The following is a 72,089-nucleotide window of genomic DNA, read 5'->3' as shown; positions in this document are numbered from 1 at the left end:
CTAAATACTAAAAACTGTAGTTTCCATCTGTGTGTGAGTGTGTGTGTGTGTGTATGGTGTAATTAAATTGCACAAAGTGCTTTGGAAATCCATTCTGATTCATTGTCTTTGTTGATAAATGTGAACTTCCTGCTACGCTTACCTGTTGTACTCTACCTTTGTCCCACTTTCTGCTTCTTTTTATGCTCATCGTTTGCTTTTTTTAATCTTTCAGGTTGAAAAGGTACATGCTGCTTGTTTTATTTGAAAGACACGCTGTGTAATCTCACCATATATAAGACATCCTATAACTAATCATCATTCTCTTCCTGAAAATATGAGAATATAATCACCTCCTCCCGGCTCAGGTATTGTTGTTAGTATTTCAGTTCTCTTATTTATGTATGTATGTATGTATGTATGTATGTATTTACTGAGGGAAAGAGAAAGAGAGCGCTCTATTTTTTAGAGGGAGAGAGAATCCCAAGCGGGCTCCGGGCTCAGTGCGGAGCACAACGTGGGGCTCGATCCCACGACCCTGGGATCATGACCTGCACTGAAATCAAGACCCAGACGCTCAACCGACTGAGCCACCCAGGTGCCCCACTCCTTTCAAAAATAGAATTGTTTGACACAGAAAACGGTTCTTTATCTTTACCGATCTATTCCCTATTTTCCTTGCTTGTCATTCCTCCTCGTTTCTCAGACCATCTAACTGCCAAGAGCTTCTTTCTTTTACAGGCAATTTCTTTACGAATCGCTTTAGAAAAGATTTATTTTTATGAACTCAGTTTTCGTGGAGCTCAAAGTATTTTGTGTGAACTCAACGTCCAGCTTCCCGTCTTTGTACCTCTAAGTGTGCCATCACTGGAACAGTGTCCCTTCTGTGAGCGTTCCCCACTTGTCTCCAGGTGCTGTAAAGTTAGGTGTCTGTCGTGAGCGCCATGGGGCTTCACTAACACGCGGAGGGATTTGGGTTCGTTTGGCCTGATTTGATGTAAACTGTACTCTCTGCACTTTAAGGCATCGACGGCCTCCCAGACAGGGCCCAGGAGGGCCGCCGGTGCCGCTCTCTTCTCTAACACTGAGCAGGTGTCCCCAGCCTGCTGCCTTCCTTCCCAGGAGCCTCGCCCTTGGTCTTCCTGGCACCTTACATCTTCGTGCTGCTCTGAAACTTGGGGCGGCTTGTTTACATCCTGCTCTCGCCCCTTTCTCGATTTCCTATTCTGTCCACTGTGTTTCCACTGGGTTCCCGATGTCACTGAGCGTAGCTTGAACACTGTATACATGTATTTCACCATTTAAGATTTTTATTTCATTTTTTATGATCTTCTTGCTAAGTTCTTATATTTTTGCCCCTTGCTCATTTTACAGAGTCCATCGTTTATCGCTTTAGATATTTTACCCACTTTCTTTGTACGCGCTGTCTGAAAAGGGAGTACCTGAGGTTTCTGAGGGTAAGTGTGACACCTGCTGTTTCCTCTGTCCCCCGATAGCAGTGTGCCACTCACTGTGGTGACCTCATCTGCGTTCCGAGCCACCGGGGAGGCTGTGCAGGTGGACTGGGGTGACAGCAGACCAGTGCCAGCCCCAGAACCGCTCTGGCCCCGGCAGTCCGGGCCACAGGGCCGTCACGCCTTCACCCCCAGACTGGGCTCCGTGCCTCCACGCTGTCACCTGCGCCCGTCCCCAGGATAAACCGGCTGTGCCTTGGCCGGCTCAGGCTCACACCACAAGCTTCCAGGGCTGTTTCGTGGCTGGTGTGGCCACCTCGGTGGTTTCAGTCACTTCTGTGCATCCGGTGTTGTGTTACCCCCGCCCGTGGCTGGGGTCTGCTCTTCCTTACTGTTGCAGGGAAGGGGTCTCAGCGTGCTGCGTGACCCCAGCCTCTAGAGCTGCTGCTGGGCTCGGTTCCCTTCCTTCTCAAGGAGTCCTTCACGGAGCATCCGTGCGCATACCACGTCCGACAACGTCTGTGCGTTACCCTCAAAATAAGAATACGGTGTTAACTATGACGAAAGCTTTACCTGGAATGACAGCTGTTTTCCACCAGCCCCGGAACCCAGTTTCTGTGTGCCTTCATGGCCTTAGTTGTCGCGTTAAAAAGTCTTATTGCTCTAACCGTCCTCCATTCCCAGTTACAGATATTTTCTCACTGTGCATTACCTGAGTGTAAATTCATCTTCATTCCTTTCTTTTGGTTTTCATGACGCTTGCTGGGCCGTTGATATCACATCTCCCATCAATTCCAGAAATTTCTCAAGAACTGTCTCCCATATGCCGCCTATCATCTCCTTCGAACATTCTCACTAAGTTGATTTTGTATCTTTTCTTTGTATCCACTTTTCTCTTGAACTCTCTCTAATATTTTAATCTCAATCACGTTTTATAGTCACACACTTTGTTGTAGGTGATGCTGACGTGCCGCGGCTGCTCTAACAAAATACCACAGATTGGTGGGCTCGGACAACAGAAAGGTGTTTCTCATGGCTCTGAGGCTGGGAGTCCAAGATCAAGGCCGTGGCCCTGGTGAGGGCTCTCCAGCTGGCATGCAGATGACCACTTTCTAGATGCGTCTCCATGCGCCTTTCCCGGGCTTGCACACATGCGTTTCTCCCCTCTGGTGAGGACACTGAGCCCAGCTGGAGGGCCCCTCCTCAGGACCTCATCTAAACTTAATCACCCCCTCATGCCGCTGCACCATCAGGGCTCCACATGGGGTGTGGTGACAGATGTCGAGTCCGCACCACAGCTGGTGTCCTTGCCCACGTCCTGCAAGTCACTTGCTGTCTCTCCAGTCACTTTCTGTCATGCGACCCATCTGTTGAGTGTTTTAGCTTAGTGACTATATTTGTATTTATTTCCAGAAAGCTTTCTTCTAAGATTACGTGTGCATGTTTGTGTGTATGTAGTGAACACGAGACGAACTCTTTCACACAACATTTTCTCTGACGACGGGGAGATATTTTCTGTCTATTCCACACATAAACCGAGAGCTCACAGGCAGACGTCGAGGATTCCCACTTCTGATCTGGTCCTGATTTCTGCACTCAGGCAGGCTCCCGTCCCAAGCTTTGGTTCCATCAGGGGCTACAAAACAGAAGCTCTGGGTCGCCCCATCTGGAACCGCCCTCCCGGTGGGCTCGCTCTCCACCACGTGCCCATCTCCTTGCAACGCAGTCAAGACACTGGAGTTGCTAATCAGCTTTTCATGTGGCTTCTAGGGAAGTCCTCTCACTTACCTATGTACGGACATGTGCTTCTTAGTGTGTGTTTTGAATATTATTTCAAAATACCCGTAGAAGGTGACGTATGACACCAGATTTTCAGTTCTGACTTTGCTCTACAGCAAGAAATACTTTTTAAATTACAATTCAGAACATAGGCACACATACCGTGTGATGCTTTCTGATATTTTGTATTTTCTTCTCCTTCGTCTGTACTCGTGTGCTTGCTGTCAATCAACCTAATTTTATGACCCATTAATAGTTTTGACCCACCAGTTGAAAAGCACTGATCTCTCTGGCTATTTTGCTGGCATTGTTCTTAAGTAATTAGTTTGTTTACCATAGAATGGAGGTTCTCCCAGGAACAATGGACAATGGCAGTAAGGAAAATCGGCCAGTATGGGAATCCGTGTAAAGGAGCAGACAGGGAATCTCTTGCTCCTGTGCACGACTCATTGAAATTGGCCGGGAAGCAGAGTTTTCAGTTCAATTCTTGTGTTTGTGGCCAGTGTGGCTTGAAGTTTAGAGGCCATGAGGCCAAGGCTCAACCTTAAATCTTTACTCAGCCCTGAATAATAAATGCAGAAGAAAAGTACACTTCTGCCTGGGTCTTCCCACACAGTTGACATAGGGCATTGCTTAACAGAGAGGACCTGACGGGAGGGTCGGGGATCTTGACCAACATGGAAGCACTGGTCTTCGCTCGGCGGATGATGTGCGCAGCTCTCCCGGTGCCACATGGCCTTTTGATCTTATGACACCTAAGAGAGAAAATGGACACATTTGCAGTGGGCACTGGAATAACTAGAAAAGGTTGCTCATGATGGGAAGCGATCGGCCTTGGTTTGGGGAGCCCCAGGCACAACTCGACTGCCAAGAGCTGAAAAGATATATAGCCACATAACCCAAGTACATTCAAGACTGTGGAACGTTGGTTAGGAAGTTGTGTCAGACTCCAAGTGTTACAAGTGCCAGATTTATGAAGAGAACCCTACCCAGCGTTTGGGGAATGCATTTTTCTTGTCCTCGAGTTAATGGAGATACGTATAACATATAATTGTTTATATTTATGTCATAAATATAAATGTGATATAAATGCCATGTAACATAAATGTTATAAATATAAATGTGATATAAATGCCATATAACATAAATGTAAATGTTATATATATGTCGGCTTTGTTCTAAGTGCTTCATTAGCATTTATCGTTTACGACAATCTTACGAAGTGGTTACCACTACCGCTCTATCTGACAAGTGGATATATCTTACTATGAAGATAGTAAATGGTATAGATGGGATCAAGCTTTGGGTTACCGAGACCCGAGAACAGAAACTGAATCCTAGGCTGGCTACCTCTGATGGAGCATACTTCTCACATCAAAAAAGTCCATGATGGAAATGTGCTCTTACATGTTCAAGAACTTAGAAATACTCTACCACAGAAGGGACCTTCAACAGAAGCCTTCAAGGACGCCCTTATTGGATATGAACAGACCTGCAGCTCCTCCTGGGGGCTGCCCCCTTTGTGGGTGGCTGGGAAGGGAATTGATTGAGTCTGGGACACTAGACTCATGGTTGAGCCAGTGCTTTCCACAACAGATAAGGTTGTGATACAGATAAGACAAGATACTTTTGATCAGGACCCGGGGAGGGTCTATAGCGGCTTGACGTGCCTGGTCCCTGCCGGGACAGAGGTTTTCACAAGTGTATACAGAACCAGGATCGCAACAGAAGACTGGAAACTGACTGAGACCAGAGCCTGGACAAGGGCTTTAGGGACACCTGGAGATGGGCTTAACCTTCATGGGCATTAGAATCACCCAGGGGCTTTACAGGCACAGGTCACTGAGCTGCACCCCACACGCTGCCTCAGAGGGTCTGGTGCAGGCCACGCACCTCATTTGGGAGCTCCCCAAATGTTGAAGTGGAACCCAACTTTGAGAACAGTTATCCTAAAGAGAGAAATTGGTGGTTGACATCCATAATAAATTGAATGTTACATTAGAACTTCGTATGTTAGAATCTATTAGAAAAAAAGAAATAGGCCAATAGGAAGAGAAATTCAGCTTATCACGGCAGTGGAACGGCTCCTGTATAAAACGTCACCACGGGGCAGATAAAGGAGGCAGAAGTGAAGCGCAGACAAGGAGACTGTCTACGGGTGCAGGACCCATTCCCGCAACATGATAAGGCAGGATCAAGCCATGGTGTTATGTCAGTCATGAACTCAGAGGAATCCAAGGCCACAGAAATCTGCAAGGGGGCGATCACCGAGGATAAGGCTGGGCACACGTGAGGGATTTTTCCCTTGACTGCTTTTGCGCTCCCCACGCTTCTTTCTCTGTTTATGTTCATCAGGTCCTTCTGCCTCCCTAGCACCATAGTGAGTCAGAAGAAAATGGCAGCCAACAGGTGTAGCTGCCCATTATTAGTTATTATATGCAGTAATGGAGGAGAAAATATTGGCTGCCTCCGTAAAGATCCACATTCCACAAATACACAGGTGTCTTCACAGAAACACAGCTTGGCTTGTGGCCACCACGAGTGATGAGAGATGGCCCCCAGCTCGGAGGGTCCAGGGCGGGTCTGGGGTGGCCCATGAACATGGCATCTGCCGTTGGGTGGGCCATGTCCTGAGTCATCCATCCACGTCTGAAAGGCAGAAGAGGAACAAAATGGCGCATTCCCTTATTCCACTTTCCCACCAACTTTGTCAGCTTGATGATATTGGGAAGAAAGTGACAGACATAATTGCAGAGGAGACTTTAAGTTTTTGTTTTATTTTTGTTTGGAATGGTTGTCTGGTTCTTTTTAGCATTTTATGCTGCTTAGTGTAATGGCGCCTGAGAGCTATTAAGACAGTCATTTGTGTCTAGATGTGAGGGAACATGGCATAATCATTTTACAGATGAGAAATCTATAATAGAAAAAAATGTGATTTGCCTAAGGTCACAAACTGAGCCAGAGCCGGAGTCTGAAGGAGTTCATCTGCACTTGTCAGAGAAGCAGCGTCCGCGTTATGGGAAATGGAAGAATGCGCATTAGCGTTCCTTGAATTGACTCAAGAATATATTCAAATTCTTATGCTTAGTCAAATCTGTAGCTTGGGGAAATGAATGGGCGATTTGCGGGATTCTGCGTTGGGAAAGTAATGAGTCTGACTGTCGTTTTCCCCATAGTATTGTTCTTCCCCGTGTCGACTTGGTTGCCCATTTCGGAGCTAATCATCTCAAAAAAAATTTTTTTTTTTTTCATTTAGGGAAGAAGTTAAACTTTTGATGAGGAAAAAAATCATAATTTCTACTGCTTTTGAAATTTTCGGAGTCTCCGTTCCAGACGTAGCAGAACTACGGCGCTGATATTCTGAAAACAGAGTACGAGCTGAAACTCTGTGTTCATCTCTTTCCCGGTTTAGTGATCAGTGTGATGGGGAGAGATTAGTATCAGCGCGATAAAATTACCATATGTTTGGAACGCACGTGTTTTGTTTTCCAGCACTCAAGTTCACGGTCCTGAATCCCTACGCCCCACACCGATAATAGGTGTGACATAAACGCCTCTCCACATGGCCTGTGTGCCAGAATTCATTTCCAATTTCTGTTGCCTCCTACCTTGACTCTAGCAGGAGGGTGAGAGATGGTGTCAGAGCCAAGGAGGGGGTCACGGGCAGGAAACAGGCGTAAGTAAAAAGTCGAGTTTGCCATATATGTATTTGGGAGGTTCCAAGTGCAAGAACCCAGTTATACCTGGACAACATCAAACTTCACGTTACCTCATGTATTTTAGGATTAATAAGCTTAAAATAGCTTCTAATGAGTCTTAGTCAAATAAAAAATGTGTATCGATCACATCCTTCTCTTTTCCATTATGAACCAAAGCTGATGCAATGAACCAAAAAGCCTATTTACCTGACGTGTTTATGAGCATTTATCCAAGTGCCCCTAAGATTTTCAAGACAGAGCAATGTGTTTGTTGCAGAAAATACATAGGTTATAAGGATAGATTAGAAATTACTCTTTCCCAACTTGTAAGAGCCTATAATAATGTTCATTTTATCACATCGAATAATACTCTCAGTCTAAAACATAGGGGTGGCCGTACCGTCATTCGCTTTAAATGTCAAAAACTCTGGGGCAGCTCGGTGGCTCAGTCGGTTGAGCGTCCTACTTCGGCTCAGGTCATGATCTCAGAGTTTGTGAGTTCAAGCCTCATGCTGGGCTCTGTGCCGATGGTACAGAGACGGCTTGGGAGTCTCTCTGTCTCTCTCTCTGACTCTGCCTACCCCCCGCATGCTCTCTCTCTCTCAAAAATAAATAAATAAACTTTTTTTTTTTAATGTCACAAACTGAAAAAATAATTACTTGAATTCACTAGGAACTAGTGTTTTGACCTTGCTGAACCTAGAGATGTGGGCGTGGACATCATTTTCCCTGATCTACACCACAGGGTCCGATCCCCATACAACCTTGAGATCTTTTTCTCACATTTCCTACCCATTCCTGCAGGAAACCTTGTTGCTCTGCCTTCGAGCAACATCTGGAATGTCACCACTTCCCACAATTCCCACCGCTAGTGGGCACCACAGCAGAACGTCTGCAGGGCTAGGGCACCCCATCTGGATAGTTGTCCCCACGTCAACCCTGGCAGTCCCGCCTCTTCTTCCCAAAGAGAAACCAGAAAAACGTGAGCCAAATCGCGACCCTCCCCTGCTCTCCCTTTCAGAGAAAGGATGGACTCGTGTTCAATGCGGTTCCGGGGGGCTCGGCCCTCTGCCCTCTAACCTCTGCTCCCGTGTCCCCGTCATCCCGCCTTCTCCAGCAGAATGTCTGCTTCGCCCTTTCTCAGATGGGCTGCCCTCTCCTCCCCTAATGACTTCCTTCTGCAAAACACACTCACTCAGATGCTGGTTTGGCTAAGTGTCGGCTCAGAGGTGACGTCCCGGGCCAAGGTCTTGTCCTGCGTTACTCGCTGATGTCTCTTAAGGTCCTAGGACGATGGAGGTATTCAAGCAGCATTTAAGGGGAGAACGGAATGCATATTAGAACTGTTAGTAAAAAAATCTATATCAATAGTTTCTGGAAAAATCAAACCAGATTGTAGTTCTGTAGCATTTATTTCAGAAGAGCATTTTAAAATAGAACTTCAAAGGGGGAATTTGAGAGCTGCTCTAAAACCTGTCATTATCAATCTCCACTTGACCCACGCAGAAATGGGCACTGTTGGTTCTTTGTAGTGTCCTCTGGTGAAAGCTAAGTGAAGAACAGGCAAAAAAAAAAAAAAAAAAAAAAAAAAAGTCATAATTGACTTGTGCAAGAGGCTATTCACTGCCGCTTGTTTTATTGTAATGAGGCTGAAAATAGCCCCATCAGCAGGGGACCATGACATTCGAGGAGCTGTTAAGTACAGGACGGGGAGATCCCTTGTCACTGGTGGGGAATAACCTCTGGGACACACTGCTAACTGATTAGCAAGGGCTGTATGATTGTCAATGTCTAGAACCGTATTCTTTCCCCGTCCAGATCCGTGCTGCATCTGTACATGCAAGGAGTTCGAGCCCCATGTCAGGCTCTGTGCTGACAGCTCAGAGCCTGGAGCCTGCTTCGGATTCTGTGTCTCCCTCTCTGTCTGCCCCTCCCCTGCTTGTGCACTCTCTCTCTTTCTCTCTCTCTCTCAAAAACAAATCAGTGTGTATTTTTTTTTTAAAAAGTCACACCTAGATAAATAAGTAGATGGAAATTGTTTTAATTTTTTAAAAAAATTTTTATGTTTATTTGTTTATTTGTTGAGAAAGAAAGAGAGAGCAAGCCAGGGAGGGGCAGAGAGAGAGAGGGAGAGAGAGAATCCCAAGTAGGCTCCGTGCTCTGAGTGCAGAGCCCCATGCCGAGTTCCAGCTCACAAACTTTGAGACCATGACCTGAGCCAACACCAAGAGTTGGACGCTCAACTGACTGAGCCACCCAGGACACCTGAGAGAGAGAGAATTTTAATTATTCTACCAATATTTACAGATTTGTTTGCCTCTGAATAAGATAAAAATTAGGGACAGAAACCAAAACCATACAAATGTTTCCCTCTAAGAAAAGAGAGCAAATCGTGGAGACTAGAAACCTTTAGAGTCTGTATTTTAATATTCAGAACCATACAAATGGTTTACATTTTTTAAACTGTGGTTAAATCAAAATGAGAATGAGCAAGTCCTGAAATTTGAAACTGAATCCCGATGAAGGCACCAGTGGGTCAGGACAGTGGCCGACCCACACCCACCGCAGGGGAGTGTCCCCAGGCCTTGAGAGCGTGGCCGAGGGCACGTCCACAGCCCCATGCACCCAACGCCAACAAGACTGACAAATCAGTATATGCTCTGTGTGGCTGTTCTGGTTATTTATGGCGATGTTGGTCAGATGTTTCTCTCTATATCTATCTATCTATCTATCTATCTATCATCTCTCTCTCTCTCTCTCTCTATATATATATATATAGAGAGAGAGAGAGAGAGAGACATACATAGAGCAAGAAAATTAATATGAAACTACTATAATACATCACGTTAGCAACCAAGCCATTTTGGGTAATGTTCAGATTTCTCTAAAGTGAAGGAAAACCTGACACTTAAAACTCCATGCTGTTCATAACCCTCTTGACGTTCACACAGCCCTCGACTTTGCCAGGATCATTCCTTCCTTTCACGAAGATCCGCTAATAAGACCTCCATTTCTCAAACACCAGAATTTGGGCCTGTTTTTTTGAAGGATTTTTTTTTTCATTTTTTTATCAGTCTTTTGGAAGACTAGAAACATAAATATGCACATTGTATTTTTTTTTTTTTTTTGGCTTTACTAGTCACACATTGTCTTCTGCATCCATTTCTCCTCTACTTATCAGCAAGCTTTTCTCTGTTCCCCAGGGACAATTCCAGGATTTCTAAAAGTCGATGACTTTTCTCCCTATTGGCCTTATTTCTAAATTTTATATGTTTAAATGGCTTCCTCCTAACGAGAGGTGTTCAAAAATACTTGCCTTCTACAAAATCGAGCGAGCTGTGTAAAAACAAGTTCTCTAAAAAGCAACATTGAACCATTTATGTTTTTTAATTTTTTTGTAATGTTTTAATTTATTTTTTGAGACAGAGAGAGACAGAGCATGAGCAGGGGAGGGGCAGAGAGAGAGGGAGACACAGAATCTGAAACAGGCTTCAGGCTCTGAGCTGTCAGCACAGAGCCCAATGCAGGGCTCAAACCCATGAACCGTGAGATCATGACCTGAGCCAAAGTCAGACGCTTAACCGACTGAGCCACCCAGGCGCCCCCAACATTGGGCCATTTCATCCGTTAATCAGAGTCTGAGCAAACAAAGTGGAACCATGAGGTCACTTTCCCAGAGATACTTAGATTACGTTCAAAGGTTATTGCTAAAGTGGAAATTATAGTTCAAAGTCTGTCTGAAACCCTGAGCACGATCTTATGAACACAATAATATTAAGTAGATTAAATTAATATCACACATCGTAAGGAAATTAAATTCTAAAATGTATACTTAAAGTATCTTTATAAAGCTTTCTTTGTAATCTGGATAAAAGCGACCTAAGATATAATTATGGGTTTAAGAAGTAATCATATTAAAAAAATGCCACATAAAATATGTGACAGGCATCCCAGATCATTCACATTTTGTGCAGATTGCTGACTTATAAACTGCACAAAATCTGTGAGTATACTCTCTTATGTGTTTAGTAGGAGCTAAAAGTTTATTTTTTTCTGTTCCACAAATCAAAATGGAACAGGAATAAATGTTAACAGAACTGAAGTGGCACTTTTTCAGAACGAAATACAAATTTTCGCCAGTTATGGGAAAATTACCAAACTGGAAGCAAAGTCAGGTGTAGACATTCGCAAATCAAACAAAATCAGCTACAAATCTAAACTGATCCAAAGCTTGTGCGTGAAGCTCTCTGAAATCACTCACTCAGACTCATTATTTCTGGGACAAGTGGCATCTCCTGAGGGCACATTAAGTGACGCAGCTCCACAGTGCCTTCTGGAAGGATTGGACATGCGGCCCCGGGAAATGTTTTAATATCCTCCAGCGAGGAAAAGTTTATGAGTCAGTGTTACATTGGCGCAGGAAGATGGCCTCCCCGGCCGGTATGTTGTTAATATTATGTCTGATAAATCTGCTCTGTGGAAAGCTCTGATCACTTGTGCAATTGGGGTACGCACTCCTGGGGCACACGCGAAACTCCCCTGGCTGCCTCATTTACCCCCTAAATGCCAGTAGCCGGTCGCCCCGGCAGGCGTGCCCTTAAGCAAAGACTGAACACAGTTTAATGAAGGTGAACTTCTTATGTCTTTCGTACATAGACGTCAAGTTTAGAACCTTGTTGACAAATCGCCCATGAAATTAAAAATAAATAACTTCTAATACAACGAAGGCGTCTACTCGGGATTACACAAATTTAGGGTGTTATAGAGACACTCATGTTGATGCTTCAGTAAATATTTTAAAATGCTGGGGGTCGGTTTCGAGAGCAGTGTTCTATGGTTGACAACGTATTCAAATTTCTATTCAAAAATCTTTTTTACGGATAACATCTTCTGATGACAAAATAAGTATACGCTTATTTCAGAATATTTAGAAAAATTAGAAAGATGTAAAAAGGAACACTGCGCGATCAAACATCCCATCACGAATCAATAACCACGACTATCATCTTCGTTTTCTCCTAATTTCTTTCCTCTGCGCAAATCTGTACATATCTGAAAGAGATTGTGATTCTGAGATGCGATGGTGAACTGTGTGGTTTTCATTTAAGAAATCATGGATATTTTATATTGCTACTGGAAAGCATTTTTAAAAGACTACTTAATATCTCAGTATTAGGTAAAAGATTTGCTTATATTCTTTTGTTGGGTATGATGATGGTGTGATAATTTAATTTTACAACTTTTCACTGTTGTGGGTGCATATTGGAGAATTATTTAGGTTCACGTGATGATGGATTTGCTGGAAGAAACACAAGAAACAAGTAGGATGACAGAAGAATAAGTTTGCCAAAATGTTTGTAATTGTTGAAGCTGGAAGATGGCCTCACATTCTTTGCAGATCTGTGTTTGTCATAGTATTTATGTGACGGTGAGAATCCAATGTTATCCACAAATATAGTCCATTATGCTTATGCTTTAAAAACAATATCTATTTTTCATGTCTAAAATGCACTACTCCTTATAATTCTAAAGTTAATTTCTGGGGCGCTGGGGTGGCTCAGTCGGCTAAGCGTCCGACTTCAGCTCAGGTCATGATCTCACAGTTCGTGAGTTCAAGCTCCACGTCCGGCTCTGTGCTGATGGCTCAGAGCCTGGAACCTGCTTCGGATTCTGTGTCTCTCTCTCTCTCTACCCCTCCCTAGATCACATTGTCTCTCTCTCTCTCTCTCTCTCTCTCTCTCTCTCTTTCTCAAAAATAAACATTTAAAAACAATTTAGAAATTTAAAGTTATTTTCTGATTCTTTCTTTGTTCCACTGACCTACCTGTGTTCGCATTAATACTGTGCCCTGTTAACGTTACAGATTTTAATTAAGGTTAATCAGATGAGAACAAGCCCCACGTTCAGGGCAGGCCCCTTGCCCTCGTGTTCGGTCTCCACGGCTCTGGTCTGGCCTCTCAGCTTCTGCCTCAGCCTCCTGTTTCTCAAAGGCCGGCGTCCAGTGTGACGGGTGGGCTTTGGCAAACCCTCTGGCCTGGTAGCAAATCGTCTCTGGCTCCAGGTTTCCTTCCGACCTTCAGGCTGGTGTGGCCTTCTCTTTCTGGCCCGAAGATCGGTTGACTATCCCCTGTTTTCAGTTTGCTCAAAACTGAACCACGTGAGCTCTCCTCACACCCAGGGCTTGCTAGGTGCCCAGACGTGTGGCTGCCTGGCCTCAGCCTTCCCGCTAAGGTGCTGAGCTCCTCTGGTCCCACCACTGCCGGTCTGTTGACTTGAGATGCTCACCAGTTAAACCCACATCCCTGAGTGTCCTTTATGGCCACCCTTTTCGACGGAGAAGGGATGGTCTCTGATTCCCCCTCTCTGGTCTCTGTCACCTTGGAGTATGGACTGTATTTGCGAAAAATCCAATCCCCCGACCCCAACGCTCTTGCTGCTTGCTGCAGAGTGTGGTTTGCAAAGATCACGTCCAGGCATCACCCGCCTGTCTTCCTCCTGTTCGTTTCTGGAAGATGCAGTTTTCAGTGAGATTCTATTTGTTTTCTCTCGTCGTGGACAAACTAGCCCGTTGAGCAGGGTGACCACAACCCGCCCCTCGGGCATCCAGCTCAGTAGGTCGCGTGTCCTGCTGGGCTCTCAGGGTGGCTGGGAGTGCCATCTGTGGCTGCGGCTCCCTCCCCAACTCACCCCTGCTGTTGCAACAAGTCCCTCCTCATGGCTGTAGGACGAGTGTCCCTGTTTCCCGGCGGGTGTCAGCGAGTCATTGCTGCCCCGTGTGTCTCCATCCGCAGGGCCGGACACCTGGGTCCTGCCCACACTGTGCATTTCTGGCTTCCCTTTCTGTAACCAGACAGAGAGAACTCTTCCCAAGTGGCTCCTGTGAACAGGCCACGCCCACACGGAGAACCTCCTCATTTCGTGGTCAACGGTGCCTCATAATCTAAATTGGCCATGGGAGTAACATCCCTCACACTCCCAGCCCTGGCAACGTTGTACGGGTTGTGCACATAGGAACGGAACACGATGTGCATTGGCTCCGACGGGAACGAAGCTCTGGGAGGGTCTTGGCTGACTCTGGAAGTTGGTGTCACGGGCTCTGCTCTTCCTGTGCACATCTTCATAGAGAGAGAAAGGTTGTACAGTGGGTATGAAGTGAAGCTGCCCATGAAATACTTGTTTTTTTAAATGTTTTAATTTTTATTTATTTTTGAGAGACAGAGAGAGACAGAGCATGAGTGGGGGAGGGGCAGAGAGAGAGGCAGACACAGGAACCGAACAGGCGCCAGGCTCCGAGCTGTCCGCACAGAGCCCGAAACAGAGCTCGAGCCCACAAACCATGAGATCATGACCTGAGCCGAAGTCGGCTTTTTGGAAGTCCTTCTGGTTGGCTGCCTGCTCCATTCTTACCTGGGCCAAAGGAGCTCGAAGCCTGCCTACGTGGGGTGGGGCGAGAAAAGGCAGATATAAAGAGACAAATACACCCGAAATAAGACCTTGCACGGCTACACGGAGGCGGCTTCCCAAATGTCAACTTAAACCAGAAGCTCCTGCACTACAAAGTTGCACAGAATTTGTGCTGTTTTCATCGATCGCCAGGCGCCTTGAGTGCAACCAGTGCCGGCGGTCTAGGGAGGGGTGAGAAGAGCCCCGTGTGTCACAAAGACGTGTTTGTACCTCATCGCGGTCTCCAGGGCACTGCCACGGAGGTTCTTATTCGAAACCCCCAGTTATCCTGAGAAAACATATGAGATTGCTTTTCTCATTTTAAAAATGATACAGATTAGATTTAGTGATGTACTTGATACGTTTATGTAAGACAGAAAAACATAGATAAATCTTCTGATATTTATTCCAGAATTTATTTTTCCATTATCACTCCATCTCAGCCAAAAATCTCATTGGCTTCTAATATTGTCAAAGTAAATAATGGTCGTTTCTAAGGAAAATCAGAACTATTACCAGATATGGCTTTTTGAAAGGAAAAGGAACAGACATTAGCGTTCTTTGGAATAAAAAAAAAGAGAGAGCTATAAGAAAAATAATTACATATAAACAACCCAAGTTTATCCCATGAATATTGGTGTCTCAATATATTGTCAGGTGTACAGGTACATAATAATACATGTGTACAGGGTGAATTGTGAAAGAAACAAAGTTTGAGAATTAAGTATGACTACATACTAAAGATCTAATTATAACACAGAGAAGGGTTACCAATATTATGTTCCACAGTTATGCAGTTATAATCTGTTCTTTCTTTCAAGTTCAAATGAATATAATCCAACATAGAAAATGCATTTAAAATCTTGCCATGTTCAATCTGATATATCAAGAGAACAGCCTATTCTTCTATAGTTTTTGCGAATCCTTTGGACACAAAATTCAATAAATGTTTAATTATTAATCCTTTTAAAGTGCGGACTTTCAGCCATAAAATTCTGACTCCCCATTTGGCTTGTGTGTCATCCTGAAAGCGTATCGAGTGATGGTCTCACCTCTCTGGTCAGGTCAGGTCGCCTCACAATGGATATTGATCACCATTGGCACGGCTCGGGAGGAGCCGGACTTGTTTGGGAGCCATTCACTTGGGGCTTCTAGAAATGACCTTCAGATAAACTTGGGAGATTGACAGTGATGTACCTCTGTCAGTCTCCATGGAAACAGCCATGTGATTTCCCCCCCCCCCCAGAATGTCCTACCATCCAATGTCCTTTTCCAACACACGCTAAAGGTAAAAATCTCAACATCTCAATAGAATCCATTGTTTTCATAAGTGTGAAATGTATGCCTTGTAAGAAACAGATATTAAAATAAAACCTTTCTCTGTGAAGTTCAGTAAACTTAACTGTCTCTTTAGCTTTATCTGACTCATTTTTTCTAATGCTTAGATAACCTCCCAAGCATGGAGAATGGCATATTTAAGAGCCGTAGCAAGATGGAGAAAATACTGACACTGATACAATTAAAACACAGATTACTTGGGATTGATTTTCTTCTCAAGAAGCCTCCCAGCGACAGAAAGTATCTCCTTCATCACTGACTACAAGCTGCAAATCTATTTTCAATGGTTGCAACTATATCCCAAACAAAATAAATATAATGTGAACAAGCACATCACGTACTTGTTCATCCTATTTAATTGATGTAACATTTCCCAGCCCTGTTATTATATGCTCCTGAAAACATCTGAACTCGCCTACAGAAGGCAATCTCCCTGGCTGAGTAGGTTGAGCAATTATTTATTTACTTATATTTATTAAACTGCGTTGCATGTTGCAGATGCCACGAGGCACGGAGACAACCAACTGGAGAGGGGATTCCCTGCAGGCACCTTGGGAACCAACTGGGAGAATGAGAGGCAAGAAACAAATAAACTGTTCACTACGCCACAAGTTAATAAATGAACACTGTAACCACGGTTACGGGGTGGCTTGGACGCACGATGATGGGGACCTGAACCAGGGTGAGAGGGAGAGGAGACGGCGTCACATCGATGCTTTTGATGCATCAACAAAGGTTGATAGAAATTGCTGATGCATTCAATGGGGGGGGGGTGAGGGAAAGAGAGGACGGGGGGCTCCTGGGTTCCCCATGAGCCACGGGGAGCTACCAGTACCATCCGCTGAGACCCCAGTAACTCCCGCTTGAGTGTGGGCACCAATCCAACCACCAGACCACGGTGAGGGGAAGCATAGACAAGGGAAGCTGCTGTGACTGAGTCCCCCTAAAACCTGACCCCGATATTCCTGGCCACACGGGAGCTCCGAGCCTTCTGTGTCAAACGGTGCTTGTTGGAGCAGAGCAAACACTCTCCAAGCTCCCTGAGGTTAGAGATGAAAAACACTTAAATAACATAACTACCCACATGGAGCCACAGGAGAAGCCACCCAACTTATTAGAGAAGGTCACTGAAAACCACTACCTCTTGTAAAGAAGAACGTACCCAGGAAGAACCAAATGGTTCTAAATGGTTTGGGGAGAAGGCGATTGGGAACGTTTTTATATGTGAGCTTCCAAGAACCTTATAGGCCACTTGGAAGTCTGACCCACGGGCGTTTCTCCAATGGTAGAAACAGAACAAATTAAAAATAAATAAATAAATAAATAAATAAATAAATAAATAAAATAAAGTGATAGGAAATAATTAAAATAAATAAAATAAAATAAAATAAAATAAAATAAAATAAAATAAAATAAAAATAAAATCTCCACCCTTGTCTGAAAAATTGATGAGGCTATTAAAATGGGAATCCTCTCCAATTTGGGTGCCTTTGTCTACTGCCACACTGTAATATAATTATCACATATATTAAAATACTTTTGTTAATAACAGAAAGAAGCAGAACAAATGAATAATCAGGCAACTCTCTCTGCTTTTTGTCTATTCATATCCTTCAGACACATTTCAGGGTTTAAGAGAGCTGAGTGCCCATCATTTTCGAAAGTTAAATTCTATCCCACAAGTAGACTAGATTATTCAGAGTACTAGAATACTAGTATTATTCAGAATACTAGAGCATTCAGATTAAATATTCAGAGTGACTTTCTTTCTTTCTTTCTTTCTTTCTTTCTTTCTTTCTTTCTGTCTCTTCCTCTCTCTCTCTCTCTCTCTCTCTTTCTTCTTTTCTTTCTTTGTCAGTAACATTTCTAATTATTTGGTAAAACGGAAGAACATTTTCAGTGGGGAAACGATGAGCAAGGTGCTTGAAGGCATATTGGTTTTTACCATCGGACAACCATTCTCACCAGAAACTGTAAAATCTCACCCGATCCATTTTCCTTTTTACCTCCATGTGGTGTTGGAAGCATGCGGAACATTTTCTGAGGGCCTCAGGTGGCCAGTGCCTTCAAAATGTAAGGAAAACAAAAGCGGTTGAAAACAATTTTTCTGCCCTGAAGGAAGGGATTCATGACAGCCTCCTTCCCAAGTGAGAGAACAGGCACTTTCTGCAAACTCTCACTGAAAATAATAGGATTTGTGGGAACAGAAAGGCGGGGCCAGTGCTCAAAGTCTGGCGGACCCAACAGAAACGTGGCCACAGGAATGTCCCCACAGCACACCAGTCACTGAAGACTTAACCGCGAGGTTCACCCGTGTCCTTTGTCTCATCATTCCTGGAAACACTGTCGCTAACGGAGACCGTGTTTGAAAGAACTGAAATTCTCGTCCAGGTTGGACTTTCGTCATCAATCTGTGGCCTTAATGGAAAACGTCTTTGCTGCTTATATGGGTTTCCTGCGGCTGCTGTAACAAATTACTACCAATGGGGGGGACTTAACACAACCAAAACTTATTCTGTCTCAGCCTGGGGGACAGATGTGCCAAATCATCGCCATGCTCCCTGTGAAGGCTCTTGGGGAGAACCCCCAGTCTCCTCCTGCTTCTGGCGTCTCCAGAAATCCTCGGCATCTCTCCAATCTGCCTACAAGTTCACACGGCCTTCTCCTCCGTGTCCTAGACTTCCAGGGACACCGATCATTGTGTCACGGCCGCCCTTCTCCACGAGGGCCTCGTCTTAACTCGATTACATCCGAAAACCCATCTCCAGATAAGATCGCATTCACCGGTTCTAGGAGGTGGGCACAGGCGTGTCTATTTGGCGGACGCGGTTCCTACCAATCTATTTATCTTGGTCTGTCCTCAACGTCTCTCCAGGTAGCTTAAGAGAGTGAGAGGCACTGGGTTTTGAAGCCTCCAACTTAGCCAGGATTCCATGAAACAGAAGGCGCTTACAACTCACCGACCAAACTTTTGAGAGAAAAGGCAGTCCAAAAATTTACAAATGTACAAAAGACGCAAACCAGACCTGCCCCAGGCAAACAGGGGGCAGAGTTGTCTTAGCCAGGAAAAAGTGTCTCTATGGAGTTTCACCTTTTTTCTTGAAGCCTTCTTACACTGTCAAAATGTTTCACGTATTTGTGAGAAAACGTATAAACATTGCCTAGGAGCTGGTTATCCGTCACTGGGGGATATTCCTCTACAAACTTAGTGAAACAAAGCAGCCTCCTTTGTGGTCATGTCTCACGGTACTAGGGTGTGGTGTGGGCTCCTCCCTCCCTCCCATCAATGGTCCATGAGGATGTGTTCCTGTGGGTGAGCGTTGAGTCAAACCCAAGGCTTCTTTGCTCCTATGCTGAGCTGCCTGGGGAGACCCCCACAGCAGGAGATCCTGGGGTGTCCCTCCCTCCCTCTCTCTCTCTCTCTCTCCATCACTCCTTCCTCTTCTTGTTCCCTTCACCCCTCCTCTCCCTCCTTCCCTTCCACCTCCCCTCCTCCTCCTCCTCATTCTTTTTCTCCTTCCAGGCAATTCCCAGAGGAGGCGATGAGCAATGAACATGGAGTGATAGTGAATAAGGTCCCTAACTAGATCCACATTAAATCGCAGGGAGATCTCTTGTGTTACAATGATGGGCATTTTTTAAAAAGTTGAATAACATACAGCATTGACAATGGGGTAAGGGTATCATTTGTTTTAACCCTTGTTGGCAGGACTTCTGTGTAACTAATCAAGCGTTCAGAGAAGTAGAATGGTTTCTGTACGAGTCAGGATAGGCTCTCTGCTAGAAAAATAATTTCCCAAATCTCAGTGGCTCACCCCACCCACATGCAGTCCAGTGGAGCTGGCGGGAAGGGGTAGAAGAGGAGCCCCTTGGGGGTTGCCTCCCCTTGGGCACCTCACTGGGTGCTAGCCCGCCCCCTGCCCCTGCCGAGTCCTCCACTGGACTCCTTGCAGCCAGCGGGTCAAGAAGGAACAGGTGCAGGGGTCTGGCAGAAGGTTCCAGCAGTCTCCAGGCCAGACTGACCATGGCCCAGTTCATCCTCCAGAACTCAGTCTCATGGACCGTCCATGTCCACACACAGGAGGCTGTGGCTGAGACTCGGAAAACCAGGAAGGAGATGTGATGGAGACACGACGTTGCCCCGGGCACACCCATTAAAATGCTCCTGTCACTCATTCATGTATTCACTGCTTCCATGGCATTTATTTAATGCTTACTGTGTGCCAACCACTCCTCTAACAAGTACATTAACAGAGGACAAGATGAAATGAAATGACCGTAGAGCCAAAACATTCCAAGTGGAGGGGCAAGTCACAAAACAGACGGTATTATTCTAGTTTAGTCATTATCTCAAGTATGTACCCGTATGGGGATGATGGAATTGTGAATCTGTACAAAGTATTCACAGTGTTTCGTATGAGTGGCATTCTGGCTTCTCGTACACTTTACATTTTACACATCTTTGTTGTTGGGTTGTGTCTTCACAGAACAAGCAAATGTTTCGTTTGTGATGCATTCGTGGTGAAGGAAGAATGGTGAGCAGAGATGAGGCCTCTGTGGAAAGAGCCCTGGATATGGAGAAGGAGCCAGGGGTGTGCAGCCAGGCTAGTGACTGAGCGACCCCCCTTATACCTCCTTCCAGTTAAGGCCGTGGAGTTAGGGACAGACTCTGCCCAGCAGCTCGGAAGCCAGCAGCCCTGGGTCAGCTGGGGAGTGCGGACAGCCGGGACCTGGCCTTCTACACACAAGGTTTTCTTGCGGCTAAGACAAACCACAAAACAGACCTTTACAGGGCCGCCTGGGGGGCTCGGTCAGGTAAGAGCCTGACTCTTGACTTCAGCTCAAGTCCTGATCTCACGGTTCCTGAGATCGAGCCCCAAGTCAGGCTCTGCGCTGACAGCATGGAGCTTGCTTGGGATTCTCTCTCTGCCTGTCAGCCCCTTGCCTGCTCGCTCTCTCAAAATAAATAAACATTAAAGATAACAGACTCTTAGACACAGAGAACAAACTGAGGGTTGCTGGAGGGGAGGGGGAGGATGGGCTGGATGGCGGACGGGCACTAAGGAGGGCGCTTGTTGGGATGGGCGCTGGGTGGCATATGAAAGTAATGGATCACTGGGTTCTCCCCCTGAAGCCAATACGACACTGCATGCTAACCCACTAGAACTTTAGAAAGATTTGAAAAGAAAATAAAAAATAAAAAATAAAAATAAATAAATAAATAAATAAATAAATAAATAAATAAAATGGAAATCGTAATTTTTTCACGAATGGATTCCCTCCTGATGTTCCCGCTCCTACCGAGAAGGAGTGAGACCACTCGAGGGGGGTGATCTTCCTAGTTTTTCAATGTCCCTGATGTGACGTTGGTCCCTTGGGACCAAACTGTTGAGAGTTTTCTGACAAATGCAGATTGCCAAGAGACACGTGGAGAACACAGAAATGTGTGCGAGACCAAAAAATACATGTAAGCGTCGAATGAAAACACGAAAGGACCACGTCAGGAGGTTGGGTCTCCAGTCAGAAGTTCCCGCGTACATGCTGGGAGGGGGACGTGGGCAGGCCTCTGTCCGTGGGGTGACATTCCGGAGGCTCGGTTTCGAGCAAATGTCCCCACCGTGGAGATCGGTCATCATCACTACACGCCTTGGTCCTGGGGAGTGGAGCTCCCTGATGATGAGGTTTTGGGGGTGGTGGTGGGGTTTGGAGCTGACGGCCAAGAGAGAATTCTCGAAGACGTCTTTGGCGCGAGCATGATTGTATTAAAGCATGGGGACGGGACCCGTGGGCAGAAAACGTTGCACTATGGTTATGAGGAGTGACTGGTGATATACTGTGGGGTTGGGGGAGGGAAAGGCACAAGGGAGGCCTCCAGAAGGACGTTCATGTGCTAACGAGGACTCCTGAGATACCTGAGGCCCAGGGATTGGCAAGCTGAGGTTGCTTTTCCTCTAGGAAGACATTAACATTAGGACAGTGGGGGTTCCTGGAGGAATGTTAGCTACAAATAAAAATTTACAATGATCATATGCTTTTATGAAATTTTTAAAGTTCTAGAAGCAAAACATAAATCGTTGTTGGGTAAATCAGCGTAAAGCAAAAAAAAAAAAAACTGCTTCTAAATGGACAGATCTAAGAAAAGGTGATGTTTGAGCGAGATCTTATAATATCAAATAAATTATTCCTTCAACATAGTCCCAAAATACAGCAGCACTGGATCCAGAGGCTGTCATGAAGCTTCTTTCCCGGTAAGTGAAACCCCCAAGCATAATAATACCTCCCCGAGTGTAAAACACAAGGCAATCTCTGTGTTTGCCCAAGGATTTGGTAGTACCCTCAAGGTAACTCCCCGTTGTAATGGAGCAAAATAATCATCTTTATCAGCAAAGCTTCTCTTGTTATCTTGTTTATGCTGGGAGGCTGAGGAACATTCTGTACTGTCGGTTCTCCTCCACATTTCCTGTAACACTGCAGTGTGTCTGCAGGAAGCCGGTTAGTTCCAAGCTCTTCTAAAACCTCACATTTGTAAGCAAATGCGCCTCCCCTTCACTCTGGGAGGCGGGGTCTAGAGGTGCATTAGGCCTGATTCACACAGTGAGGACACCAGACCTCAGCGGATCTTCACCTTCTGGCGGTCGTGAGGGGCCCGGGCCTGGTCCCCTAGCAGAGGAGAGGCTATTTTCCATTTTCCTTCGTAGGCAACAAGCATGTCCACCCACAGAGAGAGTATCCACGAGGAGCATTTCCCGAGTTCATCATCACAACTTAATCGTTGGTCATGGAAGAGTATCCAAGAGCAAGATCCAATCTACAAGCCCATGACTGAAATACATGAGGACTTTTGGTGGAAATAGTGGAAGAAATTTTTCCAGCCCCAACCCACGTTGGGCTGAGGCGAAGCCCTAAATGTTCCCTACAAGCCTCAGAACATCCTCTTGAGCCAGTGACACTGGCCGCCTTCCCCCTGACAGCACTGAGCTCAGAAGACCCGACACACCCAGGGCCATGGGAAGTCCCAGCGTCAATGTCAGGGCGTCTGAGGCAAAGAAGCCAAGGCGAAAACGAAAAGAAAAAGTGTTAAACAGTTTTCATTGGAGCGGACTGCTGCATACTCGTTATTCACATCTGTAAAACTAGGGTTTTTTTCATAAGAAAAATTTTATTTCAAAATGCTTCAATCCCATTATCCTAATGTCCACTTGTCTTGCCTGTTCATGTGTTTCTGCACGAATATGAGCTGCATTTCCCCACGGCTGGGGTATAGGTCCACACGGGCCAGCGTGGCGTCTTCCCTGCTCCCTGGGTGTTCAGCGCCAGAATTCTGGCACAGGGAGCGTGGACACAAGATTCCCAGGGGGCCACGCCTTCATTTCGAACGTACAAGAATGTAGCAACTCCGGATGAAAGACAGTGATGAGTTTGTGCTGAACAAAATATAACCCCTGGCTGTACTCATATTTATTTGAAAAGCTGATTTCTATTTAATATTACTTGGAATTTTACAATGAAAAAGGGACTTAGTTGCACGGCTTTTACAAAAAGAAAATAAGCCATTAAAATTATTTAAAATCGTCATCTAGGCTCACAAACGTGTAGCATTTCCCCTTGAGATATTGCACGTTGTCTAGATTTCCTTTCGCCTCATTGCCTTCTACTTCCAATTACTAAAGCACTGACATTTCTCAGCTCTGCCAACAGGGTCCCTGAACTCATCACAAACAACTCTGGACGACGGCATGGTGTCTACTCCGTGCTCGTCCTCCTTGGAAATGTCCATCGTTGCTCTCTGTCCACCTTCTTCAGTTTATCCACATGGATATTTCCCGAGCACGACCTAGTCCCTGTCAACCGCTCTGAGCATCTGTCCCATCACTGCACCCCAGCCTCGGACCCCACGCTGGCCTCGTGGGAAGCCCGAGTCCGCGATCAATGCACGATTTATGATTTGGTTTGATCAACAGTCTTATTCCTTCATCTTTGGAGCCTTCACGGTCTGACTTCTAACTTCTGGCTCCATCTTTAAAAGACATTTTAGAATATACTAGAATATATTACCACTTTAATAAACCATGTACAACATTATTATTTCAAGAATCAACTTTGATGTCGAAATCTCTCTGAAGTAACTCTTACACAGATCCTGGAATCAGTAAGAAATGGTTTCTCTGCTTTGATGCATAATACTCCCTAAATTTTATCTCATGAAGTGTATTCAAGTCTTTCCCCAAAGTCAATGTTATATACTAAATGACCTTTTATCTAGTTTTGCCTTCGTTAGGGAAAATATACACACTTACTATCAACTGAAAGGATATTCCTTATGTTTAATCTTGTTTAAAGTATTATTAAATATTATTATAATGTTCTAATAATTGATCAGATAGTGAGACGCCTGTTAAATTTCTTATGGCGGCCTTGAAATCCCAGGACTAGAAATTGTACTAAAGAGTGTCCTTTGATTATAAGATTGTTGCTTTAGGAAACTGCACAGGAAGCACTATGAGCTTAGGAAGCGAGACACAGGCCCGCCTTCTGAGAGCAGGATTATCCTGGTGCAAAACCTCAGGGCCGCGTTGTTGCCCTGCGGCCGCTGCTACCCCCTTGCCCCGCGTCTGCTCAAGTGTGTTCGCGTGTCTCCAGCAGCATTTACAAGTCTGCTGCCTTTCGAATTTTTGCTTTGAGAAGTTGGGGTGCTCGGAACATTTTAGCATCAATGTAGTTAAATGTGACGGCCTCTTCTTCTCTAAGTTTGCCTTTGCAATTATCCTTGACAATCCTTTTAAATTTCCTTTTAGTCTCCTACAAATTATTAAATATCCTCCTGTTGGGCTCCCAGGTAGTTTTGTAACTTTAAGTTTTACACTGACATCTTTGGTTCAAATGGTATTTCAAATTATTATTTGAAACAAAATGGAGAATCGGGGCCCCTGGCTGGCTCGGTTGGTTCAGCATCTGATTCTTGGTTTTGGCTCAGGTCATGATCCCACGGTTCCTGAGTTCAAGCCTCGTGTTGGGCTCTGTGCTGGCAATGCAGAGCCTGCTTCAGGTTCTGTGTCTCCCTCTCTCTCTACCCGTCCCCCACTCACACTCACTCTCTCTCTCTCAAAAAAAGTAAACATTTTTTAAAAAGAAAAGCAGGGCGCCTGGGTGGCTCAGTCAGTTGAGCATCCGACTTCAGCTCAGGTCACGATCTCACGGACCGTGAGTTCGAGCCCCGCGTCAGGCTCTGGGCTGATGGCTGAGAGCCTGGAGCCTGCTTCCAGTTCTGTGTCTCCCTCTCTCTCTGCCCCTCCCCCATTCATGCTCTGTCTCTCTCTGTCTCAAAAATAAATGAACGTTAAAAAAAAATTTTTTTAAATAAAAATAAATAAAAAAGAAAAAAGAAAAAGAAAAGCAAAGAAAGGAGACCAATGTTTTGCTTTTAATGTTTATTTCTTTATTTTTGCTTTCATGGTTATTCCCTTCGTCCGATCCCATCTGTTTGCCACAGGGGTGATATGCTACCTTCATCATACATTACATTCTTATGTACTTTGGTTTGAGTTAAATCATCCATTCTGATCCATTGATCTGTTTTTGCTTTGGCTGCTGTAACTTTGTAGCGAAGTTTAGTATTATCGAGAATCATTATCTCCCATCGTTTCTTTTATTTTTGGAATTTTCTCAGCCATTCTGGATCATTTATTGTTACAAATGAACTTTACTAGAATCGACATGTCAATTTTTTTTTAAAGGATTTTTAAAATTGTTTCCAAAAATGACTTCAGTGTTGCAAGAGACTATTCCTGTCCTGGGAAGAAGCGCGTGGTCAGGGTTTGGCATCCAGCACAGGGAAGCGTCCGGCCGCCCCACCTGCTGGCAGATGGGGAAACAGAGGCTCCCAGGGGCCTCCTGGGTGGACTGGAGAAGAGTAGGTGCTATTCCCCGGGACCCCTTCCACCAGCCTCTTTCCCCTGGCCTCTTGCTGTGTGTGAGCTCCGGTGTTTCTTCACTCTCTGTCTCTGCCTTTCCCCTGGGAGGCTGCTCTCTCTCTGCCTTCAAGGTCACGGGTGCTTCCCTGAGCCGCAGTGAGTCTGTGGGAAGCCAGCTCCATTGCTGCTTGTGCTCAGTTAGAGCCCGAGGTCCGTCTTCAACCCCCGTCCTCTGGCTCCAAGGTCTCTGCTTCCCTGAGTCCAGCCCTGATGCCGCCTTAGTCCTGGCAGCCGGCTTGTCCTTGCCTTTGGCTCACCCTGTAATGCTTGTGGGAGCCGGGCGTGCCGCCCTGGGGACGGGAACCGGGGACACCGGCTTCAGTGTGCCCTTTGTGTCAGCCCGTCTGGAGCCAGGCGGCTGGTGCCAGGGACCTCAGACCCCGGGGGCACCTCCCCTGCCCCCTGTCCTGCCCCGGGCTTCCCGAGGCCGGCCCTTCTGCTGCACCTATCGCGGCCCGGCAGGTGTGACTGGGGACAGAGCTGGGGGCGCTCCCCACAATCTCTTCATCACACCTCAACCCCTCGGTGGCCCCCGGCCGGTCGTCCCCCACCTCCCAACCCTTTTCCTGAAAGCCGTGCACCTTGCTGACTGCGGTGTCCTCCGCAGGGCTGGAGGGAGCTGCCCAGGATGGAGCCCCTTCCCCGCTGGGAGAAAATTTCAGGGGACCAGTTTCCCTCATCGCTCAGTCTGAAGTGGTCCCCTGCCCGAGAGCTGAACCACAGCGTTTCTCCGGAGCCACAGGTCCTGTGGACCTGTTTCAGCCTGTCTCCGGTCCCTAACCGTGGACTCCCAGCATTCTGTGAGGGGTGCCACGTACAGAACCCAGCTCACCCAGCAAGAAGTTTCTCGACAGACACAGGTCTGTTCCGTCACGGTTATTCCATTTCGGTGAATGTGAGAGTTTCTCACTCCGATCATCCATTCAGTTGGACCGAGCTCAGCCCCGCTCTTTTTGTTCAGTGCGATGAAAATTACTAGAAAACTACAAAAGGAAAGAACACATGTCGATTAATACTTTATTGGGGAAATATTACGATATTTAAGATTGAATGTGTGGTAGCTGACACAGGAAGTGCTGATCCAACATATAGAGTAAGTCTTTAGAAGTTGAGGGATGTTTTTAGAGGCTAATTTGCTCATTTACTCCTGAATTATCTCTAAAATAAGAATTTTAGGGGAAAGCTATTTAAAAAGCCCTTAAAGCAACTTTAAAAAATCACCTAAGAAACTAAAATGTGGACAGAAGGGTGTCATGGACACAATGTGTTGTGTCACTCCCGGAAGCACTGATGAGCGGACCTCATTTATAATGCGGCTGTGGAAGGTGGGAAATGAAGCTCTGATCGGATTCATCACTTTGTTCTCCGGGTAATAGTATTGTCTCAGAGCTTAGAGAAGGCTGAAATAAGGTGCTCTTTCTCCTTTGCTTTGGGTATTAATGGGATCTTGCCTATCTGTTCAGGTGTTTCTTCTGAAACTTTGTGCGGATGGGGAGTACAGACAGGGAGATAAAGTTTAAAGAATGTGTCCGTGAACGCCCAATTATTGTGTCTGATAAGACAGATTGATAATCACGAGGCACATCACTCTTACTTAAACGAGAAGCCGTTACAATTTTCTTTAGAACGGGACACTGTGTGGCCATATTCATTTGTCATGAAAACAACCAAATAAACATGGATTGAGATGACTTTTTGTTTACTTTCAGAAGAAGTGACGTGCTAAATCCTTTCCTTCGATGCTTATTTACTGCGCGTGCTGCACTGTTTGTAATTAGAAAGTGCATTGTACCTACTCACCCAGAACGGCTGCTATAATTCACTTGTGAGGCAATTAGTAACGTTATCCCTTCAGCGCATACGGGATATTTTTTCAGCGTATTTGATTTTGACTGTTCTACTCCTAATGCCATATTTGACGTAGCTTTTGTATATTATGTAATATGCAGCAGTAATTTGAGGGGGGAAGTAATCACTCGCTACCTATTATAAGTCAGGTACTTCCAGATATTTCCTGCACTTCCTACTTTGAGTTCTAAAAGATGTCAACCACTTGGTATCACCATCTTACAAGTGAAGAAAACTAGCGTCAGAGAGACAAAGTAATTTCATCTGTGTTGTTCGGTCAGTAGACTTTGTGGACAATCGCTCTTAGGCACGGGGTCTGTCTCTACCTTTAGAGCCACATAGTCAGAAGGGGAGCCATGGTGTCTGCTCGTTGGCCCAGGACAAGTAGGAAAGAGGAAGACGGAAAACTTGCCTGATTCTTTGCGGGGCTGGACAAAGACCACCCACGCTTTGCTTACAGCCCAGTGAGAGTCATTTACCGGCGTGGCCGCTCCAGGTCTCGGGACGCTGGGAGAAGTGACCTCAGGCTGCAGAGGTCGCTGCCTCTGGGGTGAAGGTCTTTTCTGTAAATAATAAGAAAACAGATACCGAAGTGCATTCATTTCTGCAACACCCGCAGATACATCACTAAACCTGATCCTAGACTTGGAAGTCATCTGATTTTTCTTTTTCATGCAGAAAAATAAACATCTGTCTTGTTTCAAAAAAAAAATGGGGGCCACAGACGAAATACCATTGGAAAAATATTGACCATCAGTAAGACCAGTGATAGGTGTACGAGTTCTGCCATACCCTTCTCTCTACTGTGCTATTCAAACCTTGCACAACGAAACTTAAAAAAAAAAAAAAAATCAGACGGTCTGGTCAGTGCACTGCCTCCCTCTCCTACCTTTAAAGGACCCCGACTTTGAAGTTTTTCATCTTCAAAGGACAGCAGCCCTATCCACCCAGACGGGAGAAATGAAAAGCACAGACGCGGGAGGGGCAGCCACGGAGGGGGCAGGCGGACCAGGGATGACGAAGTCGCGGATATAATAGAACAAGAGGAAATAAGGCTGCAGACACTATCACAGACCTTCTTCCCTGAAATGTGGTAGATAAGGCAGAACAGGTGGAGGGGGCTTCCCCTCCCCTAGCTCAGGTCACCGTCAAAGCCAGAGACTCAGCCCCAGTCCTCACGCATCACTGAACACGGGCAAACAGGACTGGGCATTTCTGGGCACCAGTCTCCTCACTGGCCGAGAATTCATCCCAGCTGCCTCACCTGCCTGGGAGCGATGCTCAGAGACCGAGTTCAGCTGGACAGAGCGTCAGGGACCGGGTACCTGTGTGATGTTATCTGCACAACTGTTCTATCTTTGGATAAAGTTTAAGGAGGCTTGAAATAGGGGCACCTGGGAGGCTCAGTCAGTTAAGCATCTGTCTCTTGATTTTGGCTCAGGTCATGATCTCAACGTTCTTGGGATCAAGGCCCGCGTCGGGCTCTGTGCTGACAATGTAGAGCCTGCTTGCGATGCTCTCTGCCTCTCTCCCTCTCTCTCTCTCTCTGTCCCTCCCCCGCTCACTCTCTCTCAAAATAAATAAACATTTTTTTTAAAAGGAGGCTTGAAATAATTTAACTATATATTTGAATGTTTATTTCACTAGCTGTTCATAATTTCAAAGAATAAAAAGACTCATGTAAAACATAAGCATGTAAATAGATCTTAATTAAATATGTCATTAAGTAATCAAATTCATTATCCTATAACTTACACCATGAATTATCATGCTTTTCCAAAAAGAAATTGGAAAAACGAAGACAACAATGAACTAGATTTTAAAATTAAGCTGAGACCTTCAGGTCCAATTTTGAAACATGTTCTTTTTTTTTCTTAACTTTTTTTTAAGTTTATTTATTTATTTTGAGCATGAGAGAGAGAGAGAGAGCATAAGCAGGGGAGGAGCAGTGAGAGAGGGCGACTGAATCCCAAGCAGACTCCATGCATGCAGTCCGTTCAGAGACCGACGGGGGGCTTGAACTCACAAAACTGTGAGATAATGACCTGAGCCAAAATTAGGAGCTGGTCGCTTAACCAACTAAGCCACCCAGGCACCCCTAGAGTATTCCTTGACAGAGAGATTATTACTATTATAATTAAATCATAATTTGGCAAGAAAACCTGTGTAGCCCCATCCAAAGGGATTTTCTCACGCTTCTCAGAGGAAAGCAAAAAATCCGTTTTGATCATATGTATCTCAAATTTAATCCAGGAATGACTATGGCTCATAAGCCTTTCAGACAAACATATGGAAGATTCAAGAGAAAAAAAGGAGAGAAGGTGTGAGTGACTTTGCAGTAAATGTCAAATGGCCTGTGGGCCAAGGCAGCCATGAGCCGATGCGGGTTCTGTGGTCTGGACTGACCTCCAGGGCGCCAGCCCTTCCGTGGGATGGGTACTGAGTATCAGATCATTGTGTGCGCGGGATGGGTAGTTGATGGCTGTGCTTGAAGAATTAGCAGCTCCAACTTTCCCCTCTCCCAGTGCCCGTCCTCTCTGGCATGTGACTTCCCCTTCCCACCGATGAAGAGGAATTTTCCTCATTTTGTAACTGGGCTCGGCCAGTGCTTGGCTGTGTCCAGGACAGCTCTGGTGGGGAGGCCAGACAGGAGGCTGGAAAAGTGCTTCTGTGGTTGGGTCTGTTCCCTGTGCTTGGCTCCCCTCTGGAGAAGAACATGCTCCATAAGCCTGCTGGGACCAGAGGGACCCGCCTCCGCCCTCAGGGGCCTGAGCTTGAGCAGACATCAAGAATTCGGCCCACATCTGCCATCCAGAGACCCAGAGACCCATGGAGTGATTGCCGATGAAACCACTGAGCCTCTGGAGGAGTATGTTTTGCAACATTTGCCGTAATAAATGGCCGATGCAGTGTCTAAGAATCAAAATATCTTTTCTAGAGACGGAGAGAAAGGCAGCCAAGAGATGTAGTCCAGAATCGTGCATTGTGTACGTCTGTGCCAATTTAATTATAGACATTTATAATTCTTGTAATTCAGGATTACACATTTGAGTTTCCAAAGGTTTCAAGAACAATGATATTAGGAATTTATGTAAGTTCTGTTGGGTGAGGGTGTTTATTTCAAAGCTCATCAGTATTTGTGGATGTGTCATAGAATCTATAGCAGCATTACAGAAAACTTTCAATACATGTAACTGACTAATAGTAAGATATAAACACAGGGCAGATCTCATGGGGAGAGTAGCAGTGACAGTGAACCTGGGCATTTGATGTTTTCCATCCCACCAGCTTGCCTGTCATGGGACTACACGGACATTACTTTACGTGACTGACCCCGCAGGTCCCCGGAAACCTACCAAGTACTTGCTTTCCTACTATAGGAGCTAGACTGTTAACCTGAGCTCCAGCATCCCATGGACATCAGTGGGTGGACTTCAGGTCCACACTATTTTTCGAGTTGGTTGAATCCACTTCTCCAGGGTGGGAATCCATACATTTTGCCTGTAATGGGCCAGGTGGCAAACATACTTGACTTTGCAGGTGAGACCATAATGACGGCCGGTTCCTGCGACTGTAAATGCCCACCCTTTGCCTCAGATGGAAACGTCTCTGAGGGGCCAACAGCTGAGCCCCTGCTGTGTTACAGCTCCGTTTTTCCTGCTTCTTCATCCCAGTGTGTGTTTCCTGGGGAGCCCACGTTAAGATAGGTGTTCGAGGACAGTCAGCATCCTGGCTGTGGCTCTGTAGAAACGTTCAGCACACAAGGCTGCTGAGAGCCAGCGGCTGAGTTAAGTCCCCTTTGAGCAACACGCCTTGACAATTCCTCTGAATCCGCTCTAATGGCGGTTATGTGTTTCATACGTAGGAAGATTATCGGAAGGAAGGTGTCCTAACAGCAAGGGCCACCAAAGAAAACCGGGGCAGAGGAAACAGTCCATGATGTTGGTCACCTCCAGGGAGCACGTCCCTACTGGGGGAGCTGACCCGGTCTCTGTTCCCTGGCAGGACGTACCCCCAGTGTCTCCAGTGCTACCTCACTCGACGCCATGCCCCTTCCTGGGACAGACCACGTAGCAGGGGTCCCCACCGGCCTCGGGGCTCGTGCCCTCCCTGCACCAGTGCCAGCACAGGTGGGGATGTATGTCATGAGGTTCATCGGCCCATGCGTTTTCCTCGTCAGTGTCTAGCCATTGCTGCCGCTGACCAGGCACAGAGCTGAAAACATGTGTCCCGAGGGCCTGAGGCCATTGTGGGATGTTTCCTGGGGACACCACCCTTCAGGTGATGCTCGATCTTCCCTGAGCCTTCCTCAGCCACAGGAGGTGAGGGAAGGGCCAGGCATCCCGGCATCTGGCTGCCACACCTCCAGGCCACCACTTCTGCCACATCCGCGGGGCCACGGGCCCTTTTTGCGTTGCTCTCTCCTCTCGGCCTATCCATGCTTTCCTAGGACATTCTCTCCTCCTTACAAAAGAGCACGTCCTCATCTCTAAAGGCAAGGGAATTATAAGCAAGAATGAACTACTGGGACCTCACCAAGATAAAAAGCTTCTGCACGGCAAAGGAAACAATGAACAAAACTAAAAGGCAACCTACGGAGTGGGAAAAGATATTTGCAAATGACATAGCAGATAAAGGGCTAGTATCCAAAATCTATAAAGAACTTACCAAAGTCCACACCCAAGAAACAAATAATCCAGTGAAGAAATGGGCAGAAAACATGAATAGGCACTTCTCTAAAGAAGACATCCAGATGGCCAACTGACACATGAAACGATGCTCAGTGTCACTCCTCATCAGGGAAATACAAATCAAAACCGCACTGAGACACCACCTCACACCGGTCAGAGTGGAGCCCGTGGAGCTGGTCTGAAGTGCTTCCCAAATGTGGGAATCCTCCAGAACGGAGCCTGCCATCTTTCCTTCCTCCTCATCAGCTTCTGTACATGAAGGAGGAACTCAAATATGGCACAGTGACTGTGAAACCCCTAACTCTGGCCCCGAAGGTGGGGTGTTGGTCCACTTGTGTGAGCTCAACCCATGCAGCCACCTACGTCCACTCACGTGACCTTCTCATCATTGTCCTGGGAACGGAGGTCAGGACAGGGTCTGTGTGACATGCCCTGCCGTGTATTCCTGCTGAGGTCTCATTTTGATCTCTCAGAGGCTGATGGAAGGTGAGTGGGGACACGGATTGTCCCAGCAAATGCATCTGTTTAATGGCATGTTGGTGGTAGCCAACCTGGCCCCGGCAGAAAGGATGAGTCTGTGCGGACAGTTTTGAATTTGTACCTTGATGAATACCAGTTCCTCGGAGCCTCTATAAAAGGTGGATTATACAGTGTTGAAGAAAGTGGGACTAGACCCTCAAAGTTACAAAACTGGGGGGTCCCAGAGCAGAGCGGGCCTCGAGCGCAATGGGAGTCTCACTCCCCCGCCCTGGACCCTATCTCTCTCGGCTGAACGAAGGTGACCTGTGGCTGGCTAGCCCTCTCAGCCCCATGACGGTCCGGGCGGCTGCGATCACCACATCCTTTACCGGCTCTTCTCAGGGGTATATTTTACACACAAACCCCAGCTTTGGGAATCTCTGCACCAGGGATGAGGACACACCTGGACCGTAACAGACAGGAAGCCCAGCTTTACTAGAAGGAACCATCCCACAGTGAAGGCATAGACACTGCTCCTCAAATGGGATTCCTGTCGCTGAGCCGTTAGTCACCAGAAGGTCAGAACATCCATTTCATATTAGGAAACATTGAAAATACACCTTACGAAATTTTGAAATATGTGGATGCATAATTCCATGACAGGATTCACTTTTGCTATATTTTCCATCATTATTTGATCTTGCTTTGCTGGAATCTTACAATCTATACCTGATTCTGCACTTTCGTTTCACCTAAAACAGGCCAATAGAGTTTTCCATGCGATAAAATAGTCTTTTAATGGCTGCTTAAGGTCCGTCCTACGATCCGTTGAAGGGAGGTAAATGTTACTATCTCCAGTTTACTGGTGAGAAGTTGCAAAGGGGTGCCTGGGCTGGTCAAAGGTCACCCGGTCACAGCAAGATCAAGATCCTCCCACGTCTTTGTCCCCAGGCCCTGGGGACAGAGTTATTTATTCCTGGAAGTTGCAAAGGGGTGCCTGGGCTGGTCAAAGGTCACCCGGTCACAGCAAGATCAAGATCCTCCCACGTCTCTGTCCCCAGGCTCGGTGGACTCTGGCCCTTGCTTCTCTTAATAAAAACCTCGTGCTGTGGTGTTTTGGTCTTCACATCTTCCGTATACGTTCATGTTATTGTCATTTCAGAGGGAAAAGGTCGTGAGTTATTTATTCCTGGAAAACTATTTCTAGATTACAGCACTTACTCTAATAGCCAACCAGAACCCAGAAGTTACTGTTAGGAAGGATGGGGGTAAGTAAGTAGGCGTATTGATTGGTTGAATAATAAGAATATGCTGTTACTTGAGCAGGTGTGATGCACCTCATAGCTCATTAGCTGTCTATGCACCTGATTCCCCTTGGGCGTGTGGTGTGGCTCATGGCACGGCCCAGCTGCTGGAGAGATTCCAGAACTAACTCCCAGCGTCACTTTACACCCTCTACAAGCAGGACCTGAAACCTGCATTAACTTATTGTTATTGTTACATTTTGACCCGTCTTGACCTTATTCTGCCTCTTCCGGAGCACACTGAGGGCTTTCTGGAAGAAGACCTTCGGGTTCTCATCTTTCCCACGCAACCAGCCCCGAGGTGCCCCCCCAGCCCCTGGCCGCTTAGGCGGCAGGAGGTGTGCCCATGCCCACCTTGTGCAGCTGCTGTGCGAGCGGGTCAAGGGGCCCCGGGAGGGACTGCTGGTCTCCCTGGCCGCACCCCCGGGAAATGGCCCCCTGTCCTGACCAGGTGACGGCAGACAGAAGCCAATCACTGGATACACTGATGATGGAAAGAAGCTCCCAGCCACCAGGGACGGAGTCCGTCCAGGCTGTTGACGCGCCTGACCTCACTGAACCCTCACACAGACCCTACAAGGGGCACGTTCCTATTTTACCGATAAGAAAGGAAAACCAAGAGAGATGTGTGTCTTCCGTAAAGTCCTAGGGACCAAACCAGGCAGGGGGGTGTGCTGCCAAACCCCCCCCAGTCCCGGCCACGGCTTCACACTGCTTCTTGCAAGCAGTTCTTGCGCAACCTTCTGATTAAGAAGAAAAACGGGTCAAAAACAAGCCAAAGTCATTTTCAATACTCCTTCAGAAAAAGCTAAGAAACAGAACTCACATCCCCACTCCTTCTACAGCTGTCTCACCAAGAAAGGCCTCCTCTCTGGGGGAGCGAAAGCCGGCCCCTTGGCTGTGGATACGGGGGAAGCTTTCCCCAGAGTCAGCAGCAGGGGGCAGAGCCGGCCAGGATGACCGGCTCTCCATCAGCACTCCACCGGCGTCTGTTCAGTAAGTGCGACGTCTCCACGCAAGTAATGAAACAGCACACTGGTTCATTTGGGGAAAAAGAAGGTTTCCCTTTACACATAAAAACCTAGAGACGTTGGCATGTCTACAGATTCTAAATACACAGATACGCATATAGATTGCTATCTTTCGATGCATATAGATACAGGTAAATGTGGACAGGTAGACAGAACTGTGATCATGGGAATTGCAATTAAATTCGGGAAGTCTTTCTGGGGCGCCTGGGTGGCTCAGTCGGTTGAGCGTCTGACTTCGGCTCAGGTCACGATCTCGCGGTTCGTGAGTTCAGCCCCCACATCCGGCTCTGTGCTGACAGCTGTGAGCCTGGAGCCTGCTTCGGATTCTGTGTCTCCTCTCTCTCTCTGCCCCTCCCCTGCTCGCCCTCTGTCTCTCTCTGCCTCTCAAAAATAAAGAAAACTAATAAAAAAAATTTTCCAATTGGGAGAGTCTTTTAAGACTTGTTTGAGAGCTAGGAATTTTTTTTAATTTTTTTTTAACGTTTATTTATTTTTGAGACAGAGAGAGACAGAGCATGAATGGGGGAGGGTCAGAGAGAGAGGGAGACACAGAATCCGAAGCAGGTTCCAGGCTCTGAGCTGTCAGCACAGAGCTCGAAGCGGGGCTCGAACTCACGGACCGCGAGATCATGACCTGAGCCGAAGTCGGACGCTTAACCGACTGAGCCACCCAGGTGCCCCAGCAATTTTTTTTTAAAAATTATAGTCAGTTGAAAATGTTGAACACGCCCAAACCTATAACCATAATACATAACTTTGAAAAGGAATGAGGTATTTTATGAAGAAAAAATTATAAGATGAAATTACAAAAGGTATATATATTTTTTAGAAAATACGAGTGACACGGTGTAGATATAGACATAGCCAGGAACTTTTACAAGTAAGAGAATACATAACAAGGAATACAGTTCTGCCCAAGTGTTTTTAATTGTCAGGTCATACTGAAACGAAGCAGTTTTGATTGTGCTTTAATGTACATGAACACTTAATATTTTTCTTTTTTATACAAATACTTCGAATTGTATAATTTTAATTTAGCACTTGATTTCACTCTCAGCTTGGCTATCCAGGTTGGGACAGCAAGTTGTCGTTACGTGGGTGGGATGAGGCCCCTCGGGGTCTGTATGTCCTCTCCCGGTCCTCCAGCCACAATATTGGGGATAGAAACACAGGATGAAGAAGCAATCAAAAAAGAACTGAGGGGGATTTTCCTCCTGGGAACATGGCATGGACATACTTTTCCTCTATTCCCTCCCCTAAGTACAACCAAGAGCCCTGAGCATCATTTAAATACAAGTCTAAGAAGCCTCAGAAGAAGAGAGGCTGTCTGGGGACACATAGACCTGTGGGGAACACGCGGTGGTCCCCTGTGTCTTCCAGGCTGAGAGCAGGAGAGACCAGTAACCCGGAGGTGCCAACCAGAAAGCCCCAGCAGAGGCCGCACTCGGGGGATAAAGGGCCAAGAAAGGGGCACCCGCCAAGACAACACTTTTAGACAGCGACACTCACCAGCCGCACTGCACAAACGATCATCCCCATCGACAGAAGCGGAATGGGGGGAGACACCCTTCACCCCGCCTACCGGCTTCAAGGCTGCGAACCCTCCACGGCCGGATGAGTGTCAAGGTAGCCAGCGAGAGCAAGTTTAAACAGATAAATAAGACTGACGATCTTGTCCCTCCGTACTGAAAATGTCCCACTTTCAATCAAGAATCACTCACCACCCCAGGGAGCAGGAAGATCTCGACATGAAGGAATAGACATAGCCTGTCGATGCCAACGCCAAGAACAGAGGTGCAGGTGTCCCAAGGAATCTGCAAGAGGAGCCACCGGGAACACAGCTCAGGGGACAATCACAAACATGGTGGAACCAAATGAAGAAACAGGAAGCTTCAGCCAAGAAAGTAAAATCCGCAGGGAAGAAACAAGAGATACACGGAACCAAATGAAAATTTTAGAACCGAGAAAATGGAAGAACAAAGCCAGTGAGGGTGGCTGAGCGGACAGTATGAGTCACGAGTGGTGGGGTCTAACCAGGGCTGAGGTAGGAAGGCCTGGAAGAAGGAACCAGTTAATACATGAGTCTACTCACCTTTGAATTCCAGAAAGGTAAATCTCCAGGAAGGTATTTTTTAAACCTGCACATGGCAAGGATTTTCTCAGATTCTCCTCCCAATCAGACGAGTGTGATGTCGGGGGGGCGCCTGGGTGGCTCAGTCGGTTAAGTGTCCAACTTCAGCTCAGGTCACGATCTCACAGTTCGTGGGTTCAGGCCCCACGTCGGGCTCTGTGCTGACAGCTCGGAGCCTGGAGCCTGCTTCACATTCCGGGTCTCCCTCTCTCTCTCTGCCCTTCCCTGCTCTCACTCTGTATCTCTCTCTCTCTCAAAAAAAAATTTTTTTTAATTAAAAAAATTTTAGAAGAGTGTAATGTGGAATCACAGAGCCCCCTGGCCCCCCCTCCTGCCTATTTCATTTTGTGCACCTGCCGAGCTGAGGAATATGTCATCAGAGCCCTCCCAAACTGCATTCACACTTTCCCCATCCTAATATTTCACCCCCGAGCTTCATTTCCGCAACCTTGATTTTTGCAATAACACACTTCACGCTCGTGAGCCTACGTTGTCAGGCTGAAAAAGATGTTTGCGTCCCGTTACACTTCTGACCCCTTTCTGCTTGTCCAGACTGAATCTGCCCGTCCCCTCAACACTGACGTGGACATGACTTCCCCTCCTTAAACACTGCTGATGTCTCAGCTCCCGTGTGAGTACACCGCACGTACGTAGGCTGGTGCTTTAGAGCCTGTGCAGGGTCTTTTACAAGAGCGGTCCTCACTGCCACAGACTCTCCAGGAGCAGGGAAAGGGAGACGAGCACCAGAAGACACAGGATCAGTTGAAGGTCTCAAGGTTAAGATTTCCTGTCTGCCACGGGTTGGCTGCATGTCCAGACAATGTCAGATCCAGCCCAGAAAGTCCTTGTTTTGAGTTTGGGCTGTGCCCTTTCCAGATGTCCACACTTCCTTCCGGTCTTGTAGACGAGCATGACAGCAACTCTACTTTCTGCCCCTGACTTGGTCTGCTGGCCATGAGGCATGACCCCAAAGGGCGCTTCCTGCCCCATACGTGCTCCTTGACCTTTCTCATGTCCACTCGTGAACACATGTCCTGTCACCTGCCTGGGATGCTTTTATGTCTTCTCTCTGTCCTCTTAAACTCTCTCTCAAAAATCTGGTTCAAATCCTACATCCTTCCCAAGGCCTTCTAGAGCCCCTCCATCTGATTTGCTTAAACACATAATGTCGAAGAAATTAATTTGACAGCGAGTGTAAAAAGAGATGTTGAAGGGTGCCTCGGTGGCTCAGTCAGTTGAGCATCTGACTCTTGACTTCGACTCAGGTCATGATCGCAGGGTCATGGGATGGATCCCCAAGTTGGGCTCTGCGCTGAGTATGGAGACTGCTTGGGATTCCTTCTCTCTCTTTCTCTCTGCCCCTCCGCCACATGCACCCTCTCCCTCTTTCTCTTTCTCTCTCTCTCTCAAATTAAAAAAATATATTAAAAAAGGGATGTTGGGATATTTGGTTGTTTTTCTCATCGTGTATTTATATCTTGTTTCTTTGAATCGATCCTAAACTTTTTCTCAGTAAGAATGTTCTTGAATTTTCTTGATTTTTCACTACGACTGCAATATATAATGTATAATGTATCATATAGGAGCAGAGATGGTGTTCAATAAATCTTTGTTGATTTTATTTAACATGGAAATCTAGTTCTTCACTGGAAATATAACTTCCTAATAATGCTAGCATGCCTTGATTTTAAAAATATGTCTCTTCTAGAGCTTTCTGAGAACAGGGGATAAATTGATGCAATTATTTAAAAAAGATAAAAAATTGTATCTTTTCAAACGTGTAGTAATTAAAATGTAGACAAAAGCTGACCTTTGTCCTGATCAGAAATTGAGCCGTAGCTAATCTCATATGCAGTTATTATAGGCTGGAAGTTTCTAGCAGGCGGTTCTCAGCAAATCGGGGAAACAAGGCAAAATGGAGGTTCTCGGTCAAAATGCTGACTTTCCTACAGATAAAGCTACTTGGGAGGATGGGGCTTCGCCCAAGGGCAAACGGGAGTCGTTACAACCTGGAAGGTCAGAGGGTGGGGAAGTCCCTGGTGCTCCTCCCCACTGCTGAATAACCTCCAGTCAACGAGCTTTGTGAATAGCACAGCTATTACACACACTGTTTCAGGGACAGAAAAAAGAACATTAGGAACAGAAAATCTGCTTTGGTTTTCCACACTCATTTGTTTGTTTCTGTCAATATGTCAATATCACGTCTGTGTAGGAGAATTGTTTCCAAGAGCTTTGAAGCCACTTGTACTTGCAAACAATGCCCAGGCTGCCCGGGGCAAGTGGCCAGAAAATCGGAGGCTTTGGCCTGCGGCTGGGGTCAAGTGGGGGCCAGATCCCCTGGGGCCAGGGGCTGGGTCAGGTGGGGCCCAGGCCTTGGGGTCAGGTGGAGGCCCAGGCGCTGGGGTCAGGTTGGGGCCAGGTCCTGGGGTCAGGTGGGGGCCAGGCGCTGGGGTCAGGTGGGGGCCAGGCGCTGGGGTCAGGTGGGGACCAGGTCCTGGGGTCAGGTTGGGGCCAGATGCTGGGGTCAGGTGGGGACCAGGTCCTGGGGTCAGGTTGGGACCAGAACCTGGGGTCAGGTTGGGGCCAGATGCTGGGGTCAGGTGGGGACCAGGTCCTGGGGTCATGTGGGGGCCAGGTGCTGGGGTCAGGTGGGGGCCAGGCACTGGGGTCAGGTGGGGGTCAGGCACTGGGGTCAGGTGGGGCCAGATCCTAGGGTCAGGTGGGAGCCAGACGCTGGGGTCAGGTTGGGGCCAGGTCCTGGGGTCAGGTGGGGGCCAGGCGCTGGGGTCAGGTGGGGGCCAGGCGCTGGGGTCAGGTAGGGGCCTGGTCCTAGGGTCAGGTGGGGGCCAGGTCCTGGGGTCAGGTGGGGGCCAGGCGCTGGGGTCAAGTGGGAGCCATGTGCTGGGGTCAGGTGGGGGCCTGGTCCTGGGGTCAGGTGGGGGCCAGGTCCTGGGGTCAGGTGGGGGCCAGGCGCTGGGGTCAAGTGGGGACCAGGTTCTGGGGTCAGGTGGGGGCCAAGCGCTGGGGTCAGGTGGGGGCCAGGTGCTGGGGTCAGGTGTGGACCAGGTCCTAGGGTCAGGTGGGGGCCAGGTGCTGGAGTCAGGTGGGGACCAGGTCCTGGGATCAGGTGGGGGCCAAGTGCGGGGCTCAGGTGGGGGCTCCAGGGGCCACTGTGGGGAGCAGCCACAGGTTGGGTCCAGCACAGACATGGCTGCCACGTGGGGAGCCAGAGAGACCCCCACAGCATACATGCCACATCACACGTCCTTCCCCGGGAAGAAAACTCCTCTGGAGGCCACACTCACGGGGAAGTTCATGTTCAGACAAAGTCCTGTTTCACTCGTCTGAAAACGTTCAGTAAAATGTCTGCACAAACGCCTGTCTTGCTGCGCCCACCCCACCACAAGCCACTGTTCACGCGGGTTCCGCCCACGTCCCGGGCACCCTCCACCCCGTGCCCCCCGTCAGGCCGGCTGGGTGGGAGCCAAGGATCTGCCGGGAAAGACTGCTCCTCGGGGGCCGGGTGGGGCCCTGGTGCGGATACGGCCACGACCGTGTTCAGGGGTCTGGGAGGCCGCTCACGATGGACCAGGGCAGGACCGTGTCTGCAGGAGCGCGGCGGGCGCTGGCCGGTGTGCTCGGGACGCACCACAGCCACTGTGGGGAAATCGAGGCGAGGCTGGCTTTCCGACCATCCTGCTTCGTGTTCCTTGCAGATTGAATTCCTCCGTCCTGCAGGTTCCCGGGGCCGGCTCTGCTTCTACCTCCCAGAGTGCCAATGACGTTAAAATACACACGGCCTTCCTGTGCCACCACAATGGACCTGATCAAATGTGTCAAGTCGAACAGAAGGGAATTTGATGGAGTGCAGGATAATAGAAATCTGAGAGGCCGTCTCTGACAACTTCACTGAACACTGCCGAATTTAACACACAGAAAGAAAAGGGAAAAGATTATCTTATGACAAAGACAATTTGCATATTTTATGAGTGAAAGAAAAGCTGAGTCATAAATGCCAGTTTCCCTTCCATATATACCCCTTCACTGCGTCGTGAATCTGGAGGAAGACGGGCGACTGCGGGGCTCAGTCGGTTAAGCGTCCAAGTGTTCATTTCAGCTCAGGTCATGATCTCACGGTTCGTGAATATGAGCCCCACGTCGATCTCTGTGTTGAGTATGGAGCTTGCTTGGGATTCTCTCTCTCTCTCTCTCTCTCTCTCTCTCTGTGTTTCTCCCTCTCTCAAAATAAAAAAATAAAATAATATAAAATAAAATAAAATAAGACATCCATTATTCAATCTACTGTCTATATTATTGACATTAGGCGTTTTCCATTATTCGTAGAGTCTCGAGCATTTCGCACACCCGGTGCCATCCCTCAGTGAGCAGAGGGAGCTGGTAAGAAGCTAGGGCATCAATCGGCAGCCCAGGCTCTGAGTTAAGGACTATGTGCTGCAAATTCCTGCTCGGGCACTTAAGAGCCGTGAACGGGAGGCTGCGATGCTCCCGGCCTCATCCTAGTGAGTCGCATAGTGTGGATAAAAACCACCCATCACATAGAATTATGTAGACAACAATGCTGGTAACAGGGACGTATGTCTGGGGCCAGGGAGATGCTCTCCTCACTTCACCAGCTCGGGTCGAGGACTTGACGCAGGGCGCACGGTTGTACGTGCTGTGTGGGCTGGTGTTATTCCGTGTAGGAAGCAGCCCCTTGGCTTCTCGTGGGAGCCACCTTTGCCAACTGCACCGTTTTCTTTTGGTACACGCTGTTCTCCAACACAAACAGAGACAAATTACAATGAAATAAACTGCAGTCATATTCCCTATCGTCATCTCTTTTTAGGAGCAAGGGAAGGAACTCCCTCTCTCCTTAAAGCACGAGTGATGAGCTCAGCACGGAGAAGAGGGCGAAGGCACGGTGTCAGAGGGGCCAGTGTGGCAGGGACGGGGAGCCCGGGGTCACAGGGAAGGGTATTCACAGGGAGGACGGGGTCATCCTCTGTGTCCCCTGAACGGGGATGAGCCTCTCCCTCCTGGACGGGAGATGCCAGTGTGGAGATTAGGCGGGAAGATCTGCTAACACCCTTGGTAGATCCTCGTGCTCAGGTCGGAGGAGATCGCCTTGCAAGGGTTTCACGTGTCTGCTCTTAGCAGTTTGTTCTTTTCAAGTTTTTCTCTCTTTTTCTAATGTTTATTTTTATTTTTGAGAAAGAGAGGCGGACAGCATGAGTGGGGGAGGGGCAGAGAGAGAGGGAGACACAGAATCTGAAGCAGGCTCCTATGCTGGGCTCGAACGCATGAACCATGAGATCATGACCTGCACCGAAGTCAGACGCTTAACCGACTGAGCCACCCAGGTGCCCCTCTTTTCAAGCACTTCTGAGCCCGGCCAGGTTTCTCAGTCTCGTGTACCTGCTGCATCTGGGAGAGTTTCCCCATCCTCTTATGGAGTTACCAGGGACGGGTGGGCATCTACTGTGGAGGGCTTGACTGGCCCCGGTTCCCCAGGAGCTACCCTCCAAATGGCATTTGGCCATAGCAGCCACGCACCCTGTCCTTCCCCTGGAGGGGAGGTAAGTGGAGTGCACAGATCAGCAACACGCCCTCTCCTGTCCAAGCTGGCCGCCTGGCCTGCTCCTGGGGGCACGCGGTCGGTCCCGTACACATGGGAGTTCAGATCGCTTGCAAGGAGGGAAAGTTTAATTGTTTGGTGTGAGTGAGGAATATCGTCGGTTAGATTTCACTTTTCCCTGTGCCCCCTTCATGGCCCCCATGGCCTGCATTGGTGATGTTTCAGATTTGTAGAATCTTCAAAGATAAATGAAAACACAGACACATTAGCTCGGGCGGCGGTAGGAAAATACAGACGGGGCATCGGTCTCTCACGGTCCGGGGGCCGGAAGGCCAGGATGCCAGCACGGTCAGATTCTGGTGAGAAGTTCCTTTCTGGCTTGTAGACAGCCGCCTCCTCGCTGTGTCCTCATGTGGTGGGGAGAGGAAGAGGGAAAGGGCTCTGGCCTCTTGTTACAAGGACACAGTAATGGGCATGGCCTCGTCTAAACTAATTACCTCTCAACAGCCCTCCTGTTAATACCATCGCATTCAAGATTAGGGCTTCCACATATGAATCCGGAGACAAACACTCAGTCCATCACTCTTAGATACTCAATGTTTTCAAAAAAAAAATTTTTTTAACGTTTATTTATTTTTGAGACAGAGAGAGACAGAACATGAATGGGGGAGGGGCAGACAGAGAGGGAGACACAGAATCGGAAGCAGGCTCCAGGCTCTGAGCCATCAGCCCACAGCCCGACACGGGGCTCGAACTCCCGGACCGTGAGATCGTGACCTGAGCCGAAGTCGGACACTTAACCGACAGAGCCACCCAGGCGCCCCATCAATGTTAATTTTGGTTGAAGAGAAAACATGGTGAAAAAAATCACCTGTTTCTAATAATCACGCCTTTAATAAAAAAACGCTTTAGACGATCATATTAACATTCCCTCCTGACATGCTTGGCAGGGTGCAATGGATTTGGAACACATTTCGAGTTCTTGTAGGCACATGGGAGGCAGGGACCAATTAGCTCCTGTTTACAGAGAAGGAAATTGATGCTCAGAAGTGTTAGGGTTTTGCCCAGAAGGCAAAGGAAAAATACAAACCCAGGGGGACACCCCCAGAGCCCCCGTTCGGTGTCGGGGTGCTTCCTTCCTCCAGGGGTCCATGCCGGACTACGTCCCTGAGGATGGCAGTGGTGATGCGGGGGCTCCCGGCAGTGCACCTGCCCAGAGGGCATCAGGAGACACTGTTTTCACCCGGACTCTTCCTAAGCTGACGGGCTCCTGCAGAAGAACTTCTAGCTGCTGTCGTTTAAGAAAAGTCCAGTAAGTGGAACTTGCCACCAACACCTCGCCTAGACATGCGCGGGAGGGACGCAGGGAGGAGTAAAGAAGAAAAGCACTTTCAATTTAAAGGGGAATTTGATTAGCAAGAGGTCTGACACTGGTAAGTAAATTAATATTATAACCCCCAAACCCTGCGTATTGTAAGTTTAACCATGTGCTGTTTTTTCTTTCTTTTTTTTTTAGAGTACATTATTTATTTATTTATTTATTTATTTATTTATTTATTTTAACGTTTATTTATTTATTTTTGAGACAGAGAGACAGAGCATGAATGGGGGAGGGTCAGAGAGAGGGAGACACAGAATCTGAAACAGGCTCCAGGCTCTGAGCTGTCAGCACAGAGCCCGACACGGGGCTCGAACTCACGGACCGTGAGACCTGAGCCGAAGTCTGCGGCTCAACCGACTGAGCCACCCAGGCGCCCCCGTAATTTATTTATTTAAATTCAAGTTAGTTAACATGCGTGCAGTATTAGTTTCAAGAGTAGAACCCAGTGATTCAGCACCTACATATGACACCCAGTGCTCATCCCGACAGGTGCCCTCCTTAGTCCCCATGACCATCTAGCCTTGTGCTATTTCTCTGTTTGTTACTTCACCTGTGTTTTCTTTTCATTTGGGAGGGCAGTTTATTTTGATAATCTCAAATTATTTCAGTTGCACACAGGAAACAAGGGAAAGTCTGAGATGGGGCAGGGAGACTGGATTGTCAGCCGAAGCCAGGGCGAGGGCATGGGGCAGGGGGACAGGGGTGGAAGGACAGACCTGAAAATATTTTTTTTTAATTTTTTTAAATGTCTATTTATTTTTGAGAGAGAGAGATGGAATGCGAGCAGGGGAGAGGCAGAGAGAGAGGGAGGGAGACACAGCATCCAAAGCAGGATCCAGGTTGTGACCTGTCAGCACAGAGCCCGGCACGGAGCTCGAACCATGAACCCTAAGATCATGACCTGAGCCGAAGTCGGATGTTTAACCTACTGAGTCACCTAGGTGCCGCAAAACCATTTCTCTTTATAAGAAACAGACACTGGAATTTCAGTGAATAATTAGGATTCAGCTTCCAAACAATCAAAAAGATGCATGGAAAAGAAAGAAGGTGGGAGAAAGGGAGAAATGCATTCTGGACAGGAAAAGGGGTCACGGTTCTGCACCATTGACTCAGCCGTCAGGAGCGCCGTGGTCGTGAAGGCCTGCCTGTTCCTTATGCGCACACCCGGCTCCCTGGACTGGAAAGGGACCACTCTGTGGGCACGAAGGGTGTGCGGCTGCCATGGCAGCACTGGGGCACCAGGCCTGGTGAGAACAGTCATCTAGAAATGACTCTGGAGCCAGGCGGAGCACACCCTCATCATCCTGGAATTGGATTCGGCGACTTGCCCTCTGGGAGCCAACCTGAAGCCTTGCCAAGGGCGTCTGTCCACTCCATAAGACTGATTCACGTCGTGTAGGCTGGCTCGTAAGGGACCCACGCAGATTAAAGAGGACCACCCCGCAAGCGCACGAGGCCAGGTAGCCTGAGCTGAGTCTGGGCTCACCACTGTCGACTTGACCCTGCGCGAGTGGTTGACCTCTCCGTGCCTCACTGCGCTGCATGGATAGAGAGGAGACAATGAAAATATCTGCCTTGTAAGGCTGCTGTGAGGGTTAAGAGTTGTTATTTATGAGAGGCGTAGAACACATAGAAGTGTTCTACGTCATTGTTAGAATTAATATAACATTGTCTAAAAATAGACAATATTACATCATGATGATGCACACACACACACACACACACACACACACACACATATCGTCACAGGTTATATTAAAATGCACATGATTTTTATGTGCCAGGGACCCGTTACATAATGGTGACCCTGAGGTACCATGTATGACGACACTTTGCTTGTTTATGGCTCCCTTTGTCTCCCGACTGTACAACTCTGAGTTGACTCTGAGCTGATGCCCTCCTGCCTTCTCATCAACAAGACACATTGGCATGCAAGGAATAGGCATACAATTTGTCAAATTCAAAGGAAAAACATCACCTCTTTGTTCTCTCAAAAGTTAGGATCCCCCTACCTAAGGCAGAGACACACGGAAAACCAAGGCTCCAGGAGAATAGGCCCGTAGGAAACACGTCCTCTCCGCCAGCACCTCCTTCCTTCTTCCCGTGCACATGCCAGTCTCATGCATCCAACGGCCTCCTTTGACAATCCACCATTCCTTGTCCGCTCTCCCACAAAGCTCTAAATACGCCCTGAAACTTAGCCTTCAAAGTGACTTGCTTTCTCAAGCTCTTTTTTCGATTCAGAGCAGCCTGCACATCCCTTCTGGCCTCTCTCTTGGTCCTCGCGAAAGTTCGCATGCTGCCATTACACTCTGGACTTAACGTAACTTATCCAGGCTCACTGCTGAGGGTCACCGGTGCCCCTGTGGCCATGCCAGGGGCAAAGACAAAGCCAGATGTGGGGCCAGCCGAGTGCCCCAACCCCATGACCTCTCAGCCATGGCTGTGTGTTCTGCTTTGGATCCAGCCGGCCTTGGCATTATTGTGCATTTGTAGCTATGTGTCTGTGGCCACAAGAACTACATGGGTGGAAGGAGCAAGCTTATCCTGAGCTCAGGGACTGTGTGCCCCCATCTCTCCACATGGCTTGGCAGATGAGCACAGGTCTGTCGATATACAGTAGCGGGTGGATTGTAGGAAATACGCCAGATGTAGAGAGCTCAACACCATCATGCTATGAGCGTATTTAACCAAGATGTCGACAGTGTCGCTGTGAATTCTTTAGAGACTCCCCGTCTCAAGGTTAATCCATTGTTAATATATTTGGAAATTGTGATGATTCTGAGCATCTGACAGAAAGAATGTGGAGCAAGTGGAGGGTAGTTGATGACAGTGCCGCTCACGGAAAACACGTGCAACTCGTCTGTAGCCCCCAGACCTCGGTGAGGAGGGAGACGTGTGCCAAGAGTCATTGGTGTAGACTGGGGGCTTTCAGTTAAGAAAACCTCACAGACTTGAAGTGGCCTCTGAAACCCGAGGCCTTTGTGAGAAAAAAAATAGTGAGTCTGGGCACTAGGAGCGAGTGGAGGTCAGGGTGTCCATTAATCAGTCGTCACCCAAAGTGTAATAAACAACTAAATCCGGTTTAGGTGACTGCACGCACCGATATTCCAAGATCACAGCACGTGAACTCTCGAATCGATACTTGACCCTGTTTAATAGAAAAATAAGTGAGGTTATATTTGAATTGCTTCCAGATGAGCCACCTTATAAAGAGCTCAAGATAAAATTGTGGGGAGAAAAATAACCTCAGAATTTATCTGCTTTATATTTGATTCTCACTAAAATGAGCAGACATTTTGTAATGAGAAGAAATGTAGCAGCCTCAAAATCTAGGTATGGAGTCATGCTCACTTCAGAAAGTTCCAGGCCTTCCTTCCAGTCACAGAGCAGGCCAACCTGGTCTACGGCCCTCCTGATGGTAGATGGAAATAAGGCTTGAAAATGACCTGATGTGTCTGAAGCTTGTGGGCAAAGTCTGAGCACAGGGCAGCGAGGAGGCGTGATCCCACCAGCCCCTACAGGAGACACTGAAGGCAGACGGCTCACAATGGCACCCAGTCCCCCCACCCTTGCCCCCTCCAACCCCTTCCCCCCCACCCCTCCCACCACGACCGGCAAAAAAGCAGGTTCACAGAGTAGATGCTTACGGGGCCCCAGTTGACCCAGCTCTGCCTGGAGAGGAACCTTGTGCAGATGAGGTGATCCTGCAGCCAGACAATGGAATCAGGACAATCATAGCATCGTGAAGTATCACTGCTGTGAGAAGACAACATACATCTCAGGAAGTTCCGATCTGTGTCCTTGGCAATATCCAGTAGGATGCTGCCCTGATCAAACAAAAGAAAGTGCTCACGAAACAGGGGAAGTCCACGGTGGAAGGATTATAAACAATGCATGAAAAGGTGAAAATGTGATTATACAACCACATGTCTCAGCGGCTATAAACATAAAACAGTGCAGACCAAAACGTGGACGGATCGGAACACGGTGAAGAGAAACACTACACAAAGAAATGACAGATTAAAATCCAGCCAAGTGAGGAAATATGGAGGTTTCAAATTGAAAAGACTCACAGAGAATGAGGGGAAAAAAAAAAACAAGGAACAAAAGCAAATTGCCCAATCATGTCTTGATAAAACTTTGGACACTCTGGAATCTAAGATTATCGGATTAGAGAAATAGCGTCAACTCAAAATTGCATCCAAACAAGCAGTCTGATCCGCTTTCATGCATGCAGCACTAAATGTACTTCAGTGTTTGTCTTCAGTGGTTGTAGAGGTTGCAGATGTTTGTAAGTACGATTTGAGAGCCAAGAATTCTAGGCCTTGACAAGCTTTATATATATGTGTGAGTGTGGACATGACAGTAATAAGGAAAATCATCCAAGGCAAAGGCATCAGGCACGGTTCGCACTGATTAATAAAGGAAATGGCTAATAACGAATGTAAAATTTGTTAACATTTATGCACCAGAGTAGAACACTAAAACAAAAATTATCCAAGTAAGTGGAAAATGGCCCAAATCACAGCTGCGTACGTAGGTTTGATGATGTTTATGTTCTCCGTACTAGAAGTGGGAAAGCAGGTGTGAAGTAAACAGAGCAGGTGAAAAGATAAGGCACGTACAGACACCTGCTGTCCAATTCTCTAGCGTTTCTGTACATTTGAAACACTCCGTTCTTCATAACGAAGAGGAAGTAAATATACGGAGAGATGGTCTACGGCCTGGGAGAAAATATTTACAAACACCTACCCGATAAAGGTATTGATCGTCTCCCCTTTAACTTGTCAATGCAAGGAGAATTAATTAATATGTTTTCTAATAATAAAGTCTATTTGCCTTCCATGCAACCTGCTGTAGGATCCGTCCCAGTTGGACACACTGGGTTTGGTTACCGTGTTTCCTATTTCAGTAACTTCCCATCTGGAACGTTCTTTCTCCATTGTGGCAGCCTGTGGAGGCAGACAACTCAGTCTGAATTCCAGCTCAGATGGGACCATAATGGCTCTTACTTGGAAAGCCCGTGGATGAGATCAAGTGATACAATATGTATAAGGAGTTTGGGTCATGCCGACACATCCAAGGGCTTCGTGGCCCACCTTTGCTTGCCTCTCCTGACACAGGGCTCACCATCCACGGCACCTACACCCTTCCCCAGTCCCAGTGTCCGGAACACCCATCCCCTGGTGCTGGCCCCAGGCAGCCTTCCCAACCGCACTGTCGGGGGGCAGTCAGGGCCCCCCCAAGGTCGCCAGCACATCCGGCACTTACCGCTAAAGGACTCGACGTCCAATATTCTAACTTTTCTATATTGATCTGTCTGTTCCATCAACCTAAGATCGCCCAGGGAAGTGACCGCCTTCTCCGCAGCCCCAATCATCCAAGGAAAAGAGAATTATGGAAAGGAACAGGGAAACGTATTGAAGTGTCCAATATCGCTTACATTTGTCAGGACTTCTGCATCTGTCCCACTTGTTTGTTCTTATTAACAGCATGACGATATCATGAAAATTTTTCTCTTTGTAAAATTCATATTTTTAAATTTCTCAAAAGTCTTTCATATTTCTTTTCCCCTCACCTCCTCTCTTGTTTACCTCTACTTTTCCACATAAACATTCTAGCCAGGAGCCCTCTGACCTTTCAAGTTGCTCAATTACCTGGTCTAATAAATCTTCCACAGATAGGGTGGACTTCTTAATGAAACATTTATCCCTGGAGACTTTTTTGTTGCTTTCTGGAGTCTTTTTTGTTGTTTCCTGGCCAAATACCCTGACAAATGTCTGCATAGTACAAAAGAATTGGTGACTCTTATCACCTCTCTACCTGGTAGGTCCCTGAGGAGGATTTTTTCAATAATTAAGATGCCTTCCTTTATGTGATCCCCTTGGTTTTTAGTTTCCCTGTCAAGGAATTCTCTTTTCATTTTAACAACAAAAACCCATGAATTTCACTAAAAAGCATCATCAGGGAATGACCCTAATCATTTTGTCCCAAGGTGGCAAAAATGTTCCTTGGTACCACCTTGTAGAAAACAGCTTCTTTTTTTTTAATGTTTTTATTTATTTTTGAGACAGAGAGAGACAGAGCATGAGCAGGGGAGGGGCAGAGAGAGAGGGAGACACAGGATCTGAAGCGGGCTCCAGGCTCTGAGCTGTCAGCACAGAGCCCGACGCGGGGCTCGAACTCACGGACTGTGAGATCATGACCTGAGCTGAAGTTAGACACTTACCCACCTAAGCCACCCAGATGCCCCTAGAAAACAGCTTCTTAATTTGCATTCAGTACACACACACACAGACACACACACACACATATATATAAGCTTTCCTAAGACTATCATTTTTCACAGTAGTCACTTGAAATCAGTCAAAATGTTCAATATTAGAATGGTGAAAATTAAGGGGTGCCTGGGTGGCTCAGTTGGTTAAGTGTCCAACTTCAACTCAGGTCATGATCTCGTGGTTTGTGGGTTTGAGCCCCACATCGGGCTCTGTGCTGACATCTCAGAGCCTGGAGCCTACTTGGGATTCTGTGTCTCCTTCTCTCTCTGCCCCTCCCCCACTCACATTCTGTCTGTCTGTCTCTCTCTCAAAAATAAATACACATTAAAAAATTCTAAAAAAGAATGGTTAAAATTAATTCCACTATTGGAATTATAGGAAACACACAGGAAGCCCTGTTTTCACACGAGAGCTGGCCAAGGTCTAGTTCAGAAGGTAAGATCAGATGCACTCCATTATTGCAGTTATATAAAAAAGCATTAAATATGGAAAAGACTGTTCACGATACCAGATGCCATACACTAAACACGTCCTTTCACTGGTACAAGTGCCGCTCACTAGCGTGGGACATCCAGCTCCGCGCTGAAGCCTCTTTCGCAAATGTTTCTCGAAGGCGAAAGAGCACGTCTGTCCATTCATGTTCACTGGCTCTTCCGTCTGCTGACTCTCTGCTGCTATGAGCAGTCAGGAGACTTGATTACCTCTAAACTTCATGAAGTTACCAAAACACTGGTATTGCAGTGGAGGGTAGTCTGCTCACGTGCGGAGGCTCGCCCTTGTTCCCATATCCAAACCAGAGGGTGGTGTAGACACGTGTTGTGCCAGTGGTGGTAGGGGTGAGGTTCTGACAGCACCCCGAGCGCCCACAGAGCCACGTGACAAAGCCGAGTTTTACAGGAGAGTCCCCCTTGGAGGGAAACCCTCGATCTTGCGGTCCTGGCTTTCCCTAGGACACATGTGTAAGTCCTTCCCCTGTGGCACCAGGAGCCATGTTCCTGGACCAAGCCCGCACCTGCCATTCACCAGGCGTGAACCTCCAAAGAGGCCTCCTGGCTATCAGATTCGTAGCCTGTCTGTCCCTTGGGTCCTGCAAACACGTCCAGATGTCTTCTTCCCAGGAGCAGAGAGCAAGTTTAAGCTGGAAGCCTGACTGTAAAAGTTTAAACAACAAAGAAAAAATGGATGAAAACCTTGTGACAGAGGAAAGAGAGGTGTCAGCCCCGGGAAATTAATTCCCCAGTGATCTACCACAGGAGGCTGCAAGTATAACTAATCACATGCAAAAAATATGTTTTAGTCTTGAATATTTATCACTGTAACTGCACAGCACATCCTTCAGCAGGAATCGGGGGTGGTGCTTTCTTCTAACAAATTATTTCCACTGCACAGAAAATTATAGATTCAAAAAGGTGCAGATTTTAACAGCTTTACAAAATCTGACCTATATGTGCCTCACTGTAAAGTCAAATAATAATTCCAAGCAAAAGGTACAACTTTTCAAAAATTCACAGAGCATCTCCACTTTATTTCTTTTTTTTTCTCACTTTATTTCTAAAACAACCCCAATAAACAAGGAAACTTTGAGTATGACAAATACCAGTGCATTGCACGATTAAACTCATCAGTCAAGCAGAAATATTTACAGAATAAAATCAATACGTGTCATTATAAATTGTTTTTTTGCTACAAGAAATGATCTAAGATATTTTTCTATTCATAATGCATTTCATAAAAAAAATGTTCAATAACATTGCCTCCATGTTTTCCAATCAATCACCATGACGAGGGCTTTGGATTAATATTTCAGGCTGTCAGATGTGCCTCCACAACAGCACACTCAATTTCTTTTACTGCGTATTTTACATTAAACGCAGCATCACGATGAATTCTACTCATAAAATGCTTTGTTTATGAAACTCGGTCATTAAGAAGAGATGATTGTGTACTCTGAAATGGTTTATCATCAAAAACAGCTTGATATTGACTAGTTCATCTACTTCTATGATATATAATCATGTCAGACCTACGTGTTATGCCAATAATCTGTTTTCCTGAGAAATGGATCAAAGGGTACTCATTTTTCATTGTTAAGATAGCACAATGCATCTGAAACCATTTAGGTGATACAATCATATCACAAAAATCTCTTCTTACTTATATAAAGAATAATTTATGGTATTTTTTTTTTTTTGGTCAAAACTGAACTTCCGGTGACAACGACAGGGGAGTAACTACAAACCTACTCGCGTGAGTGACGGCCTTTTACCGATGGGCATGAGCGAGCCACGTGTTGCTGGGAAGAGAACAGAGAGAGCCAAACACACTTAGATCACGCGTCTCTCTGATCTGTATTCAAACAAGTTTACTCAAATAACAGCAAAATTCATAGTTGTACGATTCTTCCAACTACCGTAGGCCAATATCCAGTGTCTACCTGAGTTTATCCAAGTGGCTAAGAAAAGACCTGAAAGAGTACAAACACGAGTAATTTGGGACATAGACCCAAAATGACTCCTTCCCTCATTTCTCCAGACTTGGCTGACTACAAGCGATACCACTAACGTGGTTTGTTAAAAAGCCAAAATACGTCACGAAAATTAAGTGATCTATCCCAAATCCGGACTGCAGAACGATGGTGAACCCCCTCCATTGGATCCTTTGGATCCTAGCTTCTTCCTGATACATTCTTCCTGGAGAAAATTCTTGAAACTTTGTTGAACAAGGATTTGGTGTTCCGTCACTGCCCACATCGAAACAATCACTGTGTCAACCCATTGAAAGTCGATCTGTAGAGTGTGGGAGCAGACAGAACCCTTGGAGGCCACCTCGGGTGAGGAGACTGAACCCAGTAAAGGAAGTTAGTAGAACTCCCTTCGGATATTTGATCGAATATATCTCTACGTGACCCTAGAAACCATAGGTTAACAACACTTTTGTAAATTCTAGCAAAGATAGTTTTCCATTTTGTAGAAGACATATTAAGTTTCTGACAAATACTTTCATTTTGTAGGGGGAAACGACAAATGCAAAGACAAATGCACGGTCACAGTAGTCATATAACTTAGAAGCTATTCAACTCAGGGCTACGTTGTTACATTTTATAGTAAATAATGAAAATGCCTTGACATCACATAGTGAAGAAAAAGATTCAGTCTGTACAGGTTTTTTGAACACACCCATTAAGAGAACAAATGAACCAGATCTTTTTCATAGTTGTATTACTAACTCAAAAACCAATTCTATTAAGTGAAACTAAAATTTAGAGACAACTGTTTCTTTGCTTCAGAAAAGAAAATGAGAAATATTGTATTTTGAACACAACGTATTTCCCATTTCTGGGCACCTAGTGGAATGCCTCCAATCAAGTAGTGTGGGCTGGCCCCAGGTAAGTGCAACTTCCAGTAGGTTCCCACACGGGTCAGAGTTCAGTGTAGGTCAAAGTGAGAGCTGCCAGTGTGCAGATTCCCAAGAGAGAAATCCACTGACATGCCAGGAGCCACCTGCACAGACTACAATCTGTGCAAACACCATTTAAGTCACCACCACGTTGATTCTTCCACTTAAAAAAAACATGAGGATCTATTGGCTCTCACACGGAAATAGAATCTTTTTCGGGTTTCTAGGTGTCTAGAGGTAACTAAGAAAGGAGGAGCCGAGCTCCCCACGTTTCTTTGGCATGTCAGTTCACCGAGGCTGGCACGCGTTCTCCAGGTGAAATCGTGAATGGGTCCGCATGCATCGCAGCGTGGCTCACGCCCTGTGATATTTAGTTGATGATACAGGTTTTTGACGTTATACCTAATGCTTTTTTTTTTTTTTTAGTTTATTTAGTTTTAAGGGCACGGGGGGGAGAGAGAGAACAAACAGGGAAGGGGCAGAGAGAGGGAAACAGAGAATCCCAAGCAGGCTCCACACTGTCTGCGCAGAGTGCGATGCAGGGCTCGAACTCGCCAACTGTGAGCCGAAGTCAGACGCTTCACCGACTGAACCACCCCGGTGCCCTGACATTCTACTTAATTCTTCATGCGTCAAGCTGACAACTTTCTGTGAAAAAGCTACTCTTCAGTCTGCAGGAATGTTCAACTCAGTTCAGAAAATCAGCCACATCTCCCACTTAGATAAGCCGTTTTCCTGATCAGCTCAGGAAACATAAATATTGGGAAACCGTGACTTAAACCTCATGACACCAATGATCGCACAAACGTTCTTGGAAACTGAGGAAATGGAGTCTGGAGGTTCGGGTCAACTTAACACTATGGGTTCCACTGTGAGGATAGTCTCTAGAAAGATCCTTAAAAACAAACAAACAACAAACACTGGGGTGCCTGGGTGGCTCAGTCATTTAAGCATCTGACTGTTGATTTCGGCTCAAATCATGATCTCACTGTTCGTGAGTTTGAGCCCCGTGCGGGGCACTGTACTGGCAGCATGGAGCCTGCTTGGGATTCTCTCTCTCTCTCTCTCTCTCTCTCTCTCTCTCTCTCTCTCTCAAAATAAACAAACTTTTAAAAAAACACGAACAAATTTTACTCAAATATTATTTGATAAATTCTGGAGACTGTTAGAATAAGAAAATGCCCATCAGCATCTAGCGAAAGCTGAACTTACATGAAGAAGGAATCATCGTGACCTCCCCTCCCCTGTTGAAAGGGGATCATCTCTACAGTCGTTCTCAAAGTGAAACAGAAGACAGGACAACAAAACCAGTCATTCAGAAGATCTTTAGACTTCAAAATGTTTGCCTTTGGCTTTATCTCCTCTCCTTCCCACCAGGAGAGATCAACTTTATTAACGTGGCCATGTAAATGTGACCGATCTTTTTTTCTGAGGTCCCCACGATGTCTGCCCTGCACTGAGCCCTTGGTGGGCATCACACAGGCTGCAGACACTTAGACAGTTGTTCCCTCACTGTGTCCTCCTGCTCTTACCACACTTTGCCCTTGGGAAACTGAGGCTCGGGAAGAGGGCAGAGAGAACGGACGTACAGACTTGGAACCTCCAGAGGACGTAAGAGCAATGTCTGTACGTGAGAAGGGTGATGGATCAAAAGGACAATTCCATCTTCCAAGGATCAGTGAGGCTGAAGTCGAAACTATATTAAAAACCAGAAAACAGGGGTGCCTGGGCGGCTCAGTCGGTTCAGCATCTAATTCTAGGTTTCGGCTCAGGAAACGATCTCAGAGTTTGTAAGTTCAAGCCCCAAATCAGGCTCTGCACTGAAATCCTGGAGCCTGCTTGAGATTCTCTCTGTCCCTCTGTCTCTCTGCCTCCACCCCACCCCCTGCCCTCGCTCTGTTTCTCAAAGTAACTAAATACATTTAGAAAGACAAAAGACAGATTTTTATCACTTGAAACACAGCAAAAGGAGAGGAAACACAAAGAGGGCAAATGGAAGTCAAAGCACAGTAAACAGCAAACTAATGCGACAGGAAAGATTAAAATTGAATTTTAAAATGCTTCAATCACACACGGAGATAAAGCTCGTAAGAAGAACACCGAAGAAAAGGGGCTTTTGGAGAATGAATTCTGAGATGGTAGCTTAGTGTGTGTATAACCTATTCCAGAAATAAACCCCCAAATGGGTACGTCCGAGCAGTCATTTCTTCTACAATGGAAGGTCGACGAAACTGTGTCAGGAAACAGGACACATGGGTCAAATGTCAAGACTCTTGTGAACGTGTGTGTGATACATGTGCACGTGGAATATATATTATAAAATGTTTTTCTCTCATATGTTCACCTTGATGACATATGAACACTTTGATGTTCTAGATGACAACACATATGTCTTTTCTTGGATTAATTTAGCGTGTAGCTGTTTAGGAGAAGAGATATCAAGATTTAATATTTTGGTATTAAAATAATATTAAGAGACTTTGAGGACAACTGACATGTTCTGAGTAATGTCTGATGGTCAAATCTATTTCTGTCTGAATTCCAGCTACCTACACACCCTCACGCAAAACACCCTATGTATCTGTTACAGAAGCATTTCTGTTTTTTTTTTTAATGCTTATTTACTTTTCACAGAGAGAGACAGAGCACGAGCAGAGGAGGGGCAGAGAGAGAGGGAGACACAGAATCCGAAGCAGGGTCCAGGCTCCGAGCGGTCAGCACAGAGCCCGACGTGGGGCTCGAACTCACGAACCGCGAGATCATGACCTGAGCCGAAGTCGGAGGCTAAACCAACTGAGCCGCCCAGGCGCCCCAGTACAGAAGCATTTCTAAATCACCTTTGTTATTCTACAGGGAATAGAGGAAATATTTAAGGCAGGAGTTGGTGGGGAGAGCTGTCGGTGAGGGGCACACAGGAGGAGTCTATGTGAAAACTTAGACAAATGTGGAAATCAAGGAAACAAAATAAAGTGAAACCTAGTAGACTTGTCCTGTCCTTTAGCCCAGTAGAAAGATTGTAGCGTGTTTATACGCCACAGCTCAGGGGAGCCGACAGAGGCCAGCTAAGGGTGACGTTTTGGGTCACACGGCGGCTTGGTGGCTGTGGCTCTGTGCTTCACCTCTAGTGGGGCCCATAGGGGCCAAGCTGTTCCCCCACGGCCGTGTCATTCTCCACCGCAGGTGGCGTGGCCTTCCTCCCGGCCCCGGGGCTGCGACTATCCCCTCGGTGTTCCCCATGAACTCCAGGAGACACTTTTCCCACCACAGGGACCCTAATGCACAGGGTCTCCTGGGTCTTAGGGCCCATGTGACAGGGCCCTTCTCCCGCATAAGCTGGTGGCCTTTCTTGTCTCCTGGTGATAAGTTGAAGCAATATTCCTCAACAGGGAATATTCTGCCTCCAGAACTCAGGACATACAGGGGTGACTGTTCCTTCCTACAGTGACAGCTGTGAGATGGCGTGAGTTGTCTGTTACTTTGAAGAGCTGTCCCCCCCACCCCGACCAGTGGCCTCCTCATCACTGCACTGATGTGATCTTTGTAAGCCTTAGCTCACACCCTCTGAGGCGCCCGTCACAAAGACGTCCTGTGCACCCGCCACACCCAGGCCCATTTGGTGGCAATAGCATCATGTCCTGAGTCCAGTGCACCTGGTTGATGGCCAGCTGAGGTCTGCGTGGGCTGAGGGGGAAACCACAGCCCTGGTGTGGACTGTCAACGTCCGTTGGCATCCGTTCCCAGGGAACGAAAGCTGCCTCTGACCCCCTTCCTGACAGAGATGGAAAAGAACACAACAGACGCCAGACCAGTGGCCTTTTGTCTGAGGCCACAGAAACCCACGCCGCATCCGGAACATTGCGTGTGGGACTGAGTGGCCCACACGAATCCTCCTCAGGCTGTCTCGGGTCAGTGCCAGGGTCAGCAGGTAAATTAAATGGAGAAGAAGGCCACCGTCCCGCATCCTCTAGACGTTTTAGGGTGGCACCAATTTCTGGCTCCTCCCCCAGGGCACAGCGTTGTCTCTAATCTCCTCTCTCGGTCAGCACGGGGATCTCTTAGTGGTTTTCGTTTAACCGAACGGGAATCAGTGCGGGGGTTGGGTTAATTACCAAGCATCCATGTGGGACCAGGGAAAAGACTACCAGGTGGCCCCACAGGGTCAATGAACCGCTGTAGGTACTGCCTGGGCAGGGCCCCATTTGCCCTACACATTCCCATCCCAAAGGGGTGATATGGCAATTGTTGAGGCCTCAGAGCTTCCGGATCATATGGGCCGTGCGTCCAAGCGTCCCGGCAACTGTGAGAGGCCCTTCTCTACCCGTGTGCAGGTGCTCAGCCACCCGGAGACGCCCGTGGAGAAAGACAGAGAACCGTCACTGTGGGCGTTCACCGTGGTGTTGTAAGACCCTTCCTCCTGGGCACACAAGCTGTCAGCCATGGGCTCCTGGGACCGGCACCTAGCTCAGATCTAGAAGCTGGGAAGGCGATTGGGACCGTTGGCTGGTACCACTGTCCTCTGTCTCCTGCCACTTGTTGCTAACGGTTCCATTGTTCAGATGGGGCATCGCCATTGGCTGGCCCTCCATTCTGCGGTCAGGACAGCTGTCTGCCATTGGCCATCTCCAAGTCGCCCCGCAGCCCACTCCACCTCTGACTACCAGGAGGCCTCAGACTGTTCCCTCTCAGCGCTCCCGTGCTGGGGTCTTATGTTCGGCATTGTGTCCAATCCAAGTTCAGTGAAAACACCTGCTACCACCAGAGTGAGAGCCCCTCAAAAGCCTATGTGTGCGTGACCTACACACACACACACACACACACACACACACTATGATAGGTCAGCTATTTTAAATCCATCCCAAGTCAGCCGTTTACTAAATTCAATCACATAAGTGTGATTTATAGACCCCAAAGCACAGACGTTCTTGCTGTTGTTACCCTCCTGCACAAGTATCTATCACTGAGCTGACAGCCTGGAGGAAAATAAACAGTTCAATGAACGAACGCTCCGGGCACCCTCGTATCTCCCTGATTTGGCAAATGGCACAAGGGATGAGTCCCGAACAGTTTTCAGCGGCCACAGTGACTGTTCTGGTGTCGGGTCCCGCTCTCGTCCCGCCGAAGGTGCTCATTCTGGTTTTCTCAGCGCCTTTGCCCATATGGCGGGAGGGCAGAGCCAGTGCTGACAGGTTATAAGGTGACAGTGGCCGTGAAACCTCAGCGATTATGCATTTCCCCACCAGTCGCAGCCCCATGGGCTTCTCTTACTCCGCTTCAGGGCCTCCCGGATCTGTTGCGTTGCTCAGGATGTACAAGTTCACATCTCATCCCGGAGTTGTGGGTCCGCCAGAGCCGCCACTGGCTAGTAACACAGGCTCCCTGTTTATTACATGGTCAACACTCACTGTTGCTGTGCCGGTGACTGTGGTTATCACTCGCTCTAGGACGATGAACAGAACTGTCTCCCGAGATGCAGTAGGACGTCCGATTTAGGGCGACTGTTGCTTTGTTGTTTCCCGTACATCGTCCTCTCTGAGGTCTTGAGATGAAAACGATGCCGCTGTTTAACTGGACATGGGAATTCCTAAGGAAAATGTGGGGACCACACCTGTTGACAGGAAATGGACTCTTAGGGCGGGGAGCGCAGAGGGGCAGGGGAGCCCAGGCGGCGGGCGCGGGGCCGGCCGAGCGATGGGCAGATGCCCCGGCAGAGCCGCGTGGGGCCTTGGGGGACGATGCGGGTGGAGGATGAGGAGTGGTGTCAGTCAGAGCGGCGGGTCACAAAGAGAGAAGCACGTGGGGTACGTGGACGGCACGGAACCCAGGAACTGGTCAGAGGTTAGCAGGGACTGGGCCAGGAGGAGGCCCGGCAGGGTCAGGATGCCACGCGGCAGTCATGATTCCACCCCGCAGGGCCACGATGTCACGCCACAGGGCGTGATGCCAGGCCGCAGGGTATAGGCCACGTCCTGCGGGCCACAGACCCCTCCGACGACCGGCAAGGAGCAGGACGTTCGTCCCTCAGCCCCAGGTCGCTCGGTTCTGCCAGCTGCCGAAGGAGCTCCATGCGGCCCACCCTCAGGACATTCAGACGTGAGGTGGCCTGTCCTGCCCGACCCTCTGATTTTGGCCTTGAGACCCCGAGAGGAGGACTGTGGACCCCACTCCTTCTGATCTGCAGAGCCGTGTGGAATACATGGGCTGTTAGAACTGCCGGGTCTGTGGCCGCGTGGGTGATCCTCTTCTAAGCAGTGACTCCAGGATCCAGAATCTTCCCAGCTGGAGCTGCGCCCCCAGGGAGGCTGGCTCCTGAAGACAACACGGAGGGGGACCTGGAGGGACACTTTTAAAGCAAGGCCTTCAAGTCCACTGGGCGGAGCTCACTCACACGGCCGGAACAGAGTCTTCTAGTTCTCCGGAAGGAGCTAACACGGCAACTCCACGGAAACGGAGACACCGGGTGAGGCGTGTCTCTTCTCAAGTTGAATGTGCTCAGAGACACCCGCATTCCTTTTACGCTGCTGCTTAACAATCCCTGCAAATTGAGAGGCGTACAAAACCTCACGGTTTCCCTGGGCCAGGAGTCTGGATGCAAGATGCCACCCCGGGCCCCCTTGCGGTTTGCCCAGGCTGCAAGGTGCAGGGCACTTGTCCATATCGTCTGAGGCACAGGATCCTCACACCGACGAGGCAGAGTTCGAGTCCAGGAGGCTGCAGGTGTCTGAGCTTCCTGTTTTCCTGCTAGCTGCCTGTTTCGATCACTCTCAGGGCGCAGAGGCCACCTGCAGGTGCCTACCCTGTGCTACCTCCACAGCGGGTCACACGGGCTTGCTTTTCCCCGAGGCCGGCAGGAAGGTCTCCTTCCAGCCTGCTGCCACAGCCTGTCCCATCTCCGAGGGACGAGCCGGTCTCCTCCCACCCACGCCCAGGCAGGGGGTCACACAGGGCACCTCCACCAGGGCGTGGGGATCCTGGGGGCCACCGCAGAATCTTGTCTACCACACTTCTGTTCATAACTGTCACCCGCACCTCGGGTCCCGAGAAGGGTATGTACCGAGAAGCTATAGCACCAAAAGGAATCCCTTGAACTTTCCTGTTCTTGACTGACTCCTTACACTGATGTAATTAAAACACCATGGGTTGTTGGATTACTGTCATGCTTTCAATACATCTGTCCATAAATCCATCCATCCATCCATCCATCCATCCATCCATTCATTCCCTCACTCATTCTACTGTTTGCAATGGGCCAAACACTGGTAGAGACGCTAGGACTACACAAGTGAACAAAACCAACCCAGTTCTAATCTTTGGGGAAACCCGTCTACGCGAATCTTTAAAGCTAAGTACATTTCCATTTGCTGATCGGTGCTGATAGGGATGTGAACACCATCATTTGCGAACGATCCAGTGAACCTGGCTATTAGAGAACAACCCAGCCAGACCTGCTCCTTCCGCGGCATTGCCCAGGGGTCCTTCGTGTTGAATGATAAGTTATTCTGATAATTCAAGCAATACTAAGTTTTAAATTAAGTTTATTTGTGCTTGTACCATACGTTCCACCACTGTTCTCATTGAATCGGGCCGTCCCACCACGGGGTCGTGTTCGTGACCTCAAACACAAACAGACCCTTATATTTTAAATAACACACTCGTAAAACTACTAAAATTCCATGCGGGAGACAGCTCAACCTTAATCACTTATGTTTAATCTAGAGGAGAAACGTGACTCTTCTAACACAGGTTCCAAAGTTTGTTCAGCCCACAGAGGATTATTAAATGAAAGGGAAGGGAGATGGTTAAGCATTCCTGGCCATGAAGTTGCATTTAGGTGTTAACAGAGAATTAGAAAGGTCATCAACAAATGTTCTCAATCACTCTTCTTCGCGGACTCCCCGAATCACCAAACCGTGTGCCAACGTTCCGCATGGCTCAGTTCTATGGACGCTTCTTTGAGAGCAGGTATCACCTCCGACCCTGTTTTGCATCCTCCTGGAATTCGGGATGTAATATCAATTCCACTGTGATGCCCATAAGAGGACAGAAATGTAAAGCTTCCAACCTAGAAAGTACTAGGTTACTTTCAAAGGAGCCGATAATGCGTCTGTGAACGCACTGCATGTTAGGGCTGTTCCGTGCACAAAACGTAAGGTAACCATTGATCCATGATCTTTAACCATGTGAATTCCCACAAGTGTCATTTCTGCTACAATATGAAGGGTGATTATTCTGCTCCTGCCTCTCTCATTTAAATAATGTACCTCCCTCCCGGCCCCTTCCTTCACGTGTGTAAATTCCTCTTTCTCTTTACTCATCTCCTTTGGTGCACGTAAGTTGTGTGTGCATTTTCTTGCGTGTTAGATTCCCTTCCTTAGAGAGGAAGTCGACAGCGCCTTAGTAACCCGGGGTGTAATGAGCGTAGCGTCCTTCACATAATAGACATTTAATTAATCCTCTCGAATGGAAGAATAAGCTCATAGGTGAGTGAAGTATCTCTTGTGATATAAAAACCAAATACCCCTTGGCAAGAAAAGTTGACGATGCTCTCCTCCCCGCAAGTGGATCCATTGGAGAAGCAAAAATGTGACCGGCAAGGTGACCAGTTACCTTAATGGTGTAATTCTTACGATGACAGAGTTGGTACTGATCTAGGGTCAGCGCTGGGGCCACATGCCCAGTGGCTCCCATGCAAATCTCTCTGTGTTTTGAGATTTGGGGGAAGGCAAAGTCTCCGTAGATTTGTACCCTTGAATTCACATTCCTAGTTCCTGGGTAGAACTGTGCTTGGATTTCGGAAAGAAAGAATTCCGGAGTCCACATGATTTCCAGGGTGAGAGACACAGCACTGAAACACGCATAAACGAGGTACCCATTTTGTTCTGAACTTCTGTGTCATCACTGAACATTTTGGCTTTCCTTCTTGCTCGTTTGATATAAGCAAATGGACTCCATGGCTCTCCCTCGTGGACAGATTTCACCCAGACTGTGATCTTCCTTCCGGGCACACCATTTAAGGTTCGCTGTTATATCGACAAACTAGACCTTGACAGAAATTTCAAGCCTATCACTGGTTGAGGGCAATTTCGTGCTCTGTGTCCCTGTTACTTCTTCCCTATTACTCTGTGAAGCCAGCAGGGCAAAGCCTGGCCCCGACTGTCCTATCTGCTGAGGGCCTGGTCTCAGACGCACTAACTCAGCGGAAGGCACAGTCTTGCTGTCTCCCCCAAGTTATCCGTCAAAGTTCTAACTTCCAGTGTGACTGTATTTTGAAGGTAATTAAGGTGAACTGAGGTCAGAAGGGTGGGCTTTAATGCAATAGGAGTGGAGCTTTCTGGTAAGAGGCAGATCTCTCTCTTTCCCTGCATCTTCCCCCCACCCCATTTCCCTCTCTCTCTCCTCCTCCATATGAGGACCCAAGGGAGCTCAGAAACCACCTCTTGACAAGAGGGGACTGATCCTTTCTTAGGGCCTTTCAGAAAGATCTCTTGCTTTTCTGATTTGTACCACTCTTTTTTTCCAGTTTAAAAACTTTTTTTGGAAGATGGGGCACCTGGTTGGCTCAGTCGGTTAAGGGTCGGACTGTTGAGTATTTCAGCCTAGGTCATGAGCTCACAGTTTCATGGGATCTAGCCCCACGTCAGACTCTGAGTGATAGTGTGGAGCCTGCTTGAGATTCTCTCTCCCTTTCTCTCTGCTCCTCACCCGCTCTCTCTCTCAAAAAAAAATTGTTTTAATTTAATACATAATACAGGAGACATTGCATTATAATTGCCAAATCCGAGTCTCTCCAGCGACCTGGGAACCACGCAGGGGTTTCTGAAGTATGTGGCATCTCTCCTAGTCCCGTGTCCCTCTGCTCTCCAGCTGGCCAAGGAAAGCAGTTTTAGGACAGATACATCTGTGAGGGGTGTGTGTTAGTTCTAAAGGAAGGGACAGATCTGCAACTAACAGATTTTTAAATTATTTGGGTTTCAACACGTTAGATTAAAAATGTCACACGCAAAGTATCTGTCAGTTTGGGGTATGTTACATGGCATTAGCATAAAATTTTTAATTATTTCGCATTTTCTGACAATATTGACTGCACCATAGCAGGTAGGGTGGGGAAGAAAGGAGAATGGTAACAAAGAGAAAGTTCCTTTCCAGCTCAAGTAGTTGATATGGATTCCAAGGAAGAAATAGAAATATATACATGCTAGGGTAGTAAAATAACAAATTAAGATTTCCAGACACTCACTAATTCAATGAATTAACTCCACGGAGAAACGGTCGAGGTTAATGTTTCCCTCTGGACTGTGGACATGTAAAGACCCTTCCAGGCATAAAGGCTGCCTCCATTCCCCCTTGAGTTCCTTCATCTGAAAGCAACATTTGTTTATTTTCTTGTGCTCCTCACAGGGTTTTGCTATTTGAATGATCAAAGTAGGGCATCCTGAAATTAAATGCCTAATTTCAATCTAGTGAGAAGTTTCTTTTTAATTTTCTTTCTCACAGATCAGGGTTCGGCATTTACAAATAAACGGAGTGCAAGGGGCCCCTGGGTAGCTCCATTGGTTAAGCGTCTGACTTTGGCTCAGGTCACGATCTTGCGGTCCGTGAGTTCGAGCCCCACATGGGGCTTTGTACTGAAAGCTCAGAGCCTAGAGCCTGCTTCGGATTCTGTGTCTCCCTCTCTCTCTGCCTCTCCTCTATTCATGCTCTGTCTCTCTCTGTCATTCAAAAATAAATAAAAACACTTAAAAATAAATAAAAACACTTAAAAATAAATAAATAAACGGACTGCACAATAAGTCATCACGAACAGTTGAATTATTCAGTGCCGAGTCCTATGAAACACATCACCTCTCTCTCTCTCTCTCTCTCTCTCTCTCTCTCTTTGAATTCTTAAACAGGAAGCAGATGTCGGCCCGATTCAAATGTCCATGCCACAGGTCACATAGACTATGTCTGTAGACAGATATTATCAGATATTCTAGAGTTTTTATGTGTGCATACAATGAACAGTATCTATGAGAAGGTATAAGAATACTCAGATTCCAAAACGATATTCCTTAAGAAAGCAATTAATAATTTCTCTTCTATTCCTTCTTTAACCATATCATCACCACCAAAAAGAATGATGTCACCTGTCTACTCTCCTCCTTGTCTTTCCTCTTGTTCCTAAAATAAAACCCATATTCTCTAACCTGGCCCGAGGGCCCTGCGAGATGTGGCCCTCCCAGACTCAGCCTGCGGTTTTCTCTCTGCGTCTCTGTGTGGTCCTTTCATTCTTTCTAGGTGCTGGCTCATCCCCTCGCTCTGTTTTAGCATCACATGCACCTGTTACCTGTGCCACTGCCCACCCCGACCCCGGGCTCCTCACCTAAGTCAATGGCGCTTAGACTCTGGCTTGCACCGGAGTCACCTGGGTGCCGGGACACAGGACGCCGGGCCCCAGCCTGAGTTGCAGATTCTGTAAGTCTAGGGTGGGGTCTGAGGGTCTGCACATCTAACGGGTCCCACATGATGCTGCCACTGCTGGTCCACGGACCGCACTGAGAAACGTTGTCCAAAGTTCACTTCCTGGTAGTCGGATCTCGGCTCACCTCTCACATCCTCAAGAAAGAATTATTTTATCCCGGGGAAGTTCACGTTCCCTGTAGTATGCGCTCACTGTCCTGTATTTTTTTGTCACGGCACTGTAATTCACCAACATACTTTGGGGGGAGTATGTTATTAATGCCCACCCCCTCCACTAAACTGTAAGCTCAGCCACTGGCCTGTGACTATTTGGCCCATACGTGTGTCCTGGTGTGCAATCCACAGACTGTGCATTTCATTTTGTCCAATGTCTTATTTGTGTCCGGCGTGAATAATAAATAATACTTCAATCGACACAAGTGCCTTTTGTATTTTAATTTTGTTTTGTCTTATGGTTATGAAATTCCATTCATTTTATGGGAAGGGAGATGCCTAATGAATGAAATGCGATCCCTTCTAATCCCAACCCCAGGCACCGGTAATGACTTGGCCTATGACACACACGGATAGGTTACTGTGCATATTCTCAAGAGTATTTAGAAATATCACCTCATACCCTCAAAACCTCTGTGGCTTGCCTTTTTCACTTAAAATATCTTTTGTATCTTTCCACGTCAGTGCGTATATACATACCTTCAAGCCTTGTCCTGTATAATAAATATACACTAGTCACTAATATGACATTGTCACAAATTATTTTTCCACTGATGTCATGAGGATGATTTGGATTGTTTCCACGGTTTTGCTATGCTAAACAGAGCATTTTTTTGTTAACTTATTAGTCATTGACAATATTTCTGCTGTAATTTGCCCTTCCATTTTCAAGTTTATTTGTATTTTAATATCAATATTTTTTCCACAACAGTAGAAAACATAGTGTAAGGAGACCCACTGCCCCCCTTCAACAATTCATTTTGGTAATCTCGCTTCATTTGTAACCGTCACATGCGCGACCCCGAATGGTTTCAGAGCAGATCTCCAACCTAACATCAGGTTATAAACACTGCAGTATGTTTCTTAGAATGTTTTAAATCACGACCATGATATATTTTTGTTTTCTCCCTAAACTTGTGTTATAGAATAAATGTATATTTACAGAAAAATTGTGAATATCATAGAGTTCTCAATGCCCCCAACCAAGTCCCCCTATTTTCTTAACTTCTTAACTACTACTTTATGTTTGTTTCAATTAATGAACCAACACTGACACATCTTTATGAAACCCCACACTTTATTCACTTTATTCCCCTGATGTTCTCTTGCTGTCCCAGGATCCCATGTAGGACACGATATTCCATTCATTCATTATGTCTCCTTAGGCCCCTCTTGGCTGCGACCGTTTTCTCAGACTCTCTCTCTGTCTTTGAAGACCCTGACAATTTTGAGCATTAATCAGAATGTCCCTAAATTGGTGTCTGTCTGATGCTTTCCTCACGGTTAGGCCTGGATCGTGGGCTTTGGGGTGGACACGGCAGAGCTGAAGTGCCCTTCTCTGAGCGTCACATCACGGGTGCCTGCCAGCAGGTGACTCACCCTGACGATATCAACCTGGATCGTTTACTTTTTTCCAAGTTTCTTCGTGGTAAAATCACTCTTTTTCCTCCTTCCCATATGTACTCTTGAGAAGAAGCAACGCCACTCTGCACGGCCACATTTCAGACGCAGGGGGTTATGCTCCATTGCCCGGAGCTTGGAGTATTTATGTGAAGAGTTTTGAGTTCTTCTGCAGGGATTTGTACAATCGCTGTTTCAGTTACTCATTTCAGCGTTTGCTTGTATCGACGTGGACTCATGGATGTTTATTTCACGTATTGGATTACAATCTGACGCCAGTTTATTTTCTTGCACAAACTTTTCCACACGTGCTCATTCAGAGCTCTTCAATTGGCCCATGTGTCTCTGACGTACGGCGTGATTGTGTGTGTGTGTGTGTGTGTGTGTGTGTGTGCTGAGCATTTCCTGGCTTTCTGGAACTCGCGTGCTCCAACATCATTTTGAATGCTTCCTGCTCCAGTTCTAGAATCATCCATTTCTCCAAGATCCATAGTTTCTTTTACGAGGAAATGGCATCTCCTAAGATCTGGGTGTTAAGATCCAGGTGTGAGATCTGGGTGTTAGGAGCACTCGTTGTCTCTGGGCTGTCTCAGCCTCTCGACGGATGGAGCCAGCGACCGTGTGTGTGTGCACTAACCCACGCACGTACACATGCCAGCACACTCAGGTGACTCCATGGGCAGCTAGAAAGTATAAATGTGTGATGCCCTTGAAATGTGAGGATACGGGGGCCTCGATGCGCGTGGTCAACCGCGGCACGTTCAGCCTGCAACGCAGCATGAACCGCGTAGCTCCTTGGCTGTGTCCTCTCCAGGACAGACCTCTGAACTGGTAACTTACCTTCCCTCTTATATTCTACTTTGCTAACTTTGCCCCCAGAGCAACATAGGGTAATTTTCCTGACGAAAGGGCCGATGTCGTCACCAACGCCAGAGACAGGGACCCGAAAATTCAAGTGTTAGTATGAATACCAGTAGCCATATGGGTAAGGGAGCAGGTTAAGCACACACTTCTTTCCTCAACTCGCCAACACATCCATTCCATTTCCTACATTTCTCAAGATCCAATTTCATGGTTTTGGGGTCTTTAACAATTTTTGGAGGCTAGACACACCAATAAGCTAAACTTGGGTCTTAACGGGTTTTCTCCAGAAGTTCTCTGTGGCCTGAGAAGTGAAGATCTTTTCAACATATTTACCTGCAACTTGTCACGGAATATTCAAAGAAAGTAATAAGACGGAGACTAGACTGTTCATTTCTCAACGGTCCAGGTCCTGTGAAAGTTTCACATCCCCGCACAATCTACCACCTGCAGTCAACATTTCTAACCCTTCGCTGAACAAACTTGCTAAAAGCTACAGTTGAATAAATTATTCACTGGCTGTTTCGAACAAGTTATGGGAGCTCAGCGGATGCTCATTAAATTAATGACTGAATAAAGAAGGGCCATGGAGTATTTGGAGAGACGCGGAAAACTTCCAGGGCACTCGGCAGGGATGGATTTGTTTGGCTACATTAAAAATGCATTGCATTGTTCCCATATGAATTTTTTTTGTAAAATTCTCTTTGCCTGTAGGTGGGCTTCAAGATTTGGATTAAAAAGGTAGGCAAGGTACCAACCGATTGATGGAAACTGTCTTAGTACCTTACTCTTCCTTGTTTCCTTCCCCTCTATCTTAGAGAATAAAAGCAGAGTTATATTAATGTTTATCTTCAAGTAATAAGTATGCTTTGGCTCCAAATGTATCATAAATCAAACATAACTGTACTTACCAACATGACTCAGTCTAAAGAATACACTGATTTATTCAATTTTTCTCCCTAAATAAGTTAGAGTGGTTCATTCAGGGGTAATTAGATTCTCACATTTTTATTGGATCTCAGGAGGACATAAAATCATGTGAGATGAGCATGCTCCCCCTGGAATAGCCTTCTGTGGGGAAGGGGAAGCAGGGGGATGGTAGAGGGGAGCACGTTCTACATGGTGGGTCCCGGCTGGGCTGCGGAGTGGGGCCACTGGTGAGCCTTTCACTTGACCAGAAAGAATAAGCCAGCCAGCGGAGCAGGTACCCAGCTGTGGACTAGTTCTGGTGCAGGAGGGGCTATTGGTGTTATATGTGTCTTTCCCACATTTCCGGCTTGCCTTGGAGAGGGAGGAAGGCGAGGTCTGGGACGGGGGGGGGCTGCTTTCGCGTCAAGCCACTTTTTTTCCCTTTAAATCTGTGGGCCTCTGCAATCAGACACAGCCTGTCATCAGGTGTCTTGATTCCCTCCCATCCACATGTCTTCACAGCCTGTGGCCTCCTCTTTCACCTGCACTGTTGTCCCAACGTCCCTGGGCTTCCTTCCCGCCTCACTTGGGAGAACTTGTCACGTGTGACTGCAACCCTACTGATGTTTCTTCTCTGCTTCTCGCAGCTCGCTGGGGTCCTGTCACACCTAGAAGGAAGGTACGAACCCCGTCAGTCTGCCCAGTCTGCTCCTCCCCACCTTCCCAGCTGCCCCTCAGCTGCCCCCCTGTCCTGGACCCTGAACCCCTTCCCCCAACATCCAGCTGCCGCCCTGGTCCTCTACCCTCCTCTCCAACCCCTGTGTTACTACTACTTACCTTCCTTCCTTTCTTTCTTTCTTTCTTTCTTTCTTTCTTTCTTTCCTTCTTTCTTTCTTTCTCTCTCTCTCTTTCTTTCTTTCTTTCTTTCTCCCTTCCTTCCTCCCTCCCTTTCTTTCTTTCTTTCTTTCTTTCTTTCTTTCTTTCTTTCTCTTTCTTTTCTTCTTTCCTTCCTTCCTTTTCTCTCCTTCCTTTCTTTCTCTCTCTCTCTCTCCCTTCCTTCCTCCCTTCCTTCCTTCCTCCCTTCCTTCCTTCCTCCCTTCCTTCCTTCCTTTCCTTCTTTCTTTCTTCCTTTCTCTCTCTCTCTCTCCCTTCCTTCCTCCCTTCCTTCCTTCCTCCTTTCCTTCCTTCCTCCCTTCCTTCCTTTCCTTCTTTCTTTCTTCCTTTCTCTCTCTCTCTCTCTCTCTCTCTCTCCCTTCCTTCCTCCTTTCCTTTCTTCCTCCCTTCCTTCTTTCCTTCTTTCTTCCTTTCTTTCTCCCTCTCTCTTTCTCTCTCTCTCTCCCTTCCTTCCTCCTTTCCTTCCTTCCTCCCTTCCTCCTTTCCTTCTTTCTTCCTTTCTTTCTCCCTCTCCCTTCCTTCCTTCTTCCTTCCTTCCTTCCTTCCTTCCTTCCTTCCTTCCTTCCATTCTTTCTTTCTTTCCTTCCTTCCTTTCCTTCCTTCTTTCTTTCTTTCTCTCCTCCTTCCTTCCTTTCCTTCTTTCTTTCTTTCTTCCTTTCTCTCTCTCCCTTCCTTCCTCCCTCTCTTTCTTTCTTTCTTTCTTTCTCTTTCTTTTTTTCTTTCCTTCCTTCCTTCCTTTCCTTTCCTTCTTTCTTTTCCAGTATCTTTATTTAAGAAGTCAAAGCTGCAGATGGGGGTAACATTTTGCATTCAAGTGATGATATATTTCAACCTTCCTGTTTAGAAAACAAAACTGCACCAGACAGCCTCCCCACAGACCCCTCTAACCACGCCCAAAATGTCCAGTCCGTCCCTTAGCCACTTTCTAACTAGAAAGCCTTCACTTGTAGCTCACCAGTTTTATTGAGTTCTTTTTTCTTTTTTTTAATTTTTTTTAAAGTTTTTTTTTTTTTTTGAGACAGAGAGAGACAGAGCATGAATGGGGGAGGGGCAGAGAGAGAGGAAGACACAGAATCAGAAGCAGGCTCCAGGCTCTGAGCCATCAGCCCAGAGCCCGACGTGGGGCTCAAATTCACGGACCACGAGATTGTGACCTGAGCCAAAGTCGGACGCCCAACCGACTGAGCCACCCAGGCGCTCCTTGAGTTCTTTTTTCAAGACAGGAATTTTGGACCCCAGCTGGAGACGAGGTGGATAAAAGACCAGCACCACCTGAGGCCCGGCTTAAAAGCTGTTATCAGCTCACGGTCAAAGTCCCTCAAACCAGATCGGCACCAAGTCTTGTATTCATAGACCCCCTGCCCAGGGAGAGCACCACTGAAGGTTTGCAAGAGCTCAGCTGAGCTCAGTATTTAAAATGGAAAAAACATAGCAGCATTGGAAGACAAAGAGCCTCCAGCCATGCCTGATTGGTCGCCTCCACATCAGACAGATAGGAACTGGGATGAGAACTTCCCACACAGACCCAGCAAAAAGGGGAGGGCGCACCTTGGCCACTCTATAAAACCCAGAGGGTTCCAAGGCACAGATTCAGCCAATATTTAAGAAAAAATTCTCAAAGCTTCAGCCTGTGCTTACAAGCTTTATTGAAGTCGTACAGAAAGAATCCCCCAATGTGAAAAATACATTTAGACAAAAACCCTGTCCCTCAGGAGGAAGTCTCTGTGCCCTCCCACCCTCTCGTGGCATGCAGAGCCTTCACCTATAGCTGTAGCCTCCTCTGGCCTCCTGAGGGCAGGCTCTCAGCCTGACTCATCTCCCTGCTCCCCCACATTTCCAGAGACCACATTTCCAGGGCAGACCACATCCCATGCCTCCATTCACCCGCATCCTTTGTTTGACTTTACATCGTCTTTTTGGAGACTCTCTTCCTCTGCTCCCCTCTTGCTCCTGATGAGGTGGGAAATCCCACATTTCCTGTTCCGGCTGAAGTATGGCTCCCTCCTGTAGGACGTGCTCCCTGCCCTCACTCAGGAGGGGACTCAGTGCTGAGGTCTCTTCCGAGGCCTGTTCCATAGTTTATTTGTGGGGCTGTCTGTCTATGCCCTGTCCCCTTGTGATGAGGACCGCAGTCACCCCACACTACAGAGGCCACTGCTATCTCCCAGCACCCAGCATGCCCAGCACCTGGGCTGAAGTGTTCTTTTCCACCAAATGTTGTAACATGCAAGAAGGGACCAGAAGAAATTATGCAAACCACCTGAAATGTCACCCGGGAATAGCGCCTTAGCACGGCAAACATCAGCTGTCACCTGAAACCCACTCATCAATAGCATATGTCCTCCTGATGCAAAATGCAATGTTTTCCTTCCACTTTTAGGGGCAAATAATGCATGATTCCAAGAAATTTCAAGTTTATGTTTGGAAAAGTCTTATACTTGTTAAGCACTGAAAAATTAGTACTATTAGGAAACAATATTTGCTGTTTATATTTGAAATGGCCACTTTACCAGAATTTTCCAAAACGTCTTATTAAATTCTGTTCCAGGAAGTCGGGCAGCTCTTCACTATGTCTAAATACCGCCAGCCTCT

This window comes from Panthera pardus, unplaced genomic scaffold (genome assembly GCF_024362965.1).
Source record: "Panthera pardus isolate Hobbes unplaced genomic scaffold, ASM2436296v1 HiC_scaffold_15, whole genome shotgun sequence".
NCBI classification, from domain to species: Eukaryota; Metazoa; Chordata; class Mammalia; order Carnivora; family Felidae; genus Panthera; species Panthera pardus.
Note: the sequence above shows the minus strand (reverse complement) of the source record.